At 43.4% G+C, this 72,089-nt stretch overlaps 2 protein-coding genes and 1 pseudogene across 2 annotated transcripts; 1 reads left to right on the forward strand and 2 right to left on the reverse strand.

The window, feature by feature from the left end:
- Window positions 1-1,221: 1,221 nt before the first annotated feature.
- On the reverse strand, window positions 1,222-22,807 carry LOC136480271 (bisdemethoxycurcumin synthase-like; annotated as a pseudogene).
- LOC136480272 (bisdemethoxycurcumin synthase-like) lies at window positions 22,309-23,607 on the reverse strand. Its single transcript, XM_066477862.1, has 2 exons — window positions 23,442-23,607; window positions 22,309-23,353 (listed from the first exon to the last, which is right to left on the reverse strand). Exons 1-2 carry the CDS (start codon window positions 23,605-23,607, stop codon window positions 22,824-22,826), a joined length of 696 nt encoding a protein of 231 aa, XP_066333959.1. The 3' UTR covers window positions 22,309-22,823.
- Window positions 23,608-59,657: 36,050 nt separating this feature from the next.
- LOC136482364 (bisdemethoxycurcumin synthase-like) lies at window positions 59,658-61,297 on the forward strand. Its single transcript, XM_066479576.1, has 2 exons — window positions 59,658-59,856; window positions 59,941-61,297. The coding sequence occupies exons 1-2, from the start codon at window positions 59,658-59,660 to the stop codon at window positions 60,978-60,980; spliced, it is 1,239 nt and encodes a 412-aa protein (XP_066335673.1). The 3' UTR covers window positions 60,981-61,297.
- The last annotated feature ends 10,792 nt before the right edge of the window (window positions 61,298-72,089 follow it).

The following is a 72,089-nucleotide window of genomic DNA, read 5'->3' on the forward strand; positions in this document are numbered from 1 at the left end:
TCGAACGATCCTCATGCTTCAGCGAATCCTTCACCAAATCAGTGATGATACTTGTGGTTGTTAATGATACTTGTATTTGCAATTATGGTTGACGATGATGGAGCACTTGGATTGCTTGTGAACTTATTTGTGATATATTGTGAGACATGTGACGTTTGTGATATATATGTGGTGTTGGTGATATATATGTGATGTTGATGATATATATGTGATGTTGGTGATATTTGTTATATATATCTTCTGTTTGTTTGGATGAGATGTAAAAAAATATAAAAAGTTGTTTTCAGTCACTTTGCCGAGTGCAATGGCCATGACACTCGACAAAGTGACCATCTAGGAACTACCTGGGAACACGCTTTGCCGAGTGCAATGGCTATTGCAATCGGCAAACATCACAGGTTTGCCGAGTGCCACGAGCTAGGCACTCGGCAAAGGTCGCCACTTTGCCGAGTGTCTTGTCGACGACACTCGGCGAAGTGGCCACCTTTGTTGAGTGTCTAAGTCAACGGCACTCGGCAAAGCGGGTACCTTTGCCGAGTGCTTGACCTTGACACTCGGCAAAGCCACCGTCACGACCACTTTTCTTTGCCGAGTGTCGGATTGGCACTCGGCAAAGCCTTTGCCGAGTGCCCGATAAAGTGCACTCGACAAAGAGATCTTTGCCGATAAACTGTTTACCGAGCACCCTTTGCCGAGTGTAACACTCGGCAAAGACTTTGCCGAGTATATATCGGCCTTTGCCGAGTGCCTCGGGCACTCGGAAAAGAAGCCGCCTCCGGTAGTGGATCCAAACACCATTTAGAAGAAATTTATACTGGAAGAACAAATTTCATGTGCATCTATGCACTACAAGACAAAATTTGTGAGAATTTGTCTTCTAGTGTATATACACCCCAAATTTGTTGTTTATACGCATGAGTTTTTATGAATTTATTTTTTATCTCATATTTTGTGACAATATACATCTATAGATGCACTATGGGTATCCATCGTCATTTAAATTTTTTGAAAACTCATAACTCCTAAGTTTGTTTTTCTATGGATCTTTACGATTCCAACGAAGAAGTGGTTACACTGAATATTTTTCTAAGATTGGAATGGCCCATGGGCCCACATGACAGCACATGCAAATGTGCTCTCATCGACGCTTCGACGTTGCGATTGCAGCTGAAGCTGAAATGGACATCGATGATTCGCCGACGACTGATAGAACTAGCATTTTCAGCCTTGGGTACCAGCGATTTGCAATACCATCATCTCGACGGTGACCCCCGGACCGATCTCCAGCGATACCCCCCACTCGCAGTCACCATCTTGGCACCGGCGCCTTATCTCGTCGAGAACAAAGAAGACCGTCGCGCCGAGCATGTTGCCGTACTCGCTCAGCACGTGCCGGGAGGCTGCCAGCTTGCCGGCATCCAGCGTCAGCGCGGCCTCGCAGCTGTCCAAGATGGCACGCCCGCCGGGGTGCACAGCCCAGAAGAGGCCATTCCAGCCGGCACCTGGGACGACTGGGAGGCCTAGTGGCGCCAGCATGTCCGCCAGGCACCCCTTGGTGGTGCCACGGAGAAGCGCAGGGACCTCGGCAGATATGCCGGGCTCCATGCCGCTTGTCCCGAGCTGCATAGACAGGGCATGCTCTGTCCCTGGCAACGTTGCCTGCGAAGCGGACACCATGTAAAAGATGGGGCGCTCAACGGCTGTCTCGCCTGCGCCGATTATGACGGCGCCAGCACCGTCGCCGAACAGCGCCATGGCGACGAGTGCCTCCAGGTCGGCCTCGTCCGGGGCGCGGAAGGTTAACACCGTCCCGACCTCGCTGCTGGCCACCAGCATGTCACCAACACCCGTGCTCCAGGTACCGTCGCCACTGATGATTCTGAACCTGTTGGTGAAGCTGGCGGACCTGAACCTGATGACTCTGAAGCTGGCGGGAACATTCAGAGGGTCGCGCGCAGCAGGTGGCCCAATCCTTTCATCTACGGGCCGAATGGGCATAAAAAAGCAGGAACTCGAACCTGAACCTGAACCGAGCTATTTGGCGTCGGTGGTGAGCTCTCGGCGATCGCCGGAGTGTCGAATGGAGTATCCCCGAGCTAGCTATCCTCAATCTCCTTTAGTTCGGTTACATCTGGTATCAGAGCCATCGCACCATCTCCATTACCTCGATCTGGAGCCGTAATCCCTGATGGCAGGCTCTCCTCTGTGATTCACTTCGATGTTGATCGCGAGGATCCGTAGGTCCCCGCCGAGGTTGGCTTGATCGGTAAAGGATGACGGCGGACGACCAAACCTACCACAACCACCCGCACCTCACCCGACAATCCTCTTGGATGTCGCCTGAGGAACAATTTGGGCAGATACTGGCCCTATTTAGTGAGAATTCCAAGGGGGTCTCAGAGCTAGAGTCGTCAATGTCGAAGATCCGGGCGGCGAAGGAGGAGATCGAAGCATGAAAGCCGGAGGTCGACAATCGCATCACCAATTTGGTGAAGGCGGTGTACCACCTCGGCGACCGGGTTGAGTAGCTCTTCTCCGACTACGGCAAGTGTTCACTCACCGAGGGAGTCGTCGACCCCACCATAGACCCCGCGCCTGCTCACTCCAAGGTCGGGGCGACAATGGTGTCGAGTTCCGCCCATCTGGAACCGTCCCTGTCTGGGGCGACATCAGGGCCAAGTGGCCACCGTGAAGAACCTCATCACCAGAGTGCTGGATTTGGGGTGGTGTATACCACCCTAGATCTGCCTCTGGTCACAGGTGCAATGAATCACACAGACCCACCTCGCATTAAGTTTCAATGTGATGATTTTGCATCTGATGGCCGGCACATGAAACTTTTGCATAACCCTGCTATGCCTAATTTGCCTTTCCCCAAATTTGATGGCACGAACCCCAAGCTTTGGATTAAGAATTGTGAAACCTTCTTTGATGTGTATGAAGTAAACCCACGCCTATGGATTTGTTATTCCACTATGCATCTTACTGGCTCTGCTGCTCTTTGGTACCAAACTGTCCAATCTACTCTACTAGCCATGACTTGGTATGACTTCTGTGCTACAGTTTGTGCCAAATTTGATAGGGATGAACATAACCACCTCCTCAGTCATTTCTTCCATATTCGCCAAACTCATTTTGTGCATGAGTATATAGAGCAATTCTATGATTTAGTCCATCAACTTCTAGCCCATGATCCCACAATAGCCACAGCCACCATCACCAATAGATTTGTGGACGGCCTCAAGAAAGAGATTAAGTCTGTTGTAATGATGCATAGACCTCAAGATTTGGACTCTATGAGTTCTCTGGCTTTGTTGCAGGAAGAAGCTCTGTTGGGCCCAACTGTGGGGGTATGGCCCCCGGTATCTATAAGACAAGACATGGGCCGTACCATCAGAGGTGACCCAGTCCACAAGATCAAGACGTGCACGGCGCTGCTCGGCGTGCACCGCAAGATATTGTATAGTACCAAATAGAATACTTTCCTTGTAACCCTACCCCTCCAGACTATATAAGGAGAGGTAGGGGTCCCCTAGCGGATAGGCTACATCAAGATACATACATCTGCAGTCACGCAATATCATACGATACCTAATACAAACCAACAGACCACAAGGAGTAGGGTATTACGTCATACCGATGGCCTGAACGTGTCTAACTTGTGTGCCTCTGTTGCCTTCTTGTTCTTGATCTCACGCTTCCCTACCGATCAATCTACCTTCGTGGGATACCCCTCGGAGGAATGCCAACGATATTCTATCGACACCAACCAACAGTAGCAGGAGGAGTGAAGCTACTTCCAATTTCAAGAAGTTTTCTCTAGAAAATACGAAGGGCAATACTTATTCAGCTGGTATTTTCCAAGATATTCTCCTAGCCCTGGAGAAGAGAAAAGAGGAGCTAAATCTAGCAACAGTAAGACTGTTTACACCGGAATTTGGAAGAAGAGTTACAAGGGTTCGGAAGCTCCTGAAAATCATGTCATCATCAAGGAATCAGCTGCGTGCAGATCGGAACTAGTTGATTCGGATGCACTAGAGTCGGCTTTCTTCAGATAGCGCTAGCAGATGACAGCAGAGGCTCCGATCGGCGCTGGGACGAGACATACTGGACTCTACAAAAAGGGAAATATTAGAGTCCACGTTATCTTAAATTAGGAATGTTTTCTTTATACCAAAGATTGTATTGAGTCATACTTGAGTAAGGTTCATGTTTAGACTCCGGGTATAAATACCAAACCCCGGCTATTGTAAAATCATCAATCAATCAAATACAAAGTCAATTATTTTTTTCGGCTCCGGCCACCCCTTATGAGTAGGAGTAGAGTAGATCTCGGCGAGTTCTTCAGTGAGTACGGTTGCATCGATCCGGTCGACCTCCACTGCTTGTCTGTAAGTACCGTCATGGTTTATACCTCTGTTCGTATGGCTGCATCGATCCGGTCGATCACCACTGCGACTCTAGTATAGGCTAGTTATCGATTCTTGTCTAATTCAAGTATGGCTTGTGTGATTCGGCCTCACACCCCACTGCTTGAATTAGATCAAGGTCAAGTTACCGGCTCTACCTTGGTATGACAGTCTTTGGTAGATTTATTAAGTTATCGATATTGCTTATTACTTTTATTGTTTATCTAATTACAGCAATATCACTCTGCCCGATTGAGATTGATCTGAATCGGCCTTATATCTTGTTTAACTCATCGTTTGCTAATCTAAAACTAATCTAATCTACATCTTAAGCGATGAGTTATGTTTTTCATCGACTATTTTGCGTCAATCTTAATCGTGCATAGCGTGTGGTCAAGGCATGTCCGATCTTGAGTAGATCTATTAGTTAATGAAAACCGTTCCATGGCCCGTCATCACGGCCTGTGAGATTCTGCCTCTCACCCCACTGTTGACACCGTGGAGTGGGGATCGTTAGTCAGTAGACCCGCTCCTGAGAAGGCATGACCTTAACTGTGCACTATGCCTGAATCGGCTGTTTAGTCGACATCGAATGCTTTCACGAACAGTTCACATTACGAGATCATTGGAGTAGAGATAAGTTGAAAGATGTGTTAGCCCCATGATCTTGTTATGGTATTATGGCCTACATGATTCTGCCTCATGCCCCACTGATATTAGTAATGAGTTAGGGTCGTCGAGTCTATTGTTGTTTCTATGGCCTACATGATTCTGCCTCATGCCCCACTGGTCATGGCGATAGATGAGATCTAACATGTTCATTAGATTTACCTTTATTAAATGATTAAGAGGTGTTGAGTTATTTCTTTAAATAAAAGGAGTTCAGATACTTGTAATCATTGGCTCAGTATAAACCAATCATCATTGATATATAATTTCCATTGATTAATATTTGCTTAAACAACATTTATTCTGAATGATAACCGATCCTTCTTATACAACTCCATGAGCTTTAATCGATTCATTTTTGTGAATATGCTGGGATCGGCTATTTAGTCGATTTCCTCTCATATCGGCTCTCAGAGTCACACATTCGGGACTGTCTGGTAACACCGGCACGTTCCGCCCTTAATTACTGATAAGCTTTTCTCTCCTTGTTAATTGCAGGGTCAAATTGACTGGCACGTCTTGGGAGGATTGCGCAGGATCGACCACCCTTGCGCTGAAGCTAGGCGGATCTGCTCCATCGAGTGGACCCTTCCGGCTTGCTGCGTGTGTCCTCGGCACGGAGGCGAAAATTCTGTGTCGACACACGTTTTTAGCACGCCCGGTGGGACACCACAATCGTCATGGCGGCTCACAATAACGACAACATCCTTATGGTACACTATGAAGACCTACCTGATGAGGATAGGGATACCATTGGCAAGGCTACAAAAGAATTTCAGAAGAAGTGTTTGTTGTCCTACATCAAAACATGTGACAGCATAATTATTCAGAAATTTCCACTACCAAGAGTTCTACTACACGGGCAGACAGATACAGTTGAAGCTAAAGATAGGCGTTTCTTTACAGAAGCCATAGACAAATCTGTTCGTGATGCCATATCAAGCCACAATGAAGCTTTCGTTGACGTATTTCACAACACCATGAAAAGGCGATTCATGGGATTCTAGTTGGTTAGGTTGGATCGACTTGTTACAACATTCTAGATCCGTCGACTCAAGGGACTAATCAAGTCGGTACCAGCCATCAAGAAGTAGTACCAGCTGGTAATGGTGATGTCTAGACACTTCAAGGTTCATCTGAACAAACTCCAGGCACTACTACGAATCAGGTATAGTACAATCCTAGACCGTCAATACAGCATGTACAACAGCCGACGGGGCAAAGTCAGAACCAGATGATCAATTTTGGCACATCAAGCCACATACCATCGTTGGCTCAAAAAATAGCACCATCAATTGAAAAGATCCGTAGAGATATAGATACTTATGTCTATAATCAGAGACTTCAAACAGCAAGCCAGCAAAGGACCCAACAGATTGAGATTCCACAAGGCTATCACTATGGCACGGATTATAACACCCTCCACATGATGCCAAATCTAGGATATCAAGGCACGCGAGATTTCAATCCATAGATGGGTCAGCAAGTACCGAGAAATCCAAATCCGCAAGCTGATGAGTTGCTACTGAAGGTGACCGAGATGATGAAGAATCAGTTCGGTTTGAAGCTGATGGGGCTGACCTTTTCATACAAATGTCCATATCCAGAATGGTATGATTTGGTCGCTCTTCCTATAAATTACAGGCTCCCAGAGTTCGCCAAGTTCACTGGTCAAGACAGTACAAGCACAATAGAATATGTCAGTCGGTATCTTACATAATTGGGTGAAGCATCAGTTGAGGACGCCCATCGGATTTGGTTTTTCTCCTTATCCCTGTCAGGGCTAGCCTTCACTTGGTTCTCGTCACTACCAGTCAACTCCATTGCCAATTGGGCTGACCTGGAGAAGAAGTTTCATACATATTTTTACACTAGGACTGGAGAAAAGAAGATCACCGATTTGACGACCATGAGATAGAGGTCTAATGAATCGGGCACTGAGTTTCTTCAGAGGTTCCGAGAGACTAGGAATTTATGCTTCTTATTGAGTTTGGCCGATGATCAGCTAGCTGCTTTAGCTGTCGAAAGAATGCTGCCAATGTGGAAGAAAAAGCTGCTAGGACAAGAATTTGACAACTTGGGTCAATTGGCTCAACGAGTAGCAATGCTCAACAGCCAATTCCAGAGTATGCGCAGAGACACCCGATTCCAGAAGAGTACCATCGTAGCCGAAGCTTATGATCCATACTCAGCAGATGACGGCTATGAAGATGAAGAAGAGGAGGTTGCTGCAGCTGAATGAAATTGGAGCAAGAAGACAGTAATGGTGCCAAATCCTTGGGGAAGAGGAGTCGAGGAGAGCTATGACTTTGATGTCACGAAATCGGACAAGCTCTTTGACTTTTTATTTGAGAAGGGCCAGATCAAATTGCTGGACAATCATGTTATGTTGCCCCCTGAACAGTTAAAGAATAAGAAGTTCTGCAAGTTCCATAATGCTACTTCTCATTCCACTAATGAGTGCAGAATTTTTCGGCAGCACATACAGAGGGCTATTCAGCAAGGGAGGCTCAAGTTCGATACACCTCGGAAGATGAAAGTTGATAATAATCCTTTCCCAGGAGATCAAAATATGGTTGATGTTGGGATATTCAAAGGAAAAACTAAGGTCCTAACATCGGCCAAATCAAAAAAAGATGGAACAGTCGATCCGAAGATGCAGATATCGGCTGATGAATACAGAGAGGTTAAAAAACATCGTGATCAGCAGAAGAGCCGATACGAGTAGGGGGGAACGTCAAAGGATGGAGCGACGAGGCCACGAGTCACATCTCGGATCCTATTGAATAAGTGGCGGCGGTAGAAGGAAAAAGACCATCAGCAATGGTTAGAGGATCAAGAATACCAGCGTCAACCGGAAGAAGAAAGGTATGAAAGGAAGCAAGCTGAATCGCACTGGAATTGTCTTTTCTTTAGATACTGCTGGAACGAAGGTTTGAAATTGCCTACCAGACATGACTGTCCAGAATGCAGTAATCAATATTGGGAGTTTAGGCAATCTCAAATCAACTGCCGGTCTATCCATGCCCAGAATGCATATCATCATAATAACATGGATCGGCGCTTAAAAAATAAAAGTATTCATGATCGGTTGGGAAAGAGAGTTGTTGACCAAGACTGGGTTGATCATGAAGAAGAGGGAACATGTTTGGCAGGAAGGCCAATGGTGCCCCGGAGGTTTAACGAGGAGCTAGAAGAGAAGAATGCAACGCCTAAGGAATAAGGAGTTGGAACAGACTCAGGCATCTAGTAAAACTCAAGTATGGCATGCCAAGCAAATAGCCGATAGAAAACAACCATCGGCTAATGTTCGAATGATTTTTTTGTTGCCGTCAGAGTTCAGAGTCAATGGTGAAAGCCCACAGCCGATCCGAGCAGTCGGCTTTGAAAGTTTGTTTTAATGAATAATCCAATAGATGGTACAGATGGTAAACTAGGACACGGCTTTACGTCGGCTGATGAATTGGAAGAAGTGGATATTGGCTCTGGAGACAGACCTAGGCCGACATATGTAAGTGCTAAATTGGATCCAGAGTATAAGAAGGAATTAATTAATTTATTGAAAGAGTTTAAAGAATGCTTTGCTTGGGAATAGTACGAAATGCCTGGTTTAGACCGGTCAATTGTTGAGCATCGGTTGCCAATCAAACCTAGACATCGGCCATTCAAGCAAGCTCTAAGGAGATTCAATCCGAACGTGCTTAATGATATTGAAAAAGAGACTGAAAGGCTACTGGAGGCGAAGTTCATCCGACCATGTCGATATGCAGAGTGGATATCGAATGTTGTCCCTGTATACAAGAAGAATGGAAAATTAAGAGTTTGCATTGATTTCAGGGATCTGAACAAAGCCACACCCATGGATGGTTATCCAATGCCGATAGCCGATATGTTAGTAGATGCAGCAGCCGGGCACAAGGTTATTAGCTTCATGGACGGCAATGCAGGGTACAACCAAATTTTCATGGCTGAAGAGGACATAGGAAAGACCGCTTTTAGGTGCCTCGGCGCAATCGGCTTGTCTGAATGGGTTGTGATGACCTTCAGTCTAAAGAATGTTGGTGCCACTTATCAAAGGGCAATGAATTATATTTTTCATAAGTTGATCGGCAGGATTGTTGAAATCTACATTGATGATGTGATGATAAAATCAAAAGGATACAAAGAACATCTAGCTGATTTGCGGGAGACCTTGGAATGCATGAGAACACATGGTCTGAAGATGAATCCTAATAAGTGTGCCTTTGGGGTATTAGCTGGGCAATTCTTGGGTTTTATGGTCCATGAGAGAGGGATTGAGGTTGGTCAGAAGAGCATGAAAGCAATTGACAATGCGGTGCCCCCGACTACTAAGATAGAGTTGCAATCTTTGCTTGACAAGATTAATTTCATCAGAAGGTTTATTTCAAATTTGTCGAAAAGGGTTCTTCCATTTTATCCCTTGTTGAAATTAAAGAACGATCAAGAATTTAGATGGGGTGACATACAACAGAAGGCGTTTGAAGAGATAAAAGGGTATATGAAGCGTCCACCCGTGCTAGTTCCTCCGCAGCAGGGTAAACCTTACAAGTTGTACATATCGGCCGATGACAAAACAATTGGATTGGCCTTGATGCAAGAGTTTGAAGGAAAAGAGCGAGTGGTTTTCTATCTAAGCAGGAGACTTCTAGATCCAGAAACAAGATATTCTCCCACCGAAAAGTTATGCTTGTGCTTATATTTCTCTTGCACCAAGTTGAGGCATTATTTATTATCGGCCGAATGTACGGTTGTTTCCAAGGCTGACGTAATCAAGCACATGTTATCGATGCCAATACTAAATGGGAGAGTGGGAAAATGGATTCTCGCGTTATCAGAGTTTGACTTGAGGTACGAATCGGCTAAAGCAGTCAAAGGGCAGGTAATAGCCGATTTTGTCACCTAGCATCGCAAACCAGGCATAAATTATAGAGCCGGTATCTTGGACGTTATTCTTTGATGGATCATCTTGCAAGCAAAGTGGTGGCATTGGTATTGTTATTATTCCACCTCGGGGGGCAAATTTTGAGTTTGCCTTTCCAACCGAGCCAATGGTTACCAACAATCAAGTAGAATATGAGGCTGTTTTGAGAGGGATTCAACTTCTTCATGAGGTAAAAGCCAAAGCAATTGAAATATTTGGAGACTCACTGTTAATTATTAATTAGTTGATCGGCCTATATGAGTGCAAAGAAGACACTTTGAGGAGATATTATGACAAGTGTCAGAGGTTGCTCAAAGAGTTTTCTCATGTCTCATTTCAGCACATTCCGAGGGCACAAAATCGAGAAGCTAACCGTTTGGCTCAAAGCGCGTCAGGTTATCAAGTAATTCAAGAAATCTTGAGCAATGAAACCTTGGATAATGACTAGAGAGTTTAGATAGTTGACTACCTTAGAGATCCGTCATGAAAAGTTACCAGAAAGCTAAGGTATAAATCGACTAAATACATTTTGCTGGATGATCAACTGTATTACAAAACGATCGACGGAGCCTTACTCAAATGCCTAAATGAAGAAGAGGCTAAGGTGTTGATGGGCGAAGTGCATGAAGGGATATGTGGAGCTCATCAATCGGCTTATAAGATGAAATGGATTATCCGCAGAACTGGATATTTTTGGCCAACAATATTAGAAGATTGTTTTGAATATTACAAGGGATGCCAAGACTATCAACGTTTTGGTAATATCCAGAAGTCGTCTGCATCGGCCATGAACCCAATAATCAAGCCATGGCCGTTTCGGGGTTGGGGAATTGATTTAATTGGCCAGATATTTCCACCCTCGAGCAAAGGACATAAGTTCATATTGGTAGCAACAGACTACTTCACCAAGTGGGTTGAAATAGTCCCATTGAAAACGGTAACTTCAAAAAACATGGTTGATTTTGTCAAGGAGCATATTGTGTATCGTTTTGGGATTCCTCAAACCATCACTACCGATGAAGGGACCATGTTCACATCAGAGGAATTCAGAGATTTCGCTGCCAGTATGGGGATCAAGCTTCTAAATTCGTCTCCTTACTATGCTCAGGCTAATGGTCAGGCAGAGGCGTCCAATCAGATTATGATTAAGCTGATCAAGAAGAAAATTGAGGAACAACCCAGGAAGTGGCATTCGATGCTTAATGAGGCACTATGGGCATACAGGATGGCCTATCATGGATCAATTAAAACATCAGCTTATGAGCTTGTGTATGGCCATAACGCAGTCCTTCCTTGGGAAGTTCAAACCGGATCGAGACGTGTTATGCTACAAAATGATTTGACAGCCGAAGTCTACAGAAATCTTATGATGGACGACTTAGAAGACTTAAGTTGCCTTCGGCTGCGCGCTCTTAAAAATATTGAAGCCAATAAATTGAGGGTCGCAAAATATTACAATAAAGGGTCAAGAATAAACAATTTTTTGAAGGAGATTTGGTGTGAAAAGTGAAATTGCCGATCGGGTCAAAGGCCAATAAGTTCGGCAAATGGTCACCCAATTGGGAAGGGCCTTATCGGATCAAACGTTGTGTGCCCGGTAATGCTTATATTTTGGGGACACTAGGAGGAGAAGAAGAGTTCGGCCGAGCAATCAATGGGAAATATCTAAAGAAATATTATCCTAGCGTTTGGATTAACACTTAAGTAGCTGATTCGTTTGGTCAACAACTCTAATAGCCGATATCATAAAGGTATCGCCTCTAGTACAAAAAATGAACCCAAAGGAAAAGAAGCCGGTACGATGCGTATCGCCTATAGGAGGAAAGCAAACATGGTTGAAGTGATACGTATAATATGAAATAAGAGATGAAGGAATTGTTTGCTAAAAATCACCTATTACAAGCTACGGGCCGGAAAACAATTTGCTCACTACATCGTCGGCCAAAGTATTGAAAGCTACAGAGTTGGCGGCACTAAAGAATTCCTCAATCAAACGCTCATGATCCTCGGGAGGCACTGCATCCGGAAAACCATGAGGAAGAAGCCGAAGATTGTGACCTAAGCGGGTTTGTGCAGTAGCCAACGCTGTGGCAGCACCATGACAGATGCCATGGAGAGCAACCTCCCTGACATAGTTTGGGATGTCATGCAAGCAGATTGCCGGAACGGCGCCCCTGGCCTTGACAAATCCCTGATCGAAGGCTTTCCAACTGAGCAGTTAGATCTAAAAAAATTCAAAGGAAGGATTGATCAGAAGGTCTTGGAGGCCAAGTTAAGGAAAAACAAAAGAAATTGTGGTAGCCATCTTACCTGTGATTCTGACTTCAGCCCTGGACAACCATTCCCTTAGATCGGCCTCGGAGGACGATCGGATTTGAATCATAGCCAGAGCCGACTCCGTGAGAGAAAGACAGTTGGTTAAACTTTGATCAGTCCGATCAATGGAAGCGATTATATCGTCATTATCGATTTGCCTCCTCGGACAACTGGGAAGCTGGCGACGAGTCAGTGTTGAAGATGATATTGAAGGTTGAACCAAGTCGACCCTGTGCTCCAGGGCGGTGGAGACATCCCGAGTAGCGCCTTCTTGGTGATGAAGACGCTGGCGCGATGATGCGGACCCGTTAAGAACTTCCTCAGCAAGCCTCTTGCTATTCTCCATGATCTCAAACCTATAGAAAAGCAGGGACTATGCTAAAGACGCAGGAGGTTTGAGATGAGACGGGTAGTTTTCTGAGCCCTAGCCATAGCCCGCATATATAGCCCGAGGAGGCAAGGAGGTAGATTTCGCCGAGGGTATGAAAACTAAAAATAGATACAGAAATGGATCGGCACTCTAGAATTTCAGGGGAGAGATGATAGATTCGGACTTATTGCTTCCCCAGATTACGAAACATCGTGGGATGGATGCGAAGAATTTACATTTTAATCAGAAATCAACCCATCAAGACTTCTTTGGATTGAAGGGAGTCCAGGCCCCCACAAGGCCGAAGGTCATCATGAACCAGGTTACATCGGCCGGATGATGACTTCTTCTAGCCGCAATAGCTGATCCTCTTGCTCGACAAGGCACTAGAATGAGCGACACGATCGCCCTATGCACAAGAATTCTTCTAGCCACTCAAAACCTTCATAGCAAAAGATGGACCATGGAGGGTCTGGCAAAGTCAGAGCTCGAGAGGGCAGGTAGAAGAGAAGCATAACTGAATCGTTAAGCTGCTCTCACCGGGGGCGGATAGGCATTCTATAGCTGGCCTAGGAGGATGAATCCAAGTGCCCGTGAAGCGATGATGCTCTTGTAAAAGTTGTGAAGCATGGGCTCATGAGCTGACATAGGCAGCGACAAACAGTAGACCCTAGATCAGGATTCTCTACCCGTGACTGCAGACCCATCGAAGATGAAGACGTGATAATTTTGGAATAAAATTACTTTTATTCCAAAATTGGGGGGCATGTGTTTACACCAGAATTTGGAAGAAGAGTTACAAGGGTTCGGAAGCTCCCAAAAATCATGTCATCATCAAGGAATCAACTGCGTGGAGATCGGAACTAGTTGATTCGGATACACTAGAGTTGGCTTTCTTTAGATAGCGCCCGCAGATGACAGCAGAGGCTCCGATCGGCGCTAGGACGAGACATACTGGACTCTACAAAAAGGAAAAGATTAGAGTCCAAGTTATCTTAAATTAGGAAAATTTTCTTTATACCAAAGATTGTTTTGAGTCGTACTCAAGTAAGGTTCATGTTTAGACTCCGGGTATAAATACCAAACCCCGGCTATTGTAAAATCATCAATCAATCAAATACAAAGTCAATTACTTTTTTTGGCTCTGGCCACCCCTTAGGAGTAGGAGTAGAGTAGATCTCGGCGAGTTCTTCAGTGAGTACGGCTGCATCGATCCGGTCGACCTCCACTGCTTGTCTATAAGTACCGTCATGGTTTATACCTCTGTTTGTATGGCTGCATCGATCCGATCGACCCCCACTACGACTCTGATATAGGCTAGTTATCAATTCTTGTCTAATTCAAATATGGCCTGTGTGATTCTGCCTCACACCCCACTGCTTGAATTAGATCAAGGTCAAGTTATCGGCTCTACCTTAGTATGGCAGTCTTTTGTAGATTCATTAAGTTACCGATATTGTTTATTACTTTCATTGTTTATCTAATTACAGCAATATCACTCTGCCCGATTGAGATTGATCTGAATCGGCCTTATATCTTGTTTAACTCATCGTTTGCTAATCTAAAAGTAATCTAATCTACATCTTAAGCGACGAGTTATGTTTTTCATCGACTGTTTTGCGTCAATCTTAATCGTGCATAGCATGCGGTTAAGGCATGTCCGGTCTTGAGTAGATCTATTAGTTAATGAAAACCGTTCCATGGCCCGTCATCACGGCTGTGGGATTCTGTCTCTCACCCCACTGTTGTCACTGTGGAGTGGGGATCGTTAGTCAGTAGACCCGCTCCTGAGAAAGCATGACCTTAACTGTGAGCTATGCCTGAATCGGCTGTTTAGTCGATATCGAATGCTTTCATGAACAGTTCACATTACGAGATCATTGAAGTAGAGATAAGTTGAAAGATGTGTTAGCCCATGATCTTGTTATGGTATTATGGCCTGCATGATTCTGCCTCATGCCCCACTGATATTAGTAATGAGTTAGGGTCGTCGAGTCTATTGTTGTTTCTACGGCCTACATGATTCTGCCTCATGCCCCACTGGTCATGGCGATAGATGAGATCTAACATGTTCATTAGATTTACCTTTATTAAATGATTAAGAGGTGTTGAGTTATTTCTTTAAATAAAAGGAGTTCGGTTACTTATAATCATTGGCTCAGTATAAACCAATCATCATTGATATCTTATTGCCATTGATTAATATTTGCTTAAATAACATTTATTCTGAATGATAACCGATCCTTCTTATACAACCCCATGAGCTTTAATCGATTCATTTTTGTGAATATGCTGGGATCGGCTATTTAGTCGATTTCCTCTCATATCGGCTCTCAGAGCCGCACATTCGGGACTGTCTAGTAACACCGGCACGTTCCGCCCTTAATTACTGATAAGTTTTTCTCTCCTTGTCAATTGCAGGGTCAAATTGACTGGCACGTCTCGGGAGGATTGCGCAGGATCCACCACCCTTGCGCTGAAGCTAGGCGGATCTGCTCCATCGAGCGGACCCTTCCGGCTTGCTGCGTGTGTCCTCGGCACGGAGGCGAAAATTCTGTGTCGACAAAGACAAATGAAGATAGACTGTCAACTCTGAAGTCCTGCAAAAAAGCTATGGGGCTATGTTTCAAGCGTGGTGAGAAGTGGAACCCAGGCCACAAATGTCAGACAGTGTCCTTGCATGCAATGGAAGAAGTTTGGGAATTCTTGTCTCACAGTCCTTTAGAGCAACTGGAACCTGAAGAAGAGGAAAATGATTTAGGGGACGACTTGATGGCCATATCTGTGAAGGCAATGAAAGGGATTGAAGGAGCCAGAACTATGAGGTTGAGGGGATTCCTTGCTGATCAAGAAGTGTATATGCTGGTAGACTTAGGCAGCACTCAATGTTCCATTAGTGAAGAATTTGGAGCCAGAATTCAAGAGAAGAAGGCCTTAACAAATCCACTGCAAGTTAGAGTAGCTAATGGGAATTTACTTCAGTGCACTCATGAGCTACCCAATCAGATGTGGAATTTGCAGGGTACCACATTCAACAACACATTCAAGATAATATCACTCAGCAGCTATGATGTGGTATTAGGAATGGATTGGCTGGAGAGTAACAGTCCTATCGAAATCCATTGGGGAGAGAAATGGCTTCAAATTGAGCATAAAGGCAAACCAGTTAAAATCCAAGGGATTTTGCCTTAGGCTATAGTGGGGCCATCTATTAACCCCAGTCAGTTGGATGCTATGGTTAAGCAAGATTCTGTACTCTATTATGTGCAACTCAACTCAGTGGAAACTTCTAAACCTAAGGAAGGCACAATTCCTGAAGAAATCCAGACTTTAATTGAAAGGTACTAATCAATTTTCCAACCCTTGCCTGGTTTACCTCCCAAGAGAGATGGGGATCATACCATACCCCTAATGCCTGGGGCATCTCCATTCAGATTGCGCCCATATCGGTATAACCCATTTCAAAAGGACAAGATTGAGAAACAGATACAAGAAGTATTGGACAAAGGGCTAATCAAGCACAGTTCTAGTCCATTCTCTTCACTAGCACTTTTGGTGAGAAAAGAAAACAGGAGATTGGCATTTATGTGTGGACTATAGGAGGCACAATGCTTTGACTATAAAGAATAAATACCCTCTACCCATAATTGATGAGTTGCTTGATGTGTTACATGGGGCTGCTTGGTTTTCATCTCTGGATCTTTGCTCAGGATTTCATCAAATTAGAATGGCAGATAGACATGAATATAAAACATCCTTACAAACTCATAATGGACACTATGAGTATCAAGTAATGCCATATGGAGTTACTGGGGGACCTGCCACTTTTCAAGAGATAATGAATACCATCTTAGCTCCTCTACTCAGAAAATTTGTGGTTGTCTTCATAGATGATGTGTTAATCTATAGTGCAACATGGAATGAGCATTTGCAGCACATTGAGGCAGTGTTCCAGATCTTACAACAACACCAGCTTTATGTTAAACTATCCAAGTGCTCCTTTGCCAAGCAATAGCTGAGCTATTTGGGTCATGCTATCTGTCCTGAAGGTGTGTCCACTGACCTAAAAGAGATCCAAATTATTGCTGAGTGGCCTTCTCCACAGAATGTAAAAGAGTTGAGAAGTTTTCTGGGAATGGCTGGGTACTACAGAAAATATGTCAAGAATTTTGGACTTCTTTCCAAACACTTGACAAGCTTGTTGAAAAAGGGGGAAATTTATGTCTGGACATCTGAAGCTGAAGCTTCTTTTCAAACACTCAAAACCTCTCTTATGACAGCTCCTGTACTAGCACTGCCAGATTTTTCAAAACCTTTTGAACTGGAGACTGATGCATCAGACAAGGGTATTGGGGCAGTGCTTCAGCAAGAGGGCCAACGAATAGCCTATGTTAGTAGGGCTCTAGGACCCAAGGCTCAGGGACTTTTAACTTATGAGAAGGAGTGCCTTGCTATATTGCTTGCAGTGGACCATTGGCGCTCTTATCTTCAGCATTCAGAATTTATTATTAAAACTGACCAGAAAAGCTTGATTCACCTTGATGATCAGAGGCTGGCTACTCCCTGTCAGCATAAGGCATTAACTAAACTAATGGGTCTCAGTTATAAGATCATTTATAAACAAGGTAAAGAGAACAGAGTAGCAGATGCCCTATCTAGAACTACCCATGCTTCCGATCATGAGTTATCAACTGTGTCCACTGTAACACCTTCTTGGGTACAAACTCTTCAGGAGGCTTATGCTCAGGATCCTGACTCTGCTAAGTTACTGCAAGAGTTGGCAGTACAATCACCTTTTGGCCATTTTGCTTTAACCAAGGGATTGATCTATTTCAAATCCAGGATTTGGATTGGCAATGCTCCTGAAATACAGCAGCAGATATTAGTTGCACTTCACTCTAGTGCAGTAGGAGGGCATTCAGGATTTGAAGCTACATACAACAGAATCAAGAGTTTATTTGCATGGCCTCACCTCAAGCAATCTGTCAAAGACTATGTGGCTCAATGTGTTGTTTGTCAACAGGCTCAAACTGAGAGAGTGGCCTCTCCAGGACTTCTCTCTCCTCTTCCTATCCCTGATGGCTCATGAAAAATTATCACAATGGATTTCATAGAGGGGCTCCCAAGATCACAATCTTTCATCTGCATTCTGGTGGTTGTAGACAGGTTTTCCAAATATGCTCACTTCCTTCCCCTGTTTCATCCATTCACAGCTTTCCAAGTAGCAGTACTGTTCATGAATAACATTTTCAAGTTGCATGGTTTGCCACAAGCAATTGTCTTAGATGGAGACAAGATATTTACTAGCAATTTGTGGCGAGAGTTGTTCAAACTTCTTGGCACCAACTTGCAGATGAGCAGTGCCTATCACCCACAGACAGATGGTCAGTCCGAGAGAGTCAATCAGTGTCTGGAAACTTATCTAAGGTGTTTTGTTAACTCTAGTCCAACCAAGTGGTCCTCTTTGCTATCTCTAGCGGAGTTCTGGCACAACACCTCTTTCCATTCTTCCTTGGGTAATACACCTTTCTATGTTCTGTATGGTCATCACCCCCGTGAGATGGTCAACACCAGGGTCCAGTGATCATTCCGACTTGGATACCTGGCTCAAGGACAGAGATCTCATGCAGCAGTTTGCTCAGCAGCACCTTCTTCGTGCCCAGCGTAAAATGAAGACACAGGCTGATAAACGGCGTTCATTTCGCAATTTTCAAGTCGGGTATTCTGTCTTTGTCAAGATTCAGCCCTATGTACAGACTTCACTGGCAACTCGCTCATCAAACAAGCTTTCATTCAGATACTTCGGGCCATTCCAGATTGTGTCCAAGATCAATGAGGTCGCTTATCAGCTCCAACTGCCAGAAGGCTGCTTGATCCACCGTGTATTCCATGTGTGACAACTGAAACAGGCCATTGCATCTAACGTTTCGGTTAGCAAGGAGCTACCCGATCCATCTTTGCATTTTCAGGTGCCTCAGCAAATTCTGGACCGACGCCTTCATCTCCACAACAATGCTGCAATACCACAAGTGTTGGTCAAGTGGTCTCATCTTCCACCAGAGCTTGCAACGTGGGAAGACGAAGACGCCTTGTGCCAGAAATTTCCCCGTGCACCGGCTTGGGGACATGCCATGTCTTGTGGAGGGTGAGATGTCATCAACACCCGTTCTCCAGGTACCATCGCCACTGATGATTCTGAACCTTTCGGTGAAGCTGGCGGACCTGAACCTGATGACTCTGAAGCTGGCGGGAACATTCAGAGGGGCGCGCGGAGCAGGCGGCCCAATCCTTTCGTCTACCTAGACTACTTTTTCTTTTCGCTTTAGGCCAATGTAATGGGCTAGGACGCCGGTCGGCTCCTATGTAATGCCTTGTCCTCGAAGAAGAACTCTGAACTCGAACCTGAACCTGAACCGAGCCGTTTGGCGTCGGCGGCGAGCTCTCGGTGATCACCGGAGTGTCGAATCGAGTATCCCCGAGCTAGCTATCCTCGACCTCCTCTAGTTCGGTTAGACAGCACACGCGAGCCGCGGTTGTTCTCCGCGAGTTCCATGGCTACCCGGAGTGCGCTGTAGCCGCCGAAGCAGCCATGGAAGTATAGCAGCGTGCGCTGCACGGTCGGCGCAGGCCGAGGAGCGTAGCCACCCGCTGGAGTTCGTGGTCACCACGAGGTGCTTGATGTCGGTGCCCGAGCGAGCCCACTCCGCCATCGCCCTCGCCGCCGCCGTCGCCGCGGCTAGCTCTGGTACGGCGTCCTGCGTGATGCCCAGCTGTGCGTCCGGCGAAGGATTCTGGGATTCGACCGAGATAGTCCGAATTTCGGGGAAATTCGTCCATTTCAGTTAGGTCTGAAACGAATTTTGTGCTTCAAATCTCGAAAATTCACCGAATTAAGTCCGAAATTGGACCGAAATTGGTCCAATTCGGTTGGGACCGAATTTTTTTCCAAAATAAATCCGAGAACCTTAAATCACGCTTCTTGATGCCCGATTTCTCACCTGCATGCGTGGACACAACATAACGAAAGCATGCAGGGGTTGTTACTGCAGTGCAGATCCTGATGAGAATCTTTGATGGATTGAAATTTTTGTTGTAACCATCAGAAGTACATATTCTCTTCATTTTGTTGTTGAGCGTGGTGAGGTGGTCGCTCTTGGTTACACGGAAGTACCAGTCGGCGCACTCGTCCTGGCCTAGGCAGTTTGCCGGGTTTGCCGTGCCTATTATAGCACGGCGGCGGCAGAGCCGTTGAGGAGCTGCGCCGGCTGGGACTCCTGGTCCAGGAGGGTGGTGCCAAGACTGTGAGCTGCAGCCATTCTCGATCACCGACTGACAAGCCGAGCTCTTCTTGCTACTGGCGTGATACTGATGACCTGAGCATTCAGGTGAACCTCTGCGATATTAAAAAGAGATGGAGTTTGTGGTTCGTAGTTGGCTGCAGAACTGCCAACGAATTAGGCCCTGTTTGATTAGATTGTGAAATCCAGTCTGTAGGTTTTTTTCCCTCCTTTTTTATAATAACTCAAAAATTGCTATGAATGAAGTATATATGGAAATGGCCTGGCTGACCCAGTGGTCAGTGCAGACTCAGTACCTCCTCTTGGGGTGGTCAGGGTTCAAGTCTCAAGGGACTGACTCTTTATTTGTGGCTTCCACAGTAGTGACAAAGGAGGAAAAAAAAACTCTCTCGTCTGCCTCACATCCAAAGCATAGGTCTGTGGCCAGCTCATCTCGAGGAGCTACGGTGCCACTATGTATGGATGAGATAGTGGTTCGGGGGTTTTCTCGATCTGCATGAGAAGATCTTTTTCTTAAGCCGGAATTCTGATGTTGTCCGGTCATCGAGGATCGAGTTTTTTTTAATGAAGTATATACACATGGATTTATTTGTGAAGTGACTTATCTTTTTTAATAAAAATGTATTTACTTGGCTATGAATTTACATGCGTGCATGTAATAGGATAAATGACAACGAATTCGAAATAACTTTTTGTGCCATTCACATGAGTGTGCTAATTAGAGAAGAGTTTTGATTTGAACGAATCAAATACTTATAAATTGCAAAAATCAAGCAAATTGATCATGACTTCTTATGGCCAAACCTGAGCTGAAGTTTTTGGATTTATATTTTATTATGCAATGCATGATTTTCTGTCTCTCTCTCTTTTACTTTTGAGAATAAACAATAGAATTTGTGTTATGGCCGGTGTGTTAACTTCAGGTTCCTAACCTAAAAAAAAACCATAGCAATTGCATGGCAAAATTATATGGAAGAGCTAAGTAATAAGCATGCACATAAAAGCCATACACGTGACCACCTAAGGGCCGTTTTGGTAGAGCTTCACTTCTTGATTCTCCGAAGGAGTGATTTTGATGGAAAGCAAGCTGGGGAGCATGTGAGAATCAATTCTGAAGTGATTCCTATGACAAATGAATGAGGAGAAGCGGGAAGCAGTGGAGAGCTGGTTCTTTTAGCTTCTAGTAAGTAGTGTAAATAGAGAAGTGATTCTTGTCAGCTCCACACCAGAATCTAGTTGCATTTTAAGTTGCTACTAACCTTGCAGCTTAAGGCTGACCGGGAACCAAATTCGTTGGGCTTGGATTTATATTTTATAGTAGGGCCCATTTATTCTAATAATATAAAATAAAATAAAAGGGAACACCTCGTCCTCTTATCTAAGGGCTGGTTTTGGAAGTTGGAATACATGAATTTTACAGAATTTGCACAGGAATTTCACTTGAATCAGTTTGATCAGTTCAATTTCACCTGACAAACGTAAGAACAAAAAAAAAATGTCATGTTGTTCCAAACAACATCAAGCATGTGATTTATGTGAACCTGTCCATATCCTATCTCCTCCGCCCGGCTCTGCGTGAGTTGGGCTCCGCACAAGGGGTGTATTTGTTAGCTTCCTTTATAATTGATATAAGCTTATTTGTCATTGTCTCCTCAATTTTATGAGCCGCAACTTTAAACTAAGCTTAACGACCAGAGCCTAACGAGAGTCGAGCCGAATTCAAAAGTCACTCAAAATGAACTCATTTTCATTTCCAAAGAAAAATAAGTTCAATCGTTCAATCAGAGCATTTTTTAGACGAGCTACCCTCAACAAGTTTTGTTGTTTGGTCGTTCATGACACGCTATTAGATGCTCTAACTTCCACCACCACTTCCATAATGAACTGACACTAATTTTCGGGGATTCGTAATGCCAAACCCCTTTTATGTTGGTCTTATTACAACTTTCACCCATTTTACAAGATAATATACTTTTTTTACTAACTCCACCATGCAAATTAAGGGCCTGTTTGGTAGGGCTCCTCCTGAGGGGCTTCTCCGGAGGAGCCAGAGCCGTTTTGGAGGAGCCACAAATTGTGGCCCCTCCAAAACAGCTCCAGCTCCTCTGCTTTTTACTGAAAAACGGCTCCTCCAGAAAAACGTTTGGCAGGGCTCCTCTGAAGGAGCCAGAGCCAGAGCCGGAGAGAAGCCCTGCCAAACAGGCCCTAAATATTAGTACTTATACTTATTGTTGTATAAATTTGACCAAACTTAATATGGTCTGACTTATAAGAGAGAAAGGTAACATTTGCATGGTGCGCCGACTACGTAGCAAGCTGTGATGAGCTAGTCGGCTAGTCCTCGTCCTGGTTACCGAGGGCACGCAGCACCATGGTCTCGACAGTGAGCCCCGGTCCAAGACCCAACATGACGCCCCACTCGCAGTGGACATCAGCACCACCTTCACCTTGGCGGCGGCGTCGCCTCAGCTCGTCGATAACAAAGATGATCGTCGCGCCAAGCATGTTGCCGTACTCGCTGAGCACATATGCCGGCTGACCGCCAGCTTCTCGGGCCGCAGACCGAGAGCGGCGTCGTAGCTATCCAAGATCGCACGGCCCCCGGGGTGCACTGCCCAGAACAGGCGGTTCCAGGCGCCGGAACCGCATCCCTCGAGGCCCAGCGGTGCCAGCAACGCTCGACGTTGCCGCGCACCAGCGCCGGCAGCTTGGCGGACATGCGGTAGTCGAGGCCGTTCTCGCTGAGCCGGAACCAGACGGCGCGCTCCGTCCCCGGCAACGTCGCCTGCGACGCAGACGCCATAAGAAAGATGGGGCGCTCAGAGGAGGCCGCCGGGTTGGCAGTTGGCACCGACGATCACGGCGCCGGCGCCATCGCTGAAATGGGAGTTGGCAACGAGCTCGTGGAGCTGAGCCTCGTCGGTGGCGCGGAATAAGGTGATGGCAGCGACGTCCGCGCAGGAGACGAGTACGCGCGCGCCCAGGTTGTTCTCGGCGAGGTCCTTGGCGACGCGGAGCGCGGCTGAGCCTGCGGAGCAGCCGTGGAGGTTCAGCACGGTGCGCTGCACGTCCGGGCGGAGTCCCAGGAGCGCAGCCAGGCGGACGTCCGGGCCTGGCTCGCCGGCCACGGAATTGGTGCTCACGACGAGGTGCGTGATGTCGACCGCCGGGCGGCCCCACTCCGCGATCGCCTTCTCTGCTGCGGCTGCGGCGAGCGCCAGCAGGGGGTCCTCGTTGATGCTCAGCCGGGCGCTGAGAGACGGCAGTGCCCGGTCCAGGATCTCTGGGTGGCGATCGATCATCTCCTCTGTATGGTAGAAATGGAGCTTCTTCACGCCTGATTTTTCACCTGCACGCAAAGCGGTGATTATTGCAGATCCTGGAAAATTCGTGATGTGGTTAAAAGGGTAGATAATTCTTTTTCTCATTATCGGTACATATTCTCTTCATCTTGGCCTTGAGCGTGACGAGGTGGTCGCTCCTTGTGACGCGGAAGTACCAGTCTGCGAACTCATCTTGCGGCACCCAGTTAGCTGGGTTCGCCGTGCCTATGGCCAGTACGGCTGCGAAGTGGGTCTCCTCAAGGACAGCTGATGCCACCATGGTCGCTTGATGATGGCAACAACGTCGCAGCGTGTGATATATATTGCTACAGGTGAGTTGGATCTTCTAGTTCATTCATTTCTGTGCGTTGGTAAGTGATCGGCAAACTGCCAACAACCATAAATTGTAGGAGCTGCAAGATTTTTGGCAAGCTCAATCAAGCAAAAAATTGTTGGGAAAGGCATCCCGAACAGGGTTGAGAGGTGGAGACAGGAGGCTCCTTGGTGAAGGCTAGCTGGTGAAGGTCTCCCGACGAAGACCGGGTGAAAACCCTAGTTTGGTTTTGGACACTTGATGAAACCTAGAACTAACCTTTGATCTAAGTATGTGAATTAGATAAAGTAGTCCAATCTAAGTGGTGGAGCTCGATGATGGTTACGGTGAAGGTGATGGCCATAAAAAGATTGGATCAAGTGCTTCACATTTGGAAAAGAAGAAAGAGAAAAACAAAAATAGGCTCAAGGCAAAGGTATAATGATATGAGGCATTTTTTGTTTGCACTCAAGACACCATAGATAGTGTGAGTGATTTAGGATCGATAGCCGTACTATAAAGAGACGAAATATTTGGCTAAGCGGTTATCGAGTGCCACTAGGTGACATGATTCTTGCATATGCATTAGGGACCTAGTGTGCTAACCATTGACCCTTGTAAAATGCTTTAAAAAATGCTAACACACGTGCACACAAGTTCTATACTTTGTAGTTAGCAACTTGGAAGCAAGGATGAAGTGGTTATGGAGATAGAAAAAGAAAAAGATGGAGACAGCAGTGACCGGACTCTGGCGCCTGGGTGCCCAGACTCACCCCAGGCACGTCCGGTCAGTCAGCGCAATGTGATCGGACGCTAGGATCAGACGCGGTGGATGCGTCCGGTCACTCGGTCCAGAGGAGGCGCAGCACGAAGTGTTGATTGGATGCTGGAGCGGTAGGGCGACCAGACGCGCAATGGCTGCGTCCGATCACATGTGATGAATGGTGACGTAGGCAGCTCAGTGACTTGGCTAGTGAGACAGAGAGGACCGGATGCTGGGGCGCGACAGGTCACCTCTGACCTGACGCGTCTGGTCTGAGAAAAACCTCTCGGTGTAGTTTCTGGAGTCGATCTGACACTCGGTGGTCGAGCATCCGGTCGTTCGAGGGTCGCGTCCGGTCTCAACTTAAGTGCTGACGTGCGAAAACTTGACCGTTGGAAATCTAACGCGTTGGATTCAAAGGAGTGATACGTGGCAGGCATCGGAGGACCGAACGCTGATGACTGGACACTAGGGTGCATTTGGTCAGTGAGTTTAGTCGTGTCTGCGAGCTCCCAACGACTCTCTGAGTCTTGGGGGCTCTATAAATAGAAGTGCTTTGCCTTGGGCTCACTCTCTTGGACATTTGCACCTACAATACATCCTTGTGAGCCTAAGCAAACACCTTCCACTCATCTCCATCATTGATTCATCATCATAGTGAGATTGGGGGTGATTCCTAGTGCATTTGCTTGAGTGATTGCATCTAGTGGCACTTGGGGATCGTTGCGGCTGCAAATTTCTTGTTACTCTTGGTGGTTGCCGCCACCTAGACGGCTTGGAGCAGCGGAGGAGCATCGGCATGAGTTGATGATTGTTCGTGGCCGTCTCCTAGTGATTGTGAGGGGTCTTGTGCCTTTTCCGGCGGAGAGCCAAAATGTAACTATAGTGGATTGCTGGTGTCATTGAGTTACCTCACTTGTGGTAGGTTCTTGCGGTGCCAAGTATTGGCTAGGTGTGTAATACCTATTAGCCGCCGAACTACTAAAAGTTGGTCAACACAATAGGGATTAGCATGTCAGCAAGCACGTGAACCTCGAGAGAAAAATCTTAGTGTCCATTGTGATTAGAATTCTCCCGGTGATTGAATTGGCTTTCATATTGTGATTGGTTTATTCCTTGACACGGCGGTAGAATCACCTTACTCAGTTCCTTACATTCTTAGCAAACTATTTGTGTAGCAAGCTCTTTAGTATAGCTAGTCTTGAGAGCTTGCTTGCTAGTTTAGTTTCACCTAGTGGAGCTCTTTAGTGTAGCTTGTTTGAGAGCTTTTAGTGAGTAGTGACTTAGCCTCTTGTATGCCTAGAGATTATAGCAACTAGAACTATTGGGATAGGTGGCTTGCAACCCTTGTAGAGCTAAAGTAAAATCACATTACACCATTTAGTGTACTAACCTCTTGTTCTAGCGAATTTGTAGAGAATTTTTATAGGCTATTCACCCCATCTCTAGCCATATTAGGACCTTTTAAGTGGTATTAGAGCCATGGTCACTGTTTGATTGAAGGCTTAACAACCTCGGTGTCAAAAGATGGCTTAAAGTTTGTTCAACCATGTTGGGGGTAAATCACCACATTTTGATGGCACATACTATGATTATTGGAAGATAAAGATGAGGATGTGTTTAGGTTCAATCAATGACAAAGTGTGGGAATGATTATGCGATTCTTGATCCCACCAATCCTACCCCAAGAGAGTTAGAGAACAAGCAATACAACACAATGGCACTCAACACCATCTACAATACCATTGATTCAAAGGTGTTTGAGAAAATCAAGGATCTTGATAGAGCTAGTGAAGTGTGGAAGAGGTTGGAAGAAACCTATGAAGGCACACCGACAGTCAAGAGTGCCAAGCTATATATTCTCAAGGACAAGTTGACAAGCTTCAAGATGAAGGATGATGAGAGTATCCCAGAGATGTTCCATAGGCTCCAAGTGATTGTGAATGACTTGAAGGCATTGGGTGAGAAGATCAATGATGATGATGTCTCTCATCAGTTCTTGATGTGCTTACCTCCAAGATTTGAGACATTGAGATTGATCGTCATTAGAGGAGGATTGAAGCAACTAACCCCCAACCAAGTAATAGGTGATGTCATGACACAAGAGACATACCGTGTGAAAAGGGAAGGGGTTGATCAAGATGAGAAGAAGGATAAAGACAACAAAAAGAAGAGTGTAGCATTCAAGGCTAGCTCATCATCCAAGAACAAATGCAAGTCCAAGAAAGAAGAATCAAGTGAGGATGAAGATGCTAGTGACATGATGATGAGGCCATGGCTCTCTTTGTGTGCAAATTTGGCAAGTTCATGAAGAAGAAGGGATATGGTGCAAGGAAGAAAAGAAACAACAATAAGAGGAAAGATTATGTAAGAAGATGCTACAATTGCAAGAGCAAAGATCATGTTGTAGCGGATTGTCTCTATAATAGTGACAATGATGAAAATGAGAAGAAGAAGGAGAAGAAAGAAAAGAAAGAGAAGAAGGAGAAGAAGATGACATTCCAAAAGAAGAAGAAGGGTGGAGGATATGTGGTGACATGGGATAGTGATGGGTCATCAGAGGATAGTGACTCTAGTGATGATGACAAGAAGTCCAAGAAGAAGGCACCTGCAAGCATTGCTATCAACAACAAGGCTTCTCTCTACGACACTCCATCATGCTTCATGGCTAACTCTACCAAGGTACAAAAGGATGAGAGTGATAGTAATAGTGATGAGGAGGTAGATCTCATGGACATGCTAGAACAAGCTCATGAATGTCTTGAGATGAAGAGGAAGGAGTGCAAAGAGTTGCGGAAAGAGCTCAAAGCTCTGAAGCAATCCTTTGATGAGTTCAATGCTTCTCATGAGAGTCTAAAGAAAGACCATGAGGAGTTTGGCAAGGCTCATACAAAAGCTTGAAAAAGCTCACTCCTCCCTCCTTGATCAAGACAAGAAGGAGGTTGTTCTAACATGTGGTGTGGGTCCTACTTATGATCTAATTAATGAATCTTTTTATGAACCTATCATTGTTGCTCCTACTAACCCTTTTTGTAGCACTTTCATTTCTACTTCACCTTTGAGTGATGGTTTCACTTGTGATGCCTCACTAATGGTAGAAAATGAGACCCTCAAAAGGGAGATGAATGAGCTTACTTGTGCCTTAGGCAATGCCTATGGTGGAGATGCCCACTTGCTAAAGTGCTTAGGTAGCCAAAGGTTTTCTCTCAACAAAGAGGAACTGGGCTATACCCCCAAGAAAGGGAAGGCAGCCCTTGTCCCTCTTAAGACTAGTTTTGTGAAGGGCAATGGTCGGTTTTACAACAAATGCAAGGAAGTTGGGCACTTAGAGCAATATTGCAAGAGCAAGAACAAGAATGCTAATGTATCCTCAATTAAGTTTGATTCTTGATATTTACTTACCAAGGGTATGAATGGTGTGTATGCTAAGTTCATTGGTACACCAATTGTGGGCTCAAATAAGAAAGCCATATGGGTGCCAAAGACCTTAGTCACTAACCTTCAAGGACCCAAGCAAGTTTGGGTACCTAACAATAATTGATCTTCTTTTGTAGATCAATTATAAAACCAGAGGAAGGTATTGGGTGCTTGATAGTGGGTGCACACAACATATGACAGGTGATTCAAGAATATTCAGTTCAATTAACACAAATGATAGCAATGGGGTTGATAGTATAACATTTGGTGATAATGACAAAGGCAAGGTCAAAGGGCTTGGTAAGATTGCAATATTCAATGACTTAAGCATTTCCAATGTGCTACTAGTAGAGAGCTTGAATTTCAACCTATTGTCGATAGCTCAATTGTGTGATCTTGGTTTGAAGTACATATTTGGTGTGTATGATGTAGAGATCATAAGTGTAGACAACTCTAACTTGATATTCAAAGGATTTAGATATGAGAATCTATACTTAGTTGATTTCAATGCTAGAGAAGCTCAATTGTCAACATGTTTACTCACTAAGTCTAGCATGGGTTGGTTATGGCATAAAAGGCTTGGTCATGTTGGAATGAAACAATTGAACAAATTGATTAAGCATGACTTAGTAACATGCTTGAAAGATGTCATATTTGAGAAGGACAAGCTATGTAGTGCATGTCAAGCCAAAAAGCAAGTTGGTAGCACACATCCTAAGAAGAGCATGATGAGTACATCTAAGGCATTTGAGTTGTTGCATATGGACTTGTTTGGACCAACCACATACACTAGCATTCGTGGAAACAAATATGAATTTGTGATAGTGGATGATTTCACTAGATATACATGGGTATTCTTTTTTGTTGACAAGAGTGATATGTTTGCAACCTTCAAGACATTCATCAAGAGAATACACAATGAATTTGAAACAACCATCAAGAAAGTGAGAAGTGACAATGATAGTGAATTCAAGGACACAAGAGTTAATGAGTTATGTGATGAATTTGGAATTAGATATCAATTCTTGGCCATGTACACTCCACAATCAAATGGCCTAGTTGAGAGGAATAATAGAACTTTGATTGACATGGCAAGATCAATATTGAGTGAGTACAATATGAGTCATTCATTTTGGGCCGGAGCAATCAACACGGCTTGCTACTATAGCAACCACCTCTATTGTCACCCAATGATGGAGAAGACACCATATGAGCTCTTGACTGAAAGAAAGCCTAATATTGCATATTTTTTGGGTTTTTAGTTGTAAATGCTACATATTGAAGAAAGACACTAGATTGACCAAGTTTGAGAAGAAATATGATGAAGTCTTCTTGCTTGGTTACTCCACTACTAGTAAAGCTTATAGAGTTTAGAATTTGGCTAGTGGTACTCTTGAGGAGGTGCTTGATGTTGAATTTGATGAAACCAATGGTTCCCAAGAGGAAGATGAGAATCTAGATGATGTGAGAGGCACTCAATTGGTCAATGCAATGAAGAAGATGGACATTGGTGATATAAGGCCTAGAGAGGTGATTGATGTTGAAGATGACCAGAATCAAGTGCTCTCTAACTCAAATGTGCAAGCTAATGGTTCTCATGATCAAAATCAAGCTAGTACAAGTGATGACAAAGAGCAAGATCAACAACAAGTGGCTAGTACATCATCTCAACCAAATGATCAATCAAGTGTAAGCAATCAAGTTCAAGTGCTCCAACCAACCAATATTGCAAGAGATCATCCTTTGGACTCTATAATCGGTGATATATCAAGAGGTGTGCAAACTAGATCAAGATTGGCATCATTTTGTGAGCACTTCTGATTTGTGTCATCCATTGAACCAAAGATGATAGATGATGCTTTGAAGGATGTTGATTGGGTGAATGCTATGCATGAAGAGCTAAACAACTTCACAAGAAATCAAGTATGGAGTTAGTTAAGAGGCCTAAGGATTAAAATATGATTGGAACCAAATGGGTCTTTCGAAATAAGCAAGATCAATATGGGATAATAGTAAGGAACAAAGCAAGATTAGTGGCTCAAAGTTACACTCAAGTTGAAGGTCTTGACTTTGGAGAAACATTTGCCCCAGTTGCAAGATTGGAAGCAATTAGGATCTTGTTAGCTTGTGCTTGTGCCCACAACATCAAGTTGTACCAAATGGATGTGAAGAGTGCATTTCTCAATGGGTACATCAATGAGCTAGTCTATGTTGAACAACCACTAGTTTTGAAGATGAGAAGAAACCCAACCATGTCTATAAGTTGAAGAAGGCTTTGTATGGATTGAAGCAAGCACCAAGAGCATAGTATGAGAGGTTGAGGAATTTCCTACTCTCTAAAAGATTCAAGATGGGTAAGGTTGACACCACTCTCTTCACCAAGAAGATAGGCAATGGCTAGTTTGTATTGCAAATCTATGTTGATGACATTATCTTTGGATCAACCAATTAAAATTTTTGTGAAGAGTTTGGAAAGATGATGGCAAGTGAATTTAAGATGTCCATGATTGGAGAGTTGAGTTACTTCCTTGGTCTTCAAATCGAGCAAATGAAGAATGATACATTTGTGAGTCAAGGCAAGTACATCAAAGACATACTCAAGAAGTTTGGAACGGATGATGCAAAAGCTATTAGTACACCAATGGGGACAAATAGAAACTTGGATGGTGATTCTAGTGGCAATATGGTGGATCAAAAGATGTATCGGTCTATGATTGTATAGCAAAACCATCCAATTTATAAGAGCACAAGTACAATGATAGCCCGTAAGCGGTCGCACAGTCATACTTGAGCCCATATAAACACAGTAGTCCATCGAGTACCACGAAGGGTCTCGATTCAACCAACATACAACCAAGATCATAGATGATTCAACATACATGTCACGCGTTACATAAAATTCACAAATACAGTTCCATACATCAGAGTACGATTAGAAGTTATTACAAACCAAGTTCAGGTAAAATAGTAGTGGAAGCAATTAAAGTTTGAAACCAACATCTCCATCGTTGTTCAAATACTGTGCCAGCTCATGATCACAATCCCCAAAAGCATAAGAGAGGGATTAACAAGAGATGCCTTGCCAAGGGCCCTACTCCTTGTCCACGGCAAAACAGAAGCAATTCTTACAGTAGCCATGATACATCATGTTATCTGCGACAATGGGAAATAAACCCTGAGTACGAGAAGGTACTCAGCTAGACTTACCCATCATAAACCAAAAATAAAGTGACTCCAAGGATCATGCAAGGCTTTATAAGTGGAGTTAGCTTGACAACATTTGCATAAAAAGCGACTAATTCAATTATAATTTTATAAGTCGGTCATTAAGTTAATTATAGCTATTCATCTCTAGATTAGCAACTAACCTATGCCAAACATGTAGTATACCATTTAGTATCATGAAGTAGTAACCATAGCCGGTATAATAGTTCCATGTTCATCATAACCATCATTCCATAATCCCATTACTACGATGAAGGGGGCTCTGCCAAGTTTCTCACTATCTAGGAGAGACGACGATTCGAATCGATTTCAACCAGCTAGGAATTTATTCCTAACACAAACCCAGGCAAACCAGATCAATGGTCACCTTTGGTATAACTCAGCACATTTCGCGGGTTCGAATAGCGCCGCACAATCAGGGACAACCAGCTGCCAGGACGATCAGGACTACCCTGCCCTTGGGTTCACATCTTGCTCCCCGCACATCCTTACTACCATCTAGAGTGTGCACTTTTATAGAACAGGCCCTGACCTAAGTTAAGCTACTCGGCTTTGCGGTCAGAACAAGTTATCCGACCAGCTAAGTGAGAGGCATGCATTTAAAATGACAAGAGGGCCTCCAACGGTACGGTCCTTAATCAGCATAGACAGAATCACATGAGTCAACCTACGCATAGACTCCATCCGACATCCAGTTACATTACCACATGGTTCTTTTCCATGATAGCAAAATATAGCCAACCGTGCTTTGGTATCCACCTATATCTCATAGGTGACAAGAAATCACCCGACTTCTCCCGATCTAAGCATGACTAAGCATATATTCAATTCTGGATCTACACAGGGTTAAAGGTATATATATCTGGACAAGGTGGTGCTATGCATCAAGTGTTTCCAATTAACTCTTATAACCTAATGCATCAAACATAAAGGACTCAAGTGATATTTTGTAAAACATGGGAGGCTTAAAATGCTCCAGGGCTTGCCTTTGATAAAAGAAGTTGGCTTATGGTCTAGGCACTCGGGTAAGTCTTCAAGAGTTTGTTCCTCTCCTTTTGGAGCTACGGCTTGAGGTGCCTCCTATTGTTCCTCCAGCTCTTCTTTGAACTCCAACAGAGTTATCCCTTTGGACGATCCTATATGCATGAGCACGGAATAAGATATTATGGATGCATAATAATGACATGTATAATATGATTTGATGTGATGAATGCATCCTCATAAGTGTTCTCAGCAGCATTGCATTAAGGTGATAACAAGTTACATTTTCTTTTACTGAGTAGGTGCATATCTCTTCTCTAGTAACTTAAACAAACACTTATGTAAATCATTTTTTGGACTACAAGATAGGAGCCACTTGTTTTGACCATAACTAGAGTTATACACATCAAAATAATATTATTATGGAAATTCGAGAAATCTTATGAAATTTCCTACAACTTTATTTTAACCATCTTAATATGATTCAGTAGTTATCTAGGTCAAACAATTAAATCTTTCAGATCTGTCTAGAGAGCAAGCATTTCAGATAGCAGACTTCCGACCACCATAATTCTCAAACCATAAGGACTACGACTATGAAAATTTAACACAAGGTAGATAAGTAAGTTATCTACAACTTTGTTATTAAAAATCTTTACAGAAAAGGTCATTATCATCATGAAATCATCACCACAATAGAAACTATAGATGCAATCATCTAGTTGAATTATAAAGCAATAATTAACTAGTTGCCTATAAAAAAATACTTCTAAGCCTCACTAATAGTATCAACAGATTATATGCATCACACACACCATAGAAAACATCATGGTTAAGCCAAAATAATTTATTTATATTCATTTATTAATTTCCTTAGATAATAAGGTGATTTACAGAGAAAATATTTTTATTGCTCCATAAATTCCGATAAAATTACAGTAGGCTACACATGATCCTAATAGTCTATTGTACTAATTTCATGCCATTTGGATAAGTATAGCTACCTCTACAAAAATGACAAATTATATAGGCTTATTTTAGCAAAAATAGTTTAGCCTAATGAAAAGTGTCAAGCAACACATTTAATATTTTTCTTACTTTCCTCCTAGCACAAGAATACTATGTAAAAATTTGTATTATCATATGTTATGCATTTTTACCCCTATTAATTTCACTAGAATCTAGCAATTAATTAAGATTAAATAGGAAGACCATACTACAAGTATGTCTACTGTAGGTTTAGTATTTTCTCTAGCTATAGCATGTCAACACAAGATCAGAGAAACTGGAATCACAATTTTATCACTTTCCTAGCTCAAGTTATGCATTTTACAAGATATAGACTACTTTAAAAGCACTTATCTTGCTCAATTTAATTCTCCCCAAAAAATACACTAAGAAGTAGATTTCATATTTTTATCAAATATTACACTTCGTCATGAATCTAACAAAGTTTGGTTCGCCCCATTTGGATACTCCTAGCCCTAGATCCAATTTTGTGAAAATCTGTGAAAATAAATAAAGAAAATCAAATTTCCAACTGGGAGCTACAACTAGGTGCACCCGGTCTATACACCCATGGTGGCTGATAGCGGGTCCCGCAGGTCAACCTGGCCCCACACACCAGTGAGACCGACGCAGAGGCGGTGGTTGACCGGCGAAAAGCTCGTCGACGGCGGTAGCGTCACCCCCGACGTGTTCCCCAACCCATTCCGCATCTACAGGTGCCATTGGTTGGCTTAGAGGCTCGCCGGAGCTAGCTCGACAGTGGCCATGGTGGGCGGCGGTGCTGCACTTTAGCAGGCTCATCGTCCTCGGTGATGGCAAGCCAAGGCGAGCACTGCTGCGACTTTAGGGCTACCTAGTGAAGACCTAGGGTTAGGTGAGGGCGACGGTGGAGTGGCGGTGAAGCTTGGCCGTGTGCATGGCATGGCGGCGACGAGAGCATGGCGGTGAGCAGCCGCGTTCCAGTGCCAATGTGCCAGTGTTGGCTCGACGACCAACGGCATGAGATAGATGTGACCCTGGGCTAACCCTAATGAGAGAAAAGCATGTGCGAGATGGCTCGGTGGAGCACGACCATGGTGAGCGCGAGCTCGGCGGTGCTCCGACGATGGCGCGACGACGATGAACTCGAATTATGGCCTCACCTAAGCTCGATTGGCATGGCTAGCGGCATGAGAAGGTGGAGCGCTCATGGTGGAGCTATGTGTGCGAGCTATTGAACAATGGCATGACGGTGGAGGCGTGCGTGTGCATCGGAGCTCGGCGGCAATGGCACGACACTATGGTTTTGCACGATGGGTGCGAGAGAGAGCGAGGCGAGGCGAGGCAAGGCAGAGGGAGTGAGTGCGTGAGAGTGAGCGCGAGGGAGCGGCGCCCTTATCTGTCCGTGTCGGCCTAACTAGTGGGGCCATCTTTGGCGGACGGCCACTACGCGGTGGATGCGGCCTGGCGCGGTCGGCCACGACACCGGCTGATTCAAATCGGCTAAGTGCTGACTCAGTCCATCTAATAGTGCTACTTTGAGCTCCTAAATCTCCTAATCTGTGGCGATTTAGCAAAAACTTCGTTAATAGAAATTGTAGAGCTATGTGAGTACTACAACTTTGCTATAATGATAATGGCCTTATTCGAGCTAGTTTTCAAACTACAGTGCTCCAAAGTGGGGTACTCTAAAACTGTAAACCGGTTTAGGACTTAGCAAAATTTTCTAAGTTACAAACAACATTAAGTTGAAAGTTGTGAGTTCTTTTTGACTAAGTTAGGCACTGAATTAGGTCATGACCCTTAAATATAGTTTGTTACCCATGATAAGAACTAAAACTTTTATTTAGGTCACACAGCCATGCAAACACTATAAGCTACTGTTCAACTTTGGTCAAACTTGTATCATGAAAATGGCATTTCAAATGAAACCAACACTTAGAAGCAAATTTGGTCTATGTCATGAATATAAACATTGTTCCAATTATCATTCTAGGTGTGTCTAAGTTGTTTTCATGACCTCACAATCATTTCATACATTGGTCATACGTGATTACAAACTTAAGCATATATATATATAATCAACATTTCATGCGATAATTTATATGAATGAGATGAAATTTCATATGCTCATGTTCATGTTTGCTTGGATGATGCTTGTGCTCATGAAATGCAAGTGTCAAATGCAATGCTTAACACTGGGGTGTTACAGATTGGAAGCCTACTCTATGTGACCGCATCAAGGTTGGATGTGATGTTTAGTATAGGCATGTGTGCTAGATTTCAAGCCTCACCAAGAGAGAGTCACTTGAAGGCAACCAAGAGAATATTGAGATATTTGAAGCATATACAAAATGTTAGATTGTGGTATCCTAAAGGAGCTAGACTTGAGTTGATTGGATATTCGGACTCCGATTATGTGGGATGCAAGGTTGAGAGAAAGAGCACATCGGGTACTTGTCAAATATTGGGAAGATCACTTGTGTCTTGGTCATCAAAGAAGCAAAGTAGTGTAGCACTTTGAACCACCAAAGTGGAGTACATTTCGGCCAGTAGTTGTTGTGGTCAATTACTTTGGATGAAGGCTACTTTGAGTGACTTTGGAATCAAATTCAAACAAGTGTCATTGCTATGTGACAATCAGAGTGCCGTGAAGCTCACCAACAACCTAGTTCAACATTTAAGAACAAAGCACATAGATGTCTACCATCATTTCATTAGAGATCATCAACAAAATAGGGACATTTGCATTGAGAGTGTGGGCACCGATAATCAACTTGCCGATATTTTCACCAAGCCACTTGATGAGAAGGGGTTTTGCAAGTTACGGAATGAATTGAACATACTTGACTTCTCAAATATGTGCTGATGCACCCCATTGTGCGACATGCCTCTCCTTCAAGCAAAGGAAGGTAAAATTGATTGACATGTCACTCATACATTGCTAAGGACTTGTTTAGTGCATCTAGTCATTTCTTAAGTCATTCATAAAAATCAAAAGAATTTGATGCTTGTATGATACCACTATTGCTTCTATGATTGAAAGGATCTAGTGATAGCATATGACATGTTTATGGGCTTGTGAACCTAGTGTTTAATCTAGAAAATGAGCTATAAGTGTTTAACTCAACATGGTCAAGATAACCCTTGAAATGAGGTGTGAAGAAGCTTGCCTTGGATCAAACCGAGTTAAATATCTTTTGCAAGTGATCTAGATTGAACCAAATATGGAAAATGATCCTCAAATAATATGGTTTTACCCAAACCTATCTAAAATTTGAGCTCACCTTTTGTGGTATTTGATGCTAAAGGGGGAGAAGTGATTCACAAAGATAGTAAGATAGGGGAGTAAACAAATGAAATGACATTGTAAGGGGATTAATTAAAAATTTTGAAGCACACAAGTAGGGGGAGCAAAGCTCATAATCTTGTATGTGCATTACATATGTTTGCTTGCATGGCACAAGTTTTTAAATTCCATATCCTTGCTTGTGTGGTGTATGCTAGATAGTAGAAAATGTTTGATGAAATGAAAACTAGAATGCATAGGATGATAGCTAGATATTCACATGCCTTTTCAAATGGTACTAGAGCCTTGCTTATAATGTTGATCTCATGAGGTATTTAGTGTTTTTGTTTTTACAAGTGGTATCTAGAAAATCATGGTGCTAAGGATGGTATTATTGGCTACTCCGATTGGTATCACACTTCAACGGTCCATTCTTTACATCTTAGCATCATTTGGTAGACATTACTTCCCCACACTTCCTAATCCATGCATATGTGCAAGCTTTCAATCCAAACTCTTAGCACATATGTATGGGGAGCTAATGCTACCAATTTGGGTTTATGAAACTTGTCCATATCCTTAATACATGGTAAAATGCTTGGGCAAGCAACATGAATCCAAGAAAATTTTATTGAATTCTTTGTGAAAAGGTTGTCATCAATTACCAAAAAGGGGGAGATCAAAAGCCCTAGTTTGATTTTGGATAATTGATGAAACCTATGACTAACCTTTCATCTAAGTATTTGAATTAGACAAGGTAGTCCAATCCAAGTAGTGGAGCTAGATGATGGTCATGGTGATGGTGATGGCCACAAAAAAGATGGATCAAGTGCTTCACATTTGGAAAAGAAGAAAGATAAAAACAAAAATGGGCTCAAGGCAAAGGTATAATGATACGAGCCAATTTTGGTTTGCACTCAAGACACCATAGAGGGTGTGAGTGATTTAGGATCGATAGCTGTACTATAAAGAGGGAAAATCTTTGGCTAAGCGGTTATTGAGTGCCACTAGGTGACATGATTCTTGCATATGCATTAGGGACCTAGTGAGCTAACCATTGACCACTGTAAAATGCTTCGAAAAATGCTAACACACGTGCACACAAGTTCTACACTTTGTGGTTAGCAACTTGGAAGCAAGGGTGAAGTGATTGCAGAGATAGAAAAAGAAAAAGGAGAAGACAACAGTGACCGGACTTTGGCGCCGGGGTGATCAGACTCACCCCAGGTGCGTTCGGTCAGTCAGCACAGTGTGATTGGACGCTGGGATCAGACATGGTGGCTATGTCCGGTCACTTGGTCCAAAGGAGGCACAGCGCGAGGTGTTGATCGGACGTTGGAGCGGCAACATGACCGAATGCGCAGGGGCTGCATTCTATCGCATGTGACGAATGCTGACGTTGGCAGCTCGGTGACTCGGCAAGTGAGGCAGAGAGGAGTGGATGCTGGGGCATGTCAGGTCAGCTCTGACCTAATGCGTCCAGGCTGAGAAAAACCTCTTCGTGTAGTTTCTAGAGTCGATCTGACACGCGGTGGTCGAGTGTCCGATCATTCGAGGGTTGCGTCCGGTCTTAACTTAAGTGCTGATGCACAAAAACTTGACCGTTAGAAATCTAACACGCGGGATTCAAAGGAGTGACATGTGGCAGGCATCGGAGGACTAGACGCTGATGACTGGATGCTAGGGTGCGTCCTATTCGTGAGTCTAGTCGTGTCTACGAGCTCCCAACAGCTCTCTGAGTCTTAGGAGCTCTATAAATAGAAGTGCTTCGCCTTGGGCTCACTCCCTTAGACATTTTCACCTATGATACATCCTTGTGAGACTAAGCAAACACCTCCCACTCATCTCCATCATTGATTCATCATCATAGTGAGATTGGGAGTGATTCCTAGTGTATTTTCTTGAGTGATTGCATCTAGTGGCACTTGGGGATCATTGTGGCTGTGGATTTCTTGTTACTCTTTGTAGTTGCCACCACCTAGACAGCTTAGAGCAGTAGAGGAGCAATGGCATGAGTTGGTGATTGTTCATGGACATCTTCTAGCGATTGTAAGGGGTCTTGTGCCTTTCCCGGCGGAGAGCCGAAAGGTAACTCTAGTGGATTGCTCATGTCATTTAGTTACCTCACATGTGGTAGGTTCTTGTGGTGCCCTGTGCTGTCTAGGTGTGTGATACCTATTAGCCGCTGAACCACCAAATGTTGGTCGACACAATGGGGACTAACGTGCTAGCAAGCACGTGAACCTCGGGAGAAAAATCTTGGTGTCCATTGTGATTGGAAGTATCTCGGTGATTGAATTGGCTTTTATATTGTGATTGGTTCATTCCTCGACATGGCAGTATAATCACCTTACTCACTTCCTTATATTCTTCACAAACTAGCTGTGTAGCAAGCTCTTTAGTGTAGCTAGTCTTGAGAGCCTGCTTGCTAGTTTAGTTTCACCTAGTGGAGCTCTTTAGTGTAGCTTGTTTGAGAGCTTTTAGTGAGTAGTGACTTAGCCTGTTGTTTGCCTAAAGATTATAGCAACTACAATTATTGGGATAGGTGGCTTACAACCCTTGTAGAGCTAGAGCAAAATCACATTACGCCATTTAGTATACTAACCTCTTGTTCTAGTAAATTTGTAGAGAATTTTTATAGGCTATTCACCCCCTAGCCATATTGTACCTTTCACCAAGGGAAGGTCTTTCGACGAAGGCCTGACCGGAGAAGGTCACCCGATGAAGGCCCGGCCGGAGAATGTCCTCCAAAGAAGGTTGACCCAAGGAGGTCCCTAGACTAAAGCTAGTTTGGGGAGGGTCTTACGATCAAGGCTCCTAGATGAAGGTCTAGGGACAAAGGTCCTGAACGAAGTCCCAGACGATGGTCCTAGATGATAGTTCTATGTAAGGGCTCTACGGAGAAGGCTCTACAGTGAAGGGTGAAGGCTGTAACGCGTGAGGGGAGAGTGAGGTGGTAGCTAGGGTTTGCGAAAATGATTGGGATAAGAGACATCCCTTCTTGCCCTCATGCCCTTGGCATTATATAGGCAAGCGACAATTTACAAGCGATCCCTTGGTAGGGGAAGATTTTACAAGCTACTACACTAACTTCTATTGGGCCTCTTCAAGCGGGAGTTGGCCCATGTGAATATGGGCTTGCCCAACAAAATTATACTAAGCTGTCAGAGAGTGCCATGCAGGTTTTCTCAAATTCATATAACTACAACCAAAACAAGAAAAATAAAAAATAGAGCACAAGGGAAGGACTTTCTAGAACCCGCCCCCACGTCGCTCACCTGAGCGACATGGGCAACCTCCCCTCCCCAATCATCGGAGGCTATCCTCTCTAGGCCCTTGTCCTCACCACCACTAGAGCACAAGGATGGTGCGTGGGGCCACCCACTTTCTCCTTTCTCTTTCTCTATGAGTGGCAGCCATGGAGGGACGGGCCGGTGGTGGCTTGCTTTGGAGCCCCACCGCCGAACTGGTGCCCCCTTCACTGGATCCAGCATCCTTGTGGCCGGATCTAGCTGGCCCAATGAGGATAACATCAGCGGTGTTGGTATATTTAAGATGCGCACAAATAAATCCGCAAGCGCACGGATACCACTGTAGCTTCACCCGAAAGTATTACAAGTATCGTATCCATAGGAAAACATGTGAGATTAACTACAATCTAACTTAACTAGGGGTAGCAACAAGGCTAAGGATAAACTGGAGCGTAGAACGGATTACTAAGGTTCTCTAGTTCTAACTTGGGTAAGCTATGTCTTATACTATTCAACTAGGGACATTAATAAGGAAAAACAATAGCAGAGGATGCTATCCATAGTAACTGGGTCCTAATCATCCTACAAACGGGAGGTGGACTATGAAGGACTCAACGAGGAAATATAGTCACCCTTTTGATCTACCACCGGTCTAAAATGCAGGGCACATCCACTAGTAACGAAGCCTAAGCACCACCCTTACACTACTAATTACTACTTTAACCTATGGCCAATAGATTAAAGCACTCAAAAGAGTTATAAACCTGAAGAACAATATAAACACGATACTTACTTGAATCAGAAGTTGATTACCAGAGAAATCACAGACGCAAGCTCAAGTAGAACTTGAATCCACCAAGGTACAAGCTATAGAGAGAGCACCGATAGGCTAGCACTTCATCCAAACTCTTCCCTCACTCTCTATCTCACTATTTCTAGTTACAAGACTAGATCCTATGGAGGACTAATCTTCTCTTGATAGCTGGTTCTGATCCTAATGAGGAGGATATAAATTAGGGTTTCAAGATGGCTTCAAGTAGGGGGTAAGGGTTGCTTTATATAGGGGGCAATGTCAATTCTAGACCCTCGGCTCAAACCGACTTAAAGCAACGACATAGATTTGATTTTTATGGTGGTGGGAAACTGACGTAGAAAGGAGATGCTGACAGGTGGTCCCACTGAGCCAGTCGACTGGCAGCCTCTCGGGCCAGGTCGTGTTGGGTTGCCTTCTAGTGTCTTCTGGAATCTTCTTGAGTTGTTTTTGTCATCGATAACCATGATTTACTTTGACAAATAGGTCCTCCTTGATGGTTTTCTGTTTAAATCCTCCTACAGTCATGAAACCACCAAAACTTGTGGAATTCATTAGTTTAAACCTCTATACCTATGTTGGTGATAGAATTAAGTATATATAGGATATGTTGATGGTTTATGATTGATGTTAATGACCGTCAACAAGCTCCCCAAAGCTTACCCTTGGCCTGTCCCTGAACAAAGCTAAACTCAGCGATGGATCAGGAGTTGCTACAATGATTTCACGCCTCAAAAGAACACATGTTCAAACAAGAATTCTCCTCCGAATTAGAATAAACTGTTATGACTTTCAAACTTACCCATATTACATTCAACCATGGGTCTTCTTAGCCTTCACTTGGGTCTTGAGCAATTGAAAGACAGAACGATCAAGTCAAGCACTATGTCTCAAGTTCTTTGTTCGACCATTGTTCTAGAGTTTTTATAAGTTTTCAAAATAAAACTCAGAGACTCCATTGTATGAGACTCTCAAGTCTCTCAATATATGTGGTATTTGTGGATCCTCACCAAGGCAATAAAGACGTTATGCCTTTTTCTATTCCTACCACTAAGGCTTTATGTGGAGTTCATAGGTAAGGAGAAAGCTAGAGCATACTTGCAATGCATAAATTGTAAAGTCAAACCTCGGATCCAAAGAGAGTTGAGTCATACAATCAAATCAAGATGTGCATGTGTGTGGATATATGTTTGGTGGATAAATGGTTGAATCCTAATTCTACTTTGCTCCTTGAAAACTTATCTCTCTTTTGAAACATGGAAACATTTGCTGGAGAACAGGGACTATCTTATTCATCTCTTGTCTCTCCTTTTTTTAGGCGGGCATCTGAGTACCCATTGTTTTCAATATCTCGGACACTTTTGTGTCCATTTTTTCAACTCTCTTTATTTTTTTCTTTTTTTATGAATAACGTTTGCATAGCCCCATGCCTCTTTTCTACAACAAAACTTTTTAGAGATAGCAACAAGAAGTTGGAGCATTTATTTGGTGGATGAAAAACCTATCAAGCATGTTTTTGGTGTTCACTCCCAGTGTAGGAGTAAACATTTTTGGTTGGATCTAAATGGATGGCATGTTTTTGTGCCTACCCCAGTATAGGAGTAGTGCATATCTAGGTGGTGTGTTCGTGATCTTAATTTTAAGAGCATGACAAACATCTCATAAGGGTCAACAAAGCTTGACCAAATTCAATGCAAAAGCAAGCAGCATATATGTGGAAGTTTTTCTAGCCTAAATAACTTGTATGGCTCTGGTGGGAATTCAAGCTTTGTCATACAGGAACTCATCATGTAGCATTTTTGTGTTTTTTTCAAAAAGTAAATCTCTAGAACTTTAGTGTCACTTGGAACAAGATAAACAGCAGCTCAGACCTTCTCATATCATATTCATCAATTACCTAGACTTAGATCAAGCATATGATACCCACGAGTTTCAAGTTTAGAGTAAATCCTTATATCAAAACAGTCGTATCCAAAACTCGAGAGAATTCAAGGCTGAAAACTAGGTACTTGAAAGGAATTAGAATAGAGCAACTGTTCATCATTTCCATTTAGGAGATTAAAACAAACTATCATACACACTTTTTATTTTGTTTTTCATTCATCATTTAAAAGAAACTAAAACTAAAATAACAGGGAAAAGAATACTTACCTGGATACATGAGAGTGCTTCTCCCCCAAGCTAGCTCTTTCGGTGAGGGTTCGGTGTTGTAAGTCCTTCGAACCGGACTTCTTATTGTGAAGTTTATTGATCAAGTACCTCGGTTTGCTCCAAATACGAGGATTCTTGTGATGACACCTCTAATGGTGATGTCACCTTCTTCCACCAAACCTATCTTGGTTTTGAGTTTGGATTTTGGTTTGACAGGTTCAGAACCTTCACTTGTAAAAATTTGGGGAATCGACGAACTCCTCCACACTTTGCTTGAAGTGTGTCCTGCTCATAAAGACAAGGTAGAGATCAAGTTCATGGGCTCTATTGGTGGGAAAACACCAACAGAACCAAAACTTTATCCTTCTTCTCTAACCTTAAGCACATTGAACAAGATGAAGTTGATGTTTATGTGCTTTGTTCATTTATAACATGGGTGATAATATCAGAAGATTGAGCATGAATGTAGCATTTAAATATATTTGGCAAAAAGGATTAAATTGCTTAACCTACAGAAGGATTGTCTATCTACATAATGTATCGACCTTTACATGATTATGACTATCATCTTCCATAAATAAGATGTGCACTTATTAGCTCATTTGGTTAAGACTATGAGATCAAGAAAGTGGTGCTAGGAACAAGCTTAAAGAACTAAGCATGTTGAGTTAATCAGGTTGGATCAAGTAAGTTGTAACTCAAACATGTTTATTTCTTATTTATGTGCCTACCAGAATTAAGGATTTTTTTAAATAATGATCATTTACCTTAGGATGTTACCTTTGTCATTAGAGCGTGATGACACCATATGACGAAGGGTAGATGACTTGTGAGGGTCCTTCCCTTTTGCTTGAAGTTTTTCTTGTTTGGCTAGCCTAGCATCTTGAGCTGTACTTGAGCTTCTTGTCTCCTAGATTGCACCCTTTCTTTCTCATACCTTTGTCATGCCATCTTTTTGCTCTTTGATCTTAACATCTTGTTAGACCTTCACCACTTATTGTTTTATATCTGCAATAGATTAGTGGACAACACATACCCGAAGGAATATACAACAATTCAAAGTAGAGGTAGTGTTGGCATAAGGCTAAAGGTCATATTTCTATGCTATAGCAAAACTAGTTTTAACATTAGCACAAAACTTTTATCCTATGTTTTAAATGATGTGCCTTGCTACAACTCTAATTTGAATTCATCTTGTGACTTACCCAAATTGAATTTGAGAGTTTCTTACATGGGTTTGTCTACAACCAAATTCTATACAAGCATATTTTGATCCAATAATCATGTTCAATTACTACTCCAAATCAAAACATACTAGTGTAGAAAAGATAGTATGAAAGTACCACAGAGATTTACTCAAATGGAGATGAAAGAGCATGATTATTATTTAGCAAATTGAGCATGGCTTAATGGTAGAGACAACCAAGATAAATTAGCAACATGGCAAGAGATGTTTTTAGAGAGGTCTATCTCTAGCTTGAGTTTTGCAAATGCAAAATCAAGTTTGGATGGATGTGATTAAATGTTGCATGATAATTGGTTGAACATATCTTGCGTTGTCATCCTTCATTCTTTTTGCTTCAAACCTACAATGGTTAGTGACAAAAATACCTGAAGGAATATTCTCACAATTATATTTCTATGCTTATTTCACAAGGGCATCACAGCAAAATGTGAAAACCCATGTTACTCCCGAAAAGTGCTTGTTTTAGGACAAAAAGCTTATCCTTGAGAAACCTTCGAATTGCGCTTCAAGTTGGTGAAGTGGTTTCCCCTCAAACACCGGTCTTTATATACCTATCTCAAGATCCAACACAATGAGATCTGCAATATTTATGATAAACAAATGCATCTACAACCACCCTTTCAAAAAATTTATGAACATGAAGTATGAAGGGGTTGAAGATCTCATGTGTGGTAATGTTGAAGAGACCAATTAATTCAGAAGATTTCTTATGTGAGCATGGATTTGATGAGGTGTTCATGAAGTAGCTTCCATGCTCGTTGATGTCATCTGCTTTTCATGCTCCAAGGTTGATTCTTCATGAATGTCCAAAATTTCCCTTGGATTGGTGACTCTCGGGTTGATCTTGTCTAAGGCCTCCTGTAAACTCAGATGAGTCATATTTATTAAGGAGATTGACTTAAGCTCACCCTTTGGATCTAAATCTGGTTTGGATTCTACCCTTAATGATTCGGCCTCGTCTAAACTTTCTTTTCTTACAATGGCATATGAGTCCTTAATATCCTCTAGCCATTGTCATTGCTCTTCTACGTCATCCTTATGGCCTTCATGACTCTTATGCTTTGGGTATCTTAGTGGATTTCTAGAATCATCATGAGGCTTAGGAGAAAGAGCACAAGAGGGATCGTTGGGGTTAAGGATGGGTTTGGATAAGACATCTAATGTGGGTATAGAAGGGGAGAAGATAGATAGGATTGGCTTCTAAATGACTCGGCCCTCCTTCTATGGCATCACTTAACATGCCACCCTTGAGTTTTTCTAGATGTCCCCCAAAGGAATTTGATTTCAGATGCTTTTTAAGAGATCTTTTCTTAAGAGGATTTGAATTATATTCACTCGAAGGTCTCTTATGTAGCAGAAAGTTAAGTTTTTCCTAAAATCAGCATAAAAAAGATCATCCTTAATTTCAATAGGAATTTCTAAAGGTAGAATTTCTTCTTCCCTTGGAGGATTTTGGGGTATTGATGGTTCAGGATTGATAGCTAAATCTTGGGATTTGAATGGTTGTGATTTGGCTATCAAAACTTCCTCTTCTTGTTCGGGAGATGATTCTTTCTCTTTCTCAGGGAGTTCATCATGAATGCTAGTGTAGGGAATGCGTCCAATAATTTTGTCAAAGATAGTCCTTGCCTTACTAGTAGACAAATGAAGGAAAGCTCCTCTAGAGGCCATATCAAGAAAATTCATAGAATCCTTATTAAGACCCATGTAAAAATGTTAAAGAAGTATAGGGTCTTGAATGGCAAGGTCAGGGCCAGTGATGATGAGGTCATTAAAACAAGCTCATGACGTGCCAAGAGATTCTTGTTCTTTTTGTTTAAAAGATAGAACCTCAAATCGAAGGCGGATAACTCTAGAGATGGAAAAGAAAGCTAAACAAAATTTAGAGCATAGCATTTTCCAATCTCCTTGCATACTTCCTACGGTTTGTCTACATCATCGTTTAGCTCTTCCCATCAAGAAGAATGGAAAAAAATTTCCATCTTAAAGTTTTGTCAGACATGTCAGCAATATACAAGCATGCACAGGTCTGCTCAAACTCTCATAGGTGTGAGTATGGGTTTTCATCACCTTCTCCCGAGAAGAATTGTTCCCGAATCATTTTTAAAAAAACACAGGCACAGCTCATAGCCAGGTGTTAGGATAGGCTCTACAGATTTTGGTGGCTCTAGGCTTGTGCTTGTGGGTTTAGGATATTGATATATAGGTGTGTTATCCATGCTAAAAGAATAAAATTAAAATAAAAGTAAATATACAAAGTTAAGCTAGGCTCATAGTTAATTCAGCAACCATTTCCCCAGCAACGGGGCCAGAAAGCTTGTTGGTATATTTAAGACATATATAGATAAATCCGCAAGCACACGGATACCGTTGTAGCTTTCACCCAGAAGTATTCCAAGTATCGTATCCACATGGAAACATGTGAGATTAACTACAATCTAACTTAACCAGAGGTAGCAACAAGGCTAAGGATAAACTAGAGCATAGAGAGGATTACTAAGGTTCTCTAGTTCTAACTTGGGTAAACTATGTCTTCTACTGTTTAATTGGGGACATTACTAAAGAAAGACATCAGCAGAGGATGCTATCCATAGTAACCGAGTCATAATCGGCCTACAAATGAGAGGCGGAATACGAAGGACTCAACGAGGCTATATAGTCACCCTCATGATCTACCAGCGGTCCAGAATGCGGGATACATCCACGAGTAACAAAGTCAAAGCAATATGCTTACACTACCAATTACTACTTTAACCTATGGCCAATAGATTAAAGTACTCAAAAGAGTTGTAAACCTGAAGAACAATAAAAACACGATACTTACTTGAATCAGAAGTTAATTACCAAAGAAATCACAGATGCAAGCTCAAGTAGAACTTTAATCCACCAAGGTACAAGCTGTAGAGAGAGCATCGGCAGGCCGACACTTCCTCCAAACTCTTCCCTCATTCTCTATCTCACTATTTCTAGTTACAAGGCTAGATCCTATGGACGACTAATCTTCTCTTGATAGCTGGCTCTAATCCTAATGAGGAGGATATGAATTAGGGTTTTAGGATGATTTCAGAGAGGGGGTAGGGGCTGCTATATATAGGGGGAAACGTCAATTCTAGACCCTCGGATCAAATTGACTTAAAACAATGGTGTAGATTTGATTTTTATGGTGGTGGGAAACCAACATAGAAAGGAGACGCTGACAGGTGGTCCCACTGGGTCAGTCGGCCTATAGGTGGCAGGTTCTCAGGCCAGGTCATGGTGGGTTGCCTTCTGGAATCTTCTTGAGTTGTTTTCATCACAGATAACCATGATTTACTTTGATGAATAGATCCTCCTTGACAGTTTTCTGATTAAATCCTCCAGCGCTCATGAAATCACCAAAACTCCTAGAATTCATTAGTTTAAACCCCTATACATATGTTTTGTGATAGAATTAAGTATATATAGGATATATGTTAACGGTTTGTGATTGATGTTAATGACCGTCAACAGGCGGCATGAGGCTGGTGGTGACGGGCATGACAGGTACCTAGGCGGCGGCCTATGCATGGCGCTGGCCGGTGCGGACCACGCCATGCGTGCACTCGTTCGTCGCTCCAACGACGTCTCTGACCTGCCCACGATGTCAACCTGGACTACGATGGTGTCACCGACACTGAGTCCCCCACCATGGTCGATGAGCCCTGGTCATTGGCCCTGGGCACGGTGATAACGACAGTGGCTCTAGGCAGCAAATCCAGTGCCCTGGAGGCTAGATCTGGCACTCCCGGTGCTAGATCTGGTGCTCTGAAGGTGGCAGCGCCAGCGATAGGGACAAACACCAGCGTTGGCTTCGAGTACGACGGCTGCCTCTGGCGTCGATGATGGCAGCCAGCAGCAGGAGCAGGGTTGGCTTCACTAGCGAGGTGGCAGCTGGCGCAGTAAGGGCGGGCCTTGGCCACTTCCACACAGAGGTTGAGGTGCCTTGGCGAAAGCTGTGTCCATTAGACCGATGGTGGCGATGCGTTTGGGCACTGTGTTCTTCCTTGGACTATGATTTATTTGTTGTCTGTCATTCTAGTATAGAGAAACCTATAGGGAGCTCTAGCTCTATGCTAACCTAATTTATTTGGTGATTTACCGATGAACTATGATTTTCAAGAATTTAGCCATCTCTTGAATAAATATTGACTACAAGATGTGACATCGGTCTATTTATTTAATTTGTGTAAACGTGACTTGGTCACTTCTATTGATCTAAATTTGTTGATGAATCGGTGAACATGATGAATGCAATGAATATAATGTTGGGCTTATTGTTTTGTAATCTAGATTGTCTATGCTAGATTGGACTAGTAAAAATATGGTATGTGTTGGCAAACAAATTGTTGTTTGCACTAGATAGAAAAAAGTGGCATGGGCTAGCATAGAAAAATAAGGCGTGATTAGGCTGGAAAAATATGGGCCATGGATGTGTCAATCGAAAATGCGCAAGTGAATGGACTCGGCCTCATTGAATAAAAATATTGGGCTAAAAATCATAACTTGAATGTGTTTGGCTAAAAAAATCATCCCAAACAAAGGGCTTGACCTATTATATGATTGTTTCTATATGGGCTTTAATAGGCCACAATTTGGTTGTGACGTTTTTAGGAGTAGCTATGTCAACATTTATGACATTTCTCATCCTATGGGGAGTTCACCTACGTGGCATGATTCAAGATTTTGTGACGTAAAAACAAGTGTCCTAAATCTTTATGACTGCAACACCAATGTCATAGATGTGTGACATAGCTACACAAATATCACAAAACATGGTTAGAGACGCATCATTGGTGACACAAGCTTGTTGTTGTGTAGATGTCACAAAAGTTGAACTTTGACAAATTTCAGATATTATGACTTGTGACACCTATGGTGGCACGTAGAAAGATCCAAAAGTGCACGGATATACTAGCTTTTCAAGAGTATTATCAAGTATCGTATTCATAGGGAAACGTGTAAAATTAATGATAGATTAACTTAACCAGGGATAACAACAAGGTTAAAGATAAACCGGACTATAGAGAGAACTCCTAAGGTTCTTAACCTCTGACTTAAGGAAGAGTTGTATTTTGGTGTTCACCTGGAGACATTACTAAGGAAGAGCATAGAAGAAATATAACTTCTTCCGTCATAACACAGGTCCTACTAGGCCTATAGATGGAAGATGGACTATAGAGGATCAACGAGATTGTCACTCCTGCGATCTACCACATGTTCCAGATTGCAGGGTGCATCCATGAGTAGCCAAAAGTCTAAGCACCATGCTTATAATAACGATTACTACTTTAACCCATGAGCTACAAGGATTATAGCACTCAAACGAATCGTGATCCTGATGAACACAAAGAACGCAATAGTTACTTTGGACACAGGCTGAGATGTCTTAGACACAGGCTCGAGTAGAACCTGAATCTACCAAGGTACAAGTTGAAGAGAGAACACCGATAAATCTAGTATCTTCTCTAAACTCTTACCTCACTCTCTATTTTCTATGTACAAAGAACAGAACCTACTATAGAGGACTATTCTTCTCTTTAATTGCGATGCTTTTTAAGGGGGGTCTGGGGGTCCTTTTATAGGGGCACCCGGCATCCTATGGGCCCATGAATCCATGGTAGGGCTCCATCTCGACCCTCCATTCCAAACCAACTTGAATATTGCTGAAGACTGATCTGTGGAGGTGGTGGAGGATCCCTGTTTCATGTAAGAGGAAATTGGTGGAGCCATGGGGTCAGCCGACCTATAGGTGGGGTCGACCGACCCCATCTGTCTCCTCTATCGTCCATCTTCGTCGGTAACTCTTGTACGGTGGAATAGAGCCCAGTGGGGTCGGTTTCGTAGCGGATAAAGCATGACCCACTTGGTCCATTTTCTAGATAAACCCTCCTGCATTAATAGAGTCACCACAACTCATGGAAATACTTAGTTTGAACGACTACTCCAATGTTGGTGATTGATTTTAAGATGTAGGTCATATATATTGACGGTTTATGATGAATGTTAACGATCGTCAACAATGACATGGATATGAATTAGCCTATTTGTTAGTCGAGCACTTCAACGTTGTTCAAGACGAGGAATCTACTTAATTACACTTTGGATCTAAAAAATATATATTCGAAAAGACCATGGAATTTGAGAAATATATAAAACTATTAAATGTGAAGGGATGCGTCAATATGATTTACATTTTCTATAGGGTGTTGGTAGATGGGCTGCTATTATAAATTAATTCCATAGTTTGATAAGTTGGTCGATCTAGTGATGAGGTTACTCAAACAAACATAACAATAGAGAGTGTAGGATACATGAATTAGTCTGCTAAAGGAGTTGCATCTTTGAAGCTCACTGTTGCATAGAAAAAATTATTTAAAGCATTTTTCATTGTAGAGATGCAAGGTAATTATAGTGCTATAATTAGAAGTGATTAGATTCAAGCAAACCCATGTATCTCTTTTATGTTGCATCAATTTATAAATCAATGGTATGAAATGAAGTAGAGACCATGCAAGCAGATCCATTGATTGATGTTGTTGTGGCTAATACTCCACCAATTCTTATATAACAAAGTTAATTAAATGCTCAATGGGATTGGAATTTCAGAATACTACATCCTAAATGTTAACGTATTCCAATATGGTTTTGTACCAGTTACTGCAAAGCTGGTTGAAAATCATTGAATCATCATGCGAACCTATAGAATGCATAGATAATGAAATATTATGGCCCCTAGAAAAATTGGCCTATTTAACGGTCCTCATCAACCTAAGGAAACATTGATCCAAGGCACTATTTTTCTAGCACATAATTAAGTCTTTACCAAAAATAAGGGGCATACACCACATGGGCGACTTGAGAGTATCATATGAGGAACTTAAGCTCTCTTTTTGGAAAATCTTGCAAAAAGCTCCAAACTTCTGTAGAAAGAGAAAACTAGTGTTCAAGTCAAGTTGTTCTTTCTCTCAACATTGCTAATCTTTCCACTCATGAAAGAATATGTTTGTTGTACACATGGTACTCTTGAAATGTAAACTAGTAGCAACTCCTAATCCACCAAGGCTAAGTTTTAGTCTTTGTTCAGGACGAGCAAAGGTTAAATTTATGGGAGCTTGTTGACGGGAAAAAAGACATGATTTTACATCTTGAAAACATCGTCAACATACCTCGGAATAAAAGGTAATAAGCTAAGCTAGCTGATCAGTTCTCTAGTTCAATTTTATGTAAAGAGGCTCCAGCTCCGGATGCAATTCGGGCCCTCTTTTGTAATGATATGTTAAGATAATATAATGCTTTCTGTTTAAAACTAGGGCCATCTCGTTTTTCACATAGGTGCTGCAAAGTGCGTTTCTATATATCCTAGTTTCTATATATCCTGCACAAGTATTTGGTCTGTCATAACTGCCAACAGAGAGGTACCAACCCGACCAATGTTGTGCCATGATGTTCGCCATAGGGCCAAGGCGATGAAGTAGACAATCAAATTGTCGGAGGCTCAGGTGCGCAGTATGAGCGGGTGGTGGGTAGAGCACACGCGATACAAATTTTTGTCTAGGTAGTATTCTTTTCATTTCAAATTGTAAGTGGCTTTTGTTGATACGGTTGTTATAATATATCTAAATCTAAATTTATACTATGTCTACGTACATAGTAAAAGGTATGTATATGTAGAAGTCAAAACGACACAATTTGAGTCAAAGAAAGTAGGTACTCCCCATTTTTTTTCAAATTATAAGACATTTTATTTTTTTAGATTCATTTTTAGTGTATATCTAGACATAGTGTATATCTTAGCGCATAGAGAAATCTATGTATAAAAAAAGTCAAAACATCTTATAATATAGAATCGAGGGAGTGATATTTTCATCTATATATTTGGTGAAAGTTAAAAGTGCTTAGCTCCTTGGGAAGCGAGAGCGACACTTATTTTAAGACGGAGGGAGCCGTACAGACGAACGGCATGTGTCACTTGCACCACCAGAGAATTGAGATTTTTTAACACTTTTTGTAAACTAATTTTAAATCTAACACTGTATTAATTTTTTTTCTAAAACTAACACTTTTGGCCGCGCCTATTTCCGTGGCGCAGCGAAACGCCTGTGTCGCGCCATGCATGGTGGCGCGGTGAGAGGGATGATGTGGCGACGACCAGTGATGTGGCAGGGTCTGCCGCGCCACCGATCTTGGCGCGGCAGTGACACGCCCTGGTCGGCGGCGCGACAGAGCCGGCTAAAGGCCCACGGCCTAGTCCCGCCTGCCTGCCGCACCTGGCTACCTAGCCGCCGCGCCTGCCCACCACCGCGCCTGCCTGCCCGCCACTCCCAAGTGCTGTCGACGTCCGGCCCTCTGTTGCCGCCTCCCTCCCTCCCTTCCCTTCCATTCCCTGGCCACCTCCCTCCCTCCTCGGCCTCGTTGAAGGTAATGACGCACTTTTTGTTTTGTTTGAATGATGGATTGAAATATTATGAATGGGAGTTAAGGTTAGGAGGAAAATTATGTTTGGGAACTATGGGCTATGGTTTGGAAGAAGATATTAGTTTGATTTTATCGATGTTAAGGTTAATTATTTAGTTAGAAGTATGTTTATCATGTATATTTTTGTTGCTATAAGTGTTGGTTATATTATTTGAGTTGCAATGCAAATGATTATATTTTACATTAATTTGTGTTGTTTTGATTGATGTTTAGTTTGAACCATTTTATTAGATGGAAGACATGTTTCGGGAGCAGTTGTGGCAAAAACGGGGCCGTCCTAGAGAATTGTACCCCGACGAGTCTAGCAAAGATGCCCCCATCCCTCCTGACCACCCTGTCCGTAACTATGATTGTGGTCGTCCGGCCGACGTGTTTCAATCGAGATATCCGAACACAGCAGCTCGTTGCTTCTACACATGCAGTCGTTTTAATGTAAGTAATTGTTTCCGTATGTTTTTTTCTTCATTTGTATTACTAGGTTACTAATATTTTGTTGGAATTTTGTTGTGTAGGCCCATGAGAGGTGCTTTTTCTTTCAGTGGATCGACGGTGCAGACAAGTTTGACCCAAGGTCCCTCCTTTTTGACGATTGGTGGAGAGGGCGACATCCACGAGAGCACTTCGGAGCGGTGGGTTCCACCTCCCCCTAACCCTCCTCCAATGACGGCTAAGGAGAAGCACTTAGCCACAGTTAGACAACTCGAGGAACCTCCTCTGTGCGATTGCGGAGATCGAGCTGTGATAAACCCTGAGAATACGTTGGAGTTTGTGTGTCCAAACAAGCATGAAGTAAGTGCAAAGTGTATGTGTTGAAATGTTGAGCTATATGTGTTCATGTACTAATGTCACCTTATTTAGGTGTTTTCAATGGTGAAGTGTCGTTTCAAGGAGTGGTTGTATGGTCCTAAGAACTAATGGCCGGAAGAACCGCCAAAGGTTAAGGAAAAGAAGAAAGAAAGGGTAATATACAAAGCACCTCCTGTCATGTGCGAATGTGGTGTTAAATCCAACTATGACCTAGTCCCTTCGAAGCTTGGAATAGGCCATTATTGCGGCCATATGGTTGACTATGATGAGGTTGGTCATTTTTGTGGTAAACATGAAATCGTATTTTGTTTCTTTTGCTAAGACATATATGATATAATTTTTCGTTTGAACAGAGCACTAGAAAATGCAGGTGCGAATGTTATGATGGTCAAGCTAAGTTCTTAGATGAACTGAAGGGGAGGCAAGTAATTGCACGAAAGAGGGGATATGGACCTGACTACGTCAACCTATTCATTAAACATCACAAAGACAAGATGTGTGAGTTTGCTAGACAGCGTGGTATTCGTAACCTGATCAATGTTGGGATTGACAAATGGGGATTGGAGAGATGGAGGGTGTTAGAGGAGGAGAGAGCAAGCGAGGAGGCAAGGGAGGAGATAAGAGTAAAGATGCAGGTCTTGAACGAGCATGTTGTTGCATTATGTGCCAGTGAGTGCTTGAAAGCCATTTTATCGTTGCCTGATTTTAAATGTAATATAATCATGTTGCTAACTGATTGCATTTTATCAATGAAGGGATTGGATGTAGTGAGGACCATGACAGAGAGGTGGCTCATGGAAGGTATGAGGAAAAGAAGTTAGATGAGCATAGAATGCGAGCCGGTCGCACCGTTCAAGCACCGATTGTATTGTCTGATGAGGGGAACGAGGATGATGACAACACTGCCAGACTAAGTGAGCTCATCGCTCTAGCAGAAGTAGGCTTGCAGGTGGAGGAGACTGAGGACGACACTGGCAGACTCAGCGAGCTTATCGCTCTAGCAGAGGCGGGCTTGCACGTGGAGGAGGCTAAGGACGACACTGGCAGACTCAGCGAGCTCATCGCTCTAGCAGAGGTGGGCTTGCAGGCGGAGGAGGCTGAGGACGACACTGGTAGACTGAGCGAGCTCATCGCTCTAGCAAAGGAAGGCTTGCAGGTGGAGGAGGATGACGACGCGTTCTTCACTCAGACCGCAGAGGCCATAGATGAAGCGGAGGCCGCTTACTACAGGCGACACGCAAGTCAGAGCAATGTAGGTGAGCCTAGCCACATGAATGAGGAGGAAGAGAACGCGTTCTTGTCTCAGGTCGCAGATGAAGCAGAGGCCGCTTACTACAGGTGAAAGGTAGATCAGGGCAATGTAGGTGACCCTAGCCATAGCAACAGGGTTATGGTAGAGGATTGGTACTCGGACGATGAGTTGCTTACTCAGTATATTTCTGACTGAGGGTTTTTTATTGTGTCGTCTGTTAGTTCCATGCTTTATTAATGATTAATGTAGCTATGTACTAGAACTTTCATTGTGTTGTCTTGTTTTCCTTTTGAACTATTGATGTATTGTACCTATGTATCATGTACTCGGATTACCCATGGTCGATCTTAAGTGATCCCATCCGTTTGTCACCCGCCGACCCATCCGTTTGTCGCTCTCTGATGCATCCAAGTTTTTTTAATAATAGCGAATGCGTTGAGAATGTCTAAAACGAACAAAATCGAGTGAAATTATTTCGAATGCGGTTGGCTGGCATATATATCTTGCATGTTTCCCATGTATTTTAAAATAGTAGCGTGTAATTTATGTTATTAGCATCAGATCAATGTAAAATAACAAGGCCCACGGCGCGGCACGCTTGGCAGATCGATGTTCTTGTTTGGCACGTAACCCTAAGCCTAGGTTGTATCGTGCCATAGCCCACGGCGCGGCACTTACGCGCCAAGGCCCACGGCGTGGTAGGACCTGGACGCAGATAGAAACCGACCAGCCTCAATTCCAATTGAACGGGAGCTGATGTTGGTGCTGTAAACAACTACAAGTGCTGCCGTGACGCATTGAAACGAATATGAAGCAAATAATTGGAGTCCGTGCGCAAGTTGACAAGTTGCGACATAACATTTTCATTGGTTCATGAGTCTACACATTTTGGACGACAATATTTGTTCGACATAAGTTCAACATAACCAACTAAGTCCCAGGAGTGTAAGGATCCCTCGAACGCCTCTATCTCTTCGGATTTGTAGGCAACACAGTGGGAGTGTAGCCAATGTCGGTGTGGGGCCTTCAAAGGAGGCAAGGGAACCTCTGCGTTGGTGTCAGTCAAGAAGTGTGCTCGGTGTGGGTCGTCGTACTCCACCTCAAGAAGGGGGTACAACTAGTGCTGCTTGGGAGGGGCCATCCTGTTACAAATTGATAAAACAAAGGGTTAGAGTATTCAAATTAACAATATTCAAATTAACATTATGTAGTATTGCAAAATTTGAACTTCTATGTATGGACCTACTGCCCTCATCTTCTATGCCTGTTAGCCTTGTGACCAGGGTCTTTGCAAACAGAGCAAAGATTCCTGCCACGGGTCTCATTGAAGTCTCCCCCTCCGTATATGTCTTCGTCGTACCCTCTCATAGCATCCATGTCCTCCTTGAGTCGCTTCTTCTTCCTCCTACCCTTCCCTACCTTCATTAGATCTGGATGCGGCACATAGTCATAACCATTATAAGGTGGCCACTGTATCGAGTCAAGGTATGGCTCAAAGCTCATCTCCCAAATACTAACAGTGTTCGAACGGAGATACAGGGGTGACATATATGGCAGATCCTCATAGTTGTACCCGCAAACCCTGCAGGCCGTGATCATATGAGTGCAAGGGGCATGCATGATCTGAGGGACATTGCAACTGCACTCTACATTTTCAAGATCAACTCGGTAGTTTCATCCACCATAACGTTTGCCGCCCAAGCTTGTGCCACCCTTGCCCCATACACTAAAGATATGACGGCGGGGTCCATACAGCTTGGTGGTGTGCTACTTGGCCAATTCCTTGGGCTCCTTCAAATGTTCTGCTCCAGCCTTTCTAAAACGCCCCTGCTCAGCTATATTCCTCTACAGAAGTTCCCACCTCTTGACAAAATATTTGTTGCACTTTTGAAAGGAGAACTCAACAATTCCAGACACTGGCAATGATCAAACTCTGGTGAATACATGGTTGAAGGACTCCGAGGAGTTAGTGGTCATGATGCCATACCTGAAACCCCCCTCGTCATATGCTAACACCCACTAAGCTTTCTATTCCATCTACGCCTCTAACCAGGCTTTTCCCGCTTCATTTACCATCTTGTCTAGTTCTCTCTTTGCCTCCTTGAATTGATGCTCTTTACGTACACAACATAGAGCCTTTACCTTGTCACATACCTCCTGCTTCCTCTGATGCTGCCAGAAATTAGCGGCAAAGTGTCTCATGCACCATCTATGCACTAGAGGTGGGAAGCCATCTATATGCTTAGCTGTAGCATTAAGAAGCCCTGGGTGACGGTCCAAGATCAAACATATAGTGCGAGATGGGCCAAGCACTTGTACACGTAGAAGTCGCATGAACCATGACCACCATTCATTGCTCTCTCCCTCTGCCAAAGCAAATGCCATGGGTACTATCTGGTCCTCAAGATCAATAGCAGCAGCCATCATCAAGGTGCCCCTATACTTTCCTGTCAGGAAAGTGCCATCAACAAGTACGACTGGCCAACAAAACTGGAGAGCATGTTCTGTTTGTGCGAACGACCAGAACACACGATAGAGGAAATGCCTCAACGGGTCCCGAAAACACATCCCTCTGGTGTCCACAAACCATTTCAAGCCAGGGTTGTAGTAATGCATTATGCATAAGATGCGGGCCACCCTGTTGTACACTTCCTCCCAACTACCCCAATGAATCGCCAGGGCAATTTGCTTAGCACGCCAAGCCTTCATGTCGTTATTGTCATCAACGAGCCCCAATATACGATAGGCAAGGCAACGCGCAGTGAGTTGCTGATGATTTTCCTTCCCCCTATTTGTTAGACAAGTGTGGGGTTCAACAACTTTACTTATCCTCCACTTGCCATCACTCTGTCTCTTTCGTGCATTTAACCTCCACATACAACCGTTTTTGCATATCACGTGGTACCTCTTCTAGTTCGAACTCGTTCACATTGAAATCATTGCTTATATAGCCTACTTGACTTGACTGAAACTGCTCCTTTGTCAACTGACCGTCCAAATCCATGTTACCCTTTGACCCCCAATTCTTGCTCATTGCCTCCAACACTGTCAATGGACAGCCCGTCCTTGACACCCTGCATCCTGTACCCATTCTCCACCACCACCTCAGCCATGGGCACATTGGAACCTTGGAGCACCCTAGTATAGCGGGACCAGTGAGCAGGGTCACGCAAGGCCATGAGGACATAGTGTGCCCTAGTCTTCGTACTATCAAACCTCCCCTTCAGTGTGAAATCACCGCCAAACTTTGCATTCAAATGGACACAAAGGTCGTTGAAGCTAGAAGGTTCATCAAACCATTCTAAATCTTCTTCCATATCCTCAAACATACCATCTTCTCTCCTAACACTTCCTCCGTAAAAAACTCTAACACAACAATCCATCTACAAAAGCATTTCAAGAAACTTCATCAATTCATTGAAATCGCCGTACGTAATGTCCATAGTAATATTAATACCTATTCTAACTATAACAATACTAACTAATCTAATATTAACATCTATACAAGGCTAACTATAACAACTAATGTATAACTAGACTCACTAACTGTACTAACTAAACTAACTAACTTTGCTATCTATACTAACTTACTATATTGCCTATAGTAACTAAAATAACTAACTATACTAACTATACTTTACTAATTATACTAACTTTATTTATTTTACTAACTTACTATACTAACAATGTCGATTCAATCAACAAATACACTAGGGGAGTACCTCGAGGCAGCGGCGCTCGTCCTCGCGGCGGCGGCGCGCTAGACCGGGCCGGGAGGCGTGGGCGCTGACCTCGGCGGCGGCGGTGGGTGGACACGGGATAGAGAGAAGGGCGTGCGGCAGTTGGGAGTGGTGTACAACGCGGCACTGAGGGCAGTGGTGGGCGTGGTGGGCGTCCGTGGCGCGGCGGGCAGCCGCCGTGGGTGGCCGGAGGGCGCTCCGGGCGGTCGGAGGGGATGGCGCGCCAGCGTGCAGGCGCGGCGGGCGGGCGGTGGCCGTGGCTCGCCGGCGTTCGTGGCGCGACCGGCGCGTGCGGTTGCGGCGGGAGTGGCACGCCCGGTGCGGCGGGCGGCGTGCGTCCACGGTCGGTGGCAGGCACGACGAGCTGGTGCTGCCGATGGCAGGAGCGGCGGGAAGGCGCGGCGGGCGCGAAGGCGTGGCGGGCGCGGCAGGCAAGTGGGACTGGGCCGCGGGCCTTTAGCCGGCTCTGTTGCGCCACCGATCAGGGCGCGTCACTGCCGCGCCAAGATCGGTTGCGCGGCAGACCCTGCCACGTCACTGGTTAGCGCCCCGGTCGTCGCCATGTCATCCCTCTCGCCGCGTCACCATGCATGGCGCGACACAGGCGTTTCGCCGCGCCAGAAAAATAGGCGCGGCCAAAAGTGTTAGTTTTGAAAATAAAATTAAAACAGTGTGAGATTTAAAATTAGTTTACAAAAAGTGTTAAAAATAAAAAAAATCAGAACTGAGCTGTTTGTGAACCACATTTCAGAAATGTGAACGTCCAATCTTTTGGTCAGGAAACTGATGGCCGGCACATTGATTTTATTACCTTCGCAGAACTATGACCGCCAACCTAATTCATTCCAGCCTAATTCATTCGAGCCCAAGCATTCATTCCATGTGCAGAACTAATTTCATAACTGATTCCACGTGTAATACATTGTACATAACCGCCAACGTTAGATGGGGCGGAACTGATGAAATTCGAATATAAAAAATGTTGGTGATTCCACCTTTTTCTTTAAAAAAAAACAGATCTATCTTTGGATAGAGAAAAGTAATAAAAATGGATTTAGATGCTTTCATTTTAAAATTCTTATTACAATAAGATACAGATAGGGATAGCTATATGGATTTTTAGCGAATATGAATTTAAATAATTCGTATTTTCGGTATATGTTTCCACTGCAAAACTTTACTAGGCCCCACTGCTTTCGTTCCATTAGAAATATACAACAACATAAGTCTATCTAAAAGTTAAACTCTTTTACCTTTCGGTATATATATGAAGACAAATATATATAGGTTAACATTACATGATGCAAATTACTAGATTCATTATAAAAATACTTCCATAATATATAAAATTATAAATATAATATATATCGTTGTTACTCAGTGTAATTATATTGAAAATGATATTGTGTTATATGTCAAATGGGTTTAGGGGTTATAGATTAAAAAAAAAGGAGAACGCCAGTGCGGGTGCGTTGTTGTTGGCAGCAAGCCGGCCAGGATTCAAGAGTTTATAAAGGGTTTAGTTCTTCGCATATATATAGTGTATAATAACAAGAGCTGATTCTCAGGCAAAGCTAACCCTCCCCTCTAGTCTGCCGGCTACCATGGCTACCATCGCCGAACAGGTCACCGTCCTTGAGGATCTCCGCGGAGCGCAGCGTGCGAATGGCCCTGCCGCCGTGCTGGCCATCGGCACGGCGACCCCGGCAAACTGCGTGCTACAGGACCAGTTCCCCGACTGGTACTTCCGTGTCACCGGTAGCGACCACCTCACGAAGCTCAAAGCCAAGATGAAGAGAATATGTACGGTTTCAATCATTCTCAATAGTCGAAACATTCTACTAGAGAGAGGGAGAAAAAAGATCACAATGTTTGCTTCCATCTCAGGTGACAAGTCAGGCATCAAGAAGCGCTATTTCCACCACACGGAGGAGACGCTCAGCAGGCACCCGGAGTTCCTAGACCGCGCGCTGCCGTCGCTCGGCGCGAGGCTGCGAGCCACCGCGGACGCCGTGGCAGAGCTCGCCGCGGCCGCGTCGGCAACAGCGATCGCGGAGTGGGCCCGCCCAGCGGCCGACATCACGCACCTTGTCGTCGCCACCAACTCGGGCGCCGACGAGCCGGGCGCGGACCTCCGCCTTGCGATGCTACTAGGACTCCGTCCGACGGTGCGCCGCACCCTGCTCTACCTGCACGGCTGCTCGGCGGGGCTCGTTGCCATCCGCGTCGCCAAGGACATCGCCGAGAACAACCGCGGCGCCCGCGTGCTCGTGTCCTGCGCCCACACCGTGCTCCTCAGCTTTGGCGCGCCGGACGAGGCCCGCCTCGACGCGCTCGTTACCACGGCGCTGTTCGCCGACGGCGCGGACGCGGTCGTCGTCGGCGCCGACCCGACGCTGCCCGTCGAGCGCCCCGTCTTCCACTTCGTGTCCTCGTCACAGGTGACGCTGCCGGCGACAGAACGTACCGTGGGGATCAGCCTCGGCGAGAGCGGCGCCGAGTACGGCGTGTCCATGGAAATGCCGACGCTTGTCCGCGACAGCATAGAGCGGTGTCTGGCAGACTCGCTGGCGCCGCTTGGCCTCGAGAACGCGAGAGACGGCGGCGGTTGGGACTGGAACAGCCTCTTCTGCGCGGTGCACCCTGGTGGCCGCGCGCTCTTGGACAGCTACGAGGCCGCCTTGGGCCTGGATGCACGGAAACTCGCGGCTAGCCGGCACGTGCTGGCCGAGTACGGCAACATGTTGGGGGCGACCATCATCTTCGTCCTCGACGAGATACGGCGGCGCCGCCAAGATGATGGGGAGGAAAGGGAGGACTGCAGGTGGGGGATCATGTCGGGACTTGGGCCGGGACTTACAGTTGAGACTATAGTCTTGCATGCTGCCGGCAGCCGGAACCAAGACTTTCACTACCCAAAACAGTAGATTTGCAGTGTCAAAAGCTTTGCCCAGTGCATTTCATCGAGCACTCGGCAAAAAAGCTGTTTGCCGAGTGCATCAGAATCTACACTCAGCAAAACAACGGCACTCGGCATACCAATATATTTGTCGAGTGCTGAAAAAAGACCACTCGGCAAACTAGTAAAAAAACACTCGGAAAAAAAAGACACTTGGCAAAATACCGCCATGTGGACATCCGTCAGCTAGTGTGCCGGCCGTTAGGAGTTTAGTGGCACTCGGCAAAGAAGTAAGTTTGCCGAGTGTTTGTTAGTGGCACTCGGCAAAGAAGTAAGTTTGCCGAGTGTTTTTGTGGCACTCGGTAAATAGATAAGTTTTTTTCTCTCTTCTGACCTTAAAACTTTTTCTATTGTCCACATACAACATGTGGTACTCTATGTTAAGATTTGGTATATTTCTTGATCCGTTTGCTATATTTAATTAATTTATTGTATTTCAAGGAATTTTTTTGGTATAAGTCAAATTTGAACTACAAGTGATTCAAGTAATAGAATAAAATAAGTAGAAAAATGATATTCATCTTATTGAGTCCGGTGTGAGGCCTTACCTAGGAAATGAAAAGAAAATTTGAACATCTTGTTTAGAAAACACGACCACGAACATGTGGCTGAATGGTTTTTAAATTCTAAAAAAGTAAACGAAGTCTAAAAATCATGAGATTTGTCAAGATCTCGTGATATCATACGTGGAGGCCGTGGTAAAAAATTGAGAAGGTTTCGCACAATCTGTCACGTACGATGTTTACAAACCGAAATATCTCATAAGAAGAATTGTAGCGTTGAGAAGGATTCGGTAAGATTTAGAGTCAAAGTGACGGTCGAATTGGGGTTTGACTTCAACACTTTTTGCATAGGCAATAGAGAACATAGATTGATTCATGTGTAATTTTAGTAATTTTTTTGACCCGTTTGATAATTTAAATTTATTAAGTGTATTTATAGAATTTTAATTGATATACATTGAATTTGAGCTATAACTGCATGAAATAATGGAATAATATTCCTAGAAAAATCAAATATATATTGTTCAGTGAATTTCAGAAGGTATTTTCAAAGTATATCGGAACAAATTGAGGAAAACACGTTATGGAAAATAAGAAAAATGAAAAAAATAAGTTTATGAAGTTTGTCGAGTGTCCTGAGATGGCACTCGGTAAACATGGGGTTTGTCGAGTGTCAGACCTGTGACACTCGGCAAACAGCTTCACGGAACCCACACACGTGCAGTAGTTTAGGATTTGGAAATGAAAAAAAATAAAATGGGTTTGCCGAGTGTCAGAACTGGGACACTCGGCAAACAGCTTTATAGGCCCCACACACGCTGTAGTTTAGGATTTGGAAATGGGAAAAAAAGAAAACATATTTGCCGAGTGCCCGCGACATAGCACTCAGCAAACCTGTAGTTTGCCGAGTGTCAGAACTGGGACACTCGACAAACAGCTTTACAGGCCCCGCACACGCGCAGTAGTTTAGGTTTTGAAAATGAAAAAAACAAAACAGGGTTTTGCCGAGTGCTAGATCGCGGGCACTCGGCAAACCTCCCTCGTAACCACCCCAAGTGCCGCACCCGGCCGCGCACACACTCAAAGACTTTGCCATGCCCAAACCAGACCACGCCGCCCGCGCCCACCCACACCAGCCCCCAGCGCTCGGCGTCCCGCACCCGGCGTCCACCCCCGTGCGCCGACGACGCGGGCTCCCGGCGCCCCACGCCCGACCCCCAGCGTCCTGCACCCGACGCCCGCCCCCACGCGCCAATGACGCAGGCTTCGGCGCCCCGCGCCCGGCCCCCAATGTCCCGCACCCGGTGCCCGACGACGTAGGCTCCCGGCACCGGACTCCCCACTGCTTCCTTCGGTTCCTGGTAAGGAAGCAAGCCCTAGCCTTTGCATGTGGAATAGGGTTGGTGTTGTTCTAGGACACGGTTGTGAACTCTAGGTACATTACTCTTAGACATATACCTGCTACAATCAGCATTGGCACACTAGTTGGTTTTTGTTTGGCTAGAACAAAATCTCTTCCTTGATCGTGGTATGTCAGCACTAGTCATCCAACCTTTGGTGTCGTGAGGTGTGTTGAGGGGAGGGGAGGGTACTTGCTTCGAACTATGATCCTGATAGAAACGGGCAAACGGCTAATTTAGATGCACAAGAGATTAGTCAACGTTACTGAGTTGAATAGTAACTGTCATGCACTCATGCTTAGTTATTTGCCAGAGTATAATTAACTTCCATATGGACATGTAATGCCATCGCAATGTATGCTTCGATTGTAGTTGCACCTGTAACTATGTAATGTTGCTAGGCAGTTCAGAGTGATGCATCAGGTTGTCCTTGCATTCATTTACTCTTCTACTAGGATATTGCTAAGTGTTATAGATCTTAAAGATTAAAAGTCAAGGTCAGTTTTGACAAGAAAAGGATATTAATATTCTTCTAATCACTTATTTGCAGTGGAACTCGTGGCCTAAGTGACTACTTGTGATTTTATTTGTATTTGCATTTGTGGATTATCTGTAACTACTTATGACTATTTGTAGTTGTGAATGAACCTATTAGTGATTCTGAAGTTTATTTGTATTTATGTGTTGTTGATATGAACTGCCTGTGATGCTTATTGTGAACTATGTGTGATGTCTATAATGTTTATTTTAGTGGGGTACGTTATACGTGACCGAACAATAAAAACAGAGAATATATGGTTGCTTTGCCGAGTGTTACACTCGGCAAAGAGGCATTTTACCAAGTGCTAAGGTAAAAACACTCGGCAAAGAGGACACATGGCCAAAATCTGTGTATTCTGAGACTAAAATGGCTTCTTTGCCAAGTGTCTACGCTGTGACACTCGACAAAGAATCCAACTTTGTACGTTCTGGGCCAGTTTTTGCCAAGTGTCCAGTATTTGACACTCGGCAAAGAAGGCAGGTTTGCCGAGTGCCCCAGATTCGACACTTGGCAAAGAAGGCATGTTTACCGAGTGTCAGATACTGGATACTCGGCAAAGAAGCCAACGTTTGTACGTTCTGGGCCAGTCTTTGCCGAGTGTCCAGTATTTGACACTCGACAAAGAATTTTGGTTTGCCGAGTGCCCAAGATTGGACACTCAGCAAAGATGTCAGGTTTGCCGAGTGTCAGGTTCGGGACACCCGGCAAAGGCGCCATGATCGTCTCCGCGCCGTCGCGTTACTTTTTTCGCTGAGCGTCGGTTTCAGCTCTCGACAAAGTTTTTGCCGAGTGCCCGATAGAAAACACTCGGCAAAGAGACGTTTGTCGGCACTGTAGATGTCGTCTGCTATTTGCCGAGTGTTACACTCGGCAAATCCTTTGCCGAGTGTTTTGTGGGCTTTGCTGAATGCCTGTGGTGCCTGTGGCACACGGTAAAGCCACTATTTCCAGTAACATAGCTTACGATCAAAGCTTCATATATAAGGGATACACGACATGCTTTGGGTTATTTGGGTGTGTGACTAATAACAACCGAAAAAATGTGAAATTAGCAATGGTTCTTGCATGAATGAGGTATGTAGGAGGCGGAGTTTGTAAGTTTATTAAAGCTTTTCTTGAGAAACATGAGGGTAGCAACCTATTGTTTAATACTCACTCCATTTCAAATTATAAAACATTTTAGTATTTATAGATAGATGTTTTTTATGCACTTAGATATACGCTATATCTAGATATATAGCAAAAATAATGTATCTAGAAATGTTAAAACATCTTATAATTTCGAATGGATAGAATACATATTAGTAATAAAAGAAAAAGTCTGTTGATAGATTTTATACGGTCAAATTTGTCAGATTTTTTATGTGGTCAAATCTGTCGACAGTTGTAGCATAAATCCTAAAGCACAATCAAACGTATAGAAATTTGATAGATTTAGTTAAAAAAATCTGTCAACAGATAAATAGCAAAAGTCAAAGAAAAAAGAGGTCTCCAAGCAACACAATTGCAACAACACAATTTAAGAAAGGAAAGGACAAAAAGAATATAAGATAACAATTGTTGCTCTAGACATTCTTCTATAAGACCAACAATTTAATATTAATGGCATAATTTCTTGGAAGATATGGTCATTCCTTGAGACCGAAATGCTCTAACTCATTAGTACAATGATTTCCAAGTAGAAATAGACTCCTTACTATTGTTTAAAGTGTTCCGAAGTAATAAAGAGTTCAACCTCAGTGTCAGTGCTAATATTAAGACTGAAACAACAAGCTTGTGCGAAGTCACACCTCAAGAAGAGGTGTTCCAGGGTTTCCTCCATAGGTTAGGTGCATAGGGCACAATCACAAATGGGAAGATCCATATGTTCATCCTCCTGAGAAGTTCTCTTATGCTAAGTCGATCTTCTAGGACTAACCAGAAGAAGATTTTATGTTTGTATTAGTAGGATGACCTCTAGATCAATTTGAATATCGGCTGTACCTCTGTGTGGCCAATTAGAACTTTGTAAGCCTTTATTGATCTGTACATGTGAGAGTTCCAAATATAAGATCACCAATCATGTTCACGTGTCAAAGTGATGGCTTGTAGATCTTGCTCCAATTGCTGCAGCTAGACAAAAGCATCAATTGACACTACATAGAAAAAGGTTTTTAGGGGCAGTTGGTAACCCTCTGTAGGGGCGGTTTTGCCAGCCGCCCCTATGAAAAGGCGGCTACAAATAATTGATTTATAGGGGCGGTTCCTAGACCGCCCCTACAAATCGATTTGTAGGGGCGGTTGATGTTATCAGCCGCCCTTACAAATCGATTTGTAGGGGTGGCTCACGCCCCTACAAATCAATTTCCAGAAATCACGAAAAAAGAGGCAAAAAAATAGCAATTTTTTTAATCCGAGGAGGACCCCACCGGCAGCCACACACACCCTCACTCTATGGTTGTAGCATTTTTTCATGATTTTTGCACACTTTGCGCCGGCTAGGTTTCGAACCCGCGACCTCTTGCTCGCGCGTAAACTCCACTATCACTGCACCTCATGATCACTTGTGTCTACGTTCCATTTTGGTTCCCCACATATTATACAAAACTGAGCATAAATTGATTATTTGAGGCCCTAAACTAATTCAAATGAAAAAGTTGTCAACTACAAAGTTTTATAACTTTTCGAGATCTACAACTTTTATTTTGGTAGTTTCTCCATCCGAGGTCATTTCCAAAATTTAAATTTCAAATTTTAGAAATTCAAACATAGTTTTCCATGACAAGATGATTTCAAATCAAAAAGTTATCAACTACAAAGTTTCATAACTTTTTGAGATCTACAAATTTCATTTTTGCTGTTTGTCCATTCGAGGTCATTGAAAAAATTCAAATTTCAATTTTTTTGAAATTCAAATGTAGTTTTCCTTGACAAGATGGTTTCAAATTAAAAAGTTGTCAACTACAGAGTTCCATAACTTTCCGAGATCTACAACTTCTATTTTGATCATTTATTCATCCAATATAGTGGTAGTAACATTGTTCACAAATGTTACATATCCCTCTTATTGTTTATGAAACTATAAGAGAGATATGTAAATTTTGTGAACAATGTTATTACCACTTTATCAGATGAAGAAATGACCAAAATAAAACTTGTAGATCTTGATAAGTTCTGCAACTTCTATGTTCATGATTTTTTCATCTGAAATCAAATAGTATTCCAAAATAATGTTTGAAGTTGTTATTTTTTTAAATTCAAAATTCAAATAGATAAAACACGGTCACATGAAAAGATGGATAAAATAATAGTGGTAAGAACACAATAAATTGATAGGGCACGATTTTAGAAATTTTTAGAAAAAAATCATCAAATTTGAAGTTAGTATGAGGGAGAAAGACTAGTTACAAGTTTTAGCCAGAGATTAAAAAGAGAAATCAGAGTTCTTCAACAATTTCAAATTTTAATTTTAAACAGTATTTTCAAGTAGTAAATGATCTCAACTGAAAAAGTTGTCAACTACAAAGTTTCATAACTTTTCGAGATCTACAACTTTCATTTTGATTGTTTCTCCATCCGAGGTCATTTACAAAATTTGAATTTTAGTGCTTAATTTTTAATACTCGGCATCTATTTGTAGAGGCACTTCAATATTGAGCCGCCCCTACAAACTGGATATAGAGCCGCCCCTACAAATTGGGCCATTTGTAGGGGCGGCTGATAACACCGGCCACCCCTACAAATCCATTTGTAAGGGCGGCTCATTTGGCAACCATTTGTAGGGGCGGCTCAATATAAAGCCACCCCTACAAAGAAAGCAAGGCGTTGCTACAAATCGTTTTTGTAGTAGTGTGACAGGGGAGATGAAAAAGATTGTGCAACGATATAATTGATTTGGCTTGCTGGGTGTTTCTCTATTTTTTTGCAAAGGAAAACATTTCATGGTATGCCTGACTTGGGACTCTACCAAGCCAAAGATCTAACCAAAGGAGACAAGATTCTCCATTGTGAATGTTAACAAATGTCATTCCTTTAGAACTATCCAAAAGCTTTAATATATCTCTCCACAAATAAGATCCCTTCTTTGGATGATCAGACAATTTACCGTTGCTATAGTTCTTTTCCCATACTATGTGGACCCATGGGATATCCTCCTTGTTAAAATATTTATGAAGATTTTTTTGTAAGGAGTGCTTCATTTCTGTTCTTAAGTTAATGTCACACAAATGTCCCTCATCTTTGGGTTTGCATGGCATTGTCATGCTGCTTTTTGTAACACCCCAGGTGTTTGGCTTCCACATTTGCACTTGCATTTCATGAACATGAGCATCATTCATCCATTCATGAGCTTGTATTTCATGAAACATGTTTTCGAAACATTGCAACATATCGTTATATTTCATGTGTGCTTGTTTTAGGAAATGAATAGTGTGCAACACTCAAGTGCAACATGTGCAACTCACTTTAGTGAAACATAGTTAGTTAGTACTATGCAACAAGATCATGAAACATGTGAAACATGACTGTGAAACAAATGTAATATTTCATTGGTTTTTCCTTGTTTCAGTACATACAATGCTTGATTCTTGTGTGACCAATGTGTGGTGTGGCTAATAATTCTCTTAAGTAACTTAGTAACACTTAGAAGATCATTTGGAACATTGTTCATGTTGATCATGTTGCCTAATTATGATTTCAAATAGTGGTTTGACTTGTTTTGACACCTGAACTCTTTTGTTTGACTGTTTAAAAGTACAACTGAGAGTGTTTGCATGTTTGAGCAATCTAAAGCAAAGTTGTAGAAAATTTTATAAGGAACAAACTGTGTTTAGAAGCCAAGTCATGAAAATGTGTACAACATGCTCAAAAAGGGCCCACAAGTCAGCGTTGAGGGCTGATTCAACACTTAGAAAATTTTCTAAGTCTAAAATGCAATGTCACTTTGATCGAGCTGACTTTGGCTTGATATAACTCGTGATCCGTTGAGAATTAGCTGGTGATTTCTGAAGCATTGTTGTAGCCCTATCATAGCTCTACAACTTTCATGTACATTACTTCCACTAATTCTTCACGGTTTAGGAACTGTGTAGCGTTGAAAAGCGCCTGTCAGTCGGCTCAATGGTAACTGAATCAAAGTTTCAGACTCGCTATAGTGTCGACAGGGTTCAGAAAACAACCGCCGCATGGAGGACACTCATCGCCGGCCGCCTGACCGCGCAGGCCACGCGTTGTGGCTATCCTGGCGCTGCTAGCCACTGCTTGAACTCGCGTCCGCCTGCCTGACCGGCTCACAAGTTCATTTTTCGTTTCCTTCGCCTTCGCCGCTCGCCGCAGCAGCGCAGCACCGCTCTGCCATTGTCGAGTGAGCTCCACCGTCGCCTAGCTCACTCGCCGCCGCAAAAACGCGACCTCTAGCTCGACCACAGCTCCGCCGTGTTCTCCTCTACCGCGTCGACCTTCTAGCCGAGCCATCCGAGCCTTAGGTGAGGCCCATTGGCCGTTTTCCGCCGCCGTCTCCATGGCTGCACCTCGCTGGAGCGGAGCTCACCGCGGCCAACCACCACCGAGAACCTCTCGTCCTCCTTTCTCTGCTTGGTTAGCTCTGTTGTGACTCCGTGAAGCTCGTACCGAGCTCGGGAGGGGCATTGGGGGCTCGCCGTTGTCTGTACCTCGTGCCGGAGCTCTGCCGTGCCGCCTTCACTAGCGACGAGCTACCTCTAGTTAGCTCTAGGTCTTGCCGGTAGCACCAGTCGACGCGTCTCATCACGTAGATCACGTAGGTGCCCTCGGTGTCGCCGGAATCCTCGCCATCGACGAGCCAGGCCACTACCGCACCGTCGCTAGCTGCCTCCCCTGTTCTGTGTCGCTGACAAGTGGGGTCGGCTGACACGCGGGTCCCACGCGTCAGTGACAGTTTAGTTGTAGGATAGTTCAAATTTGCAGATTTGAATGTTGTTTTGTGAATTTTGTATCTCCAAATTGGTAGATCCCAATGGTGTGATTCAAATTTTGGTAGAATCACAGTGAAGTCTAGTATTTAAGAAAAATATGACATGAGCACTTGAAGTGGAAATTTTGGATGAATTAAATAGGAACTTGAAATGTGTTTCTAAATGCATGCAAACTTGTTTAAATTATATCTTGAGTTTCTTTGCTCCAAAAATTATGAAATTTTGTGGGTAATCTACTCTTGCTTAGTAGAAGCTCTGGTAATAATTTGAGAGACATTGCATGTATGGTTTTTGAGTTATATATTTTCCTTTTATCATTGATTGATACTTGTGTGAATTTTTGTAAATTATCTAGGAATCCTATGACTATGAAATTTTGTGGGGAGTATCCTAGTACCTTAAGGATGCTAGGAAAAATATGAAATCTATTGCTTGACACTTTTCACTAAGGTTTCCTAATTATGTCATTTTAAGCCATTATGTCTTATCATTTTTGTGTAGGCTGTTATACTTACTCAAATGGTGTGAAACTTTTATAGTGGTCTACTTAGAGCATGTAGTACCCACTGTAATTTTTGTAGATTTAATGGTGTAGTTTTCATATATGTTTACCATTTCCTCTAATTAATTAAATAAATTAAGAAAGGTATTAAAAGAAATATTTTGGTGATGAACACCCTACTTTCTGGTGTTCTTGTAATATGTGTAATAAGTGAGTAAAGTTAGTTTTGTCCAATTATGTGTTTACATCATAAGTTAATAATTATTTTGTTGCATTATGTCCTTCTGGACAGTTCTGGGGACTTTATAAAGTTCCCCATGATAATTTGGTTTGCTGTGAATGTGATGAATACAAAAGTTGTAGATAATTTATGTATCTAGCTCCTGTCAAAATTTGATGACATTTGGCCCAGTAGTTTAGGAACTACAGCTGTTCAAATTTAGGTTCCAGTTTTTCCTACTCTCTGTCTTGGAAGATAGATTTCTATTGATTAAAGAATTCGACCTGGTAAAGGTTGGAATCATGCTTTGAGGTCTGAACATGAATTGTAGACAATTTCATAAGCTTTCCAAATTGTCGTGTTGCATGTCAATTGAATTTCTAAATCTCTAGTTATGGCTAGTTTACTGTACTGCTATATAGTTTCGATTTTGTTGAAATACAAATGCTTGTGTGTATGCGTTGTTACAATGTTCTTGTTGATTGTTTAGGGGCTAGCCTAACTTGAGAACATGCTTAGGTGCAGGTGCTAGGTCCTTAACTGAAGATGAGCAATTATACATTAGGTTGCATAAACTTGGTAAGTTAAAGTGATTTGAATAGAGCTTAAGTTAGAATATGCGGACTACAGTGAGCATGTGCATTCCCCGAGCATCATTGACTTCGTTCATGTGCATTTATGATATTCATCTTGTGCATTCATGCAATAGGTGTGCTGGAGGGAGTGACACTGCTGGAATTCGAGAGAGCCAACCAGGAGGAGGAGCCCAAGGTGCAGGAGGCCGATGAAGCAGCCACCGAGGAGGAGTTGCCCGAGTGCCCTGACCACCGTCCGTCCTCTTTCCTGAAAGGCAAGCCCCAGAGCATGTTAAGCCTCCCATGTTTTTACAAATACATTGAGTATCTTTTATTCGTTAATGATGCATTAAGTATAGGAATTGGTTGGAACCAATTGTTGCATTATATATATCCATCCTTGTCCAGATATCGCACTGGAATCCTATTTAAGTTTAGGAACGGGTTAAATGCTTAGCCATGCTTAGTGCGGTAGAAGTCAGGTGATTTCCTATCACCTGCGAGCTTTAGGATGAGGTGGATCACGGTTGTCTATATGTGCTATCGTGGAAAAGAACCATGTGAATAATGAATTAAGACTGGACGGAGTCTTGTGTAGGTTTGAACATAGTGACTCCATCTGTGTCGTTTAAGGACTGATATGTTGTACGTCCTCATGTCATGTTGAACGCAGCCCAACACTTAGCTGGCCGGATAAGTCATTCCGACCGCAAAGCCGAGTAGCTCAACTCAGGCCGGGATCCATGGGGGTTGGATGCATTTTGGAGGTAGTAAGGATGTGCGGAGAGCCTTTGGCATAAGTCCAAGGGGAGTCAGGTGCTTAAAATCCTGCACTTCCTGGCAGAGTGGTTCTCTGAGAATGCAGGGCGACCCAGACCCGCGTCTTTTCTTTTATTTTTCTCCTGAGTTGTACCAAAGGTGACTCATTGCGACCCTGACGGGGGAAGCAGGGTTTGTGTTTAGGAATACCCCTCTAGCTGGATAGGAATCGATTTGAATCGCCGTCTCTCCTGGATAGTGAGAACTTGACTGGGTAGTGGCAACGTAGATTCAATTAATTTAACGATATGGTTAAATGGATGATGATGATAATGTTGCCACGATTTATACCTGATATGGTTATTAATGTTTGCATCTTAATCAAATGATTGCTTAGTACATGTGCTAATATAGATGACAGGCTAATGGCTAAAAGTCACTGCTAGTTTAGGTTAAAAGTTGATCATTATTACTTATGCCTTTCCGCAAAAAGAAAGTGTCAGCCAGATCCACTAAATTAAGCTATGCATAATCCTTGGTGTCATTTGTTTTGGTTTTCAATGGGTAAGTCTAGCAGAGTACATTCTCGTACTCAGGGTTTATTCCCTCTTGTTGCAGATGACCTTCTATATCAGGGATTTTGTAAG

This window comes from Miscanthus floridulus, chromosome 9 (genome assembly GCF_019320115.1).
Source record: "Miscanthus floridulus cultivar M001 chromosome 9, ASM1932011v1, whole genome shotgun sequence".
In the NCBI taxonomy this organism is placed as follows: Eukaryota; Viridiplantae; Streptophyta; class Magnoliopsida; order Poales; family Poaceae; genus Miscanthus; species Miscanthus floridulus.

What these genes read in the sequence shown, in the direction of transcription:
- LOC136480272 (XM_066477862.1), bottom strand. Translation starts at nt 23,607, where the DNA reads ATGGTGGCATCAGCTGTCCTTGAGGAGACCCACTTCGCAGCCGTACTG. An exon ending in GGCCAAGATGAAGAGAATAT is followed by an intron (nt 23,354 to 23,441) that starts GTACCGATAATG and finishes CTTTGCGTGCAG; the next exon opens with GTGAAAAATCAGGCGTGAAG.
- LOC136482364 (XM_066479576.1), top strand. Translation starts at nt 59,658, where the DNA reads ATGGCTACCATCGCCGAACAGGTCACCGTCCTTGAGGATCTCCGCGGA. An exon ending in AGCCAAGATGAAGAGAATAT is followed by an intron (nt 59,857 to 59,940) that starts GTACGGTTTCAA and finishes CTTCCATCTCAG; the next exon opens with GTGACAAGTCAGGCATCAAG.